Genomic DNA, 60,948 nt, shown 5'->3' with positions numbered 1-60,948 from the left:
CGTACATTACATTAAAAAAAAAACTAATATATACTAATAGAAAATAGTTAGGATCGATTTTTTTTTTCATTTATAATTGAGATTAAAAAAATAAAAAATAAAAATAAAAAGGCGTTTTGCCTGGTATTAACGGTGTAATTGGTTTACTAAACTTCTCGTATTTAGTTTCTATTTTTACTCTGCTGAGTAGGGGGGAGTGTGACGTCACTGCCCTTACGGTAGGTGGTGAATGATAAGCCCCGCCCCCCTGAGGCTGGGTTTGATTGAACGTGTCAGACGGAGTGAGTTCACACTACGGCAGCAGCTCAGAGAGGAAACACAGCCCAGCCTTCTTTTCTCTTCCTTTAAAATGGCGTATCACAGCCCGTACAGAGGCGCCCCGCACATTAACGCGCCTCCGGACCAAGGCTTTCTGTGGAACATCTTCCAGAGGTGAGTGTTCGGCTCGGTTTGTCCGTCCTGTCACTGCGGAGGGCGGCGGTGACTCGACACGTCCGTTTGACAGATTTAAGAGCCAGAGGTCTCCTCCCTGTTAGGAAACAGCTCAGCAGAGCCACACGAGGGCTTCACTGGCCTGTAATAGTGTTGGTACTAAGTCTGGGGTTCCCAACCTGTGGTACGAGGCCCTTTTGGAGGACACTGCAGGGTGCCTTTAAGGGATACGTCACCCCAGCTTGTTAAATGACAGAGAAACCTCCTTTAAAGTAGGGCTGGGCGATATGGACCAAAAGTCATATCTTGATTTATTTATTTATTTTTCATCTCAAAATGGCGATATACAATATAAATCTTGATAATTTTAATTCAAATATAGTCTTACCAGAAAGACAATTCAGGAATACATTTGCCACATTGGCACATTTATTATTGTCCGTGGCTATTGATACGGATAATATTGATACAGCCCCTCATTGGCCAGTTTAAGCGATGTGATAGGTGTACCACGTCTTAAAGAAGGAAAAGAAGTGATCAACCCTCTCTCTACCCTGTCACCGGCTCAAAACACACAAACACACTCACATATTGTTTCCTGGTGATCGCGTCACTGGAGCGATGAAGTGATGGAGTGACCAAAAAGCACCACTATGCGCAAGCGACTCATCACGGGTGATTTAAGTGACTGCAGCGCTACAGTCGTGTTCGGTGTGATCGCACCTTAAAATGTTTTTTTTTTCGTATATTTATTTTTAACCCTTTCCCTAACCCTAATACAGGAAATACCTTAAAATGTGTATTTCTTTTAGTATATGTATTTTTAAAGGTAGAATTTTCCATGTTAAATATGTTCAAATGAAAAAAATATATTTGACAAAAGTGGGATTCAAACCCACGATAGCGGTAGAAAGAATTCTTGGGTCATGCGCCTTAGACCAGTCAGTCATTCTGGCACGGTGAAAACATACAGGCACATTACGCTTAAAAAAAAGTCCGGAAAACGTACCCACAGTCCCAGGAGCTATTGATACGTTTCCGTATCAATAGACAGTTACTTTATTATTGACAAATAGCTGAACAAAATGTGCCACTTTTTGCTTTTTCTACTGTAAAGGACAGCACATGTGAGTGAGTTCTGTAGGGGAATGTTTGGGTTAGGACGCACTCAGTAATCCATCTAACTGTGCTTTTTAATGCTGTTCTGAGACGTAGTGAAAGCAGCTACTCCTAAATATATATATATATATATATATATATATATATAGGCAATATTGTAATCTCTGAAATGTCAGAATGAATTGTGGTTCTGTGAGTTTTATGGATCAAATAACCACATGTTGATAATCTACTTGGTCACTTTCTCTCGCTTAAAATGCTTTCAGAACTTTACCGCTATCATAGTATTGATTGTGTAATTTCGCTAAAAAATCTGCCTCTTTATTGCTAGAAATTGATGTGTTGGAAACTATTGTAGATGTACTGCCTTGAGCAAATAGTCAACGCAAGAGAAAAAACCTAAAGTGCTGAAGCTGGAGAAGGAGTAAGAGATGCTGCACCACAAGCTAACAAGTAGGAATTTAAGAGGAACTCAGTGCAGAAGTTGACAAAACTTGCTGCAAAGAGGAAGAAACTTTCATACTAGAAGTAAGAATTATAAACTGTGTTTCGTGCCAATATTAATAGCTTAAAGCTAGAAAACATTTATTGAACTGAAAAGTAAAGAGTACGAGATCCAGTGCAAAGCTTTGAAGAAAACAGTGGCGAAGCATAATTTTTAATATAGTATGTTCACGTTTTATTGAATATTCTTCACTTATTTTTATCCATTAACCATCCAAGTTTTATTATATATTAAGACATTTGTAAGTCAGAATAAGGATGTATCTGCTGGTTATTGGAGAAGGTAACCGAATTCAAAGTCACCTTCAGAGATAACATGATAAACTCTGACCTGGATGACGTTGGCGTCCGGTTTGATGACTGTTGTGTACCTTTGGTCTTGCCCAACCCTTGCCTAACAGGGCAGTGTAATTACATGGAAAATCTCCATTATATTATCTCGTAACAGTTTGTCATGTCACTTTTTCCAGCCGTGAATGTTGATCATTTTCAGGCCAGACTCAGTGAAAGTGTGTCACCAGCTAAGAGGGTCAAAGTAGTAAGAATAGAGAGCTGATGACTTGCACGGGTTCTTGGTAAATGTAGGCTATAGAGTTATGTAATACTGCAGAGGATATCTTGAAAAAAAACCCCACACATTTTGTATACATTTTATGTAGAGCTGCTCAATGAATCTAAATTCGATTACGATTGCGATTATTACACCCAAGGATTACAAAAATAACAATAGTAAAAAAAAAATAAAAAATTAAGAAAACATATGTTTTATTTGCTAAATAAAACCAAACTACTATGTTGGATATCTATAAATAATAAACCTTGGCACACATAGGTTATTAATACTAACTTTGAGTTGTATAACCCACGCACATGCAAGCTCCTCCCCTCCGCCCTGCCCCTCTCAAAGCCAAAGCTAGCCTGCAGGCTAACATGAGAAAAGGTGTTGCTCGTGGTCTTGAAACATGGCAGGAGAAACGCAGCAAAAACACTTGGTAAACAAGCAAGACAAGTGAAATTCTCTTCTATGGGAACACTTTGGGTTTGATGATGAAGACCTAGAGCAAGGACACATCACATGCAAGAAGTGTTTTATTATGTGCAAAAGTGAACATACTTGATTTTAGTGTTTGAGTGATTTTATTTATGTTTAAAGAATATATTTTATGTTTTTTTGTACAGAAAATAAATAACTTTTTGGTTCACAAATAATAATAATAATAATTGAATAATCGTGATTTCAATTTTGATTAAAATAGTCGTGATTATTAGTTTTTCTGTAATCGAGCAGCCCTAATTTTATGTTAATCTGTTTAAGAAACAAACAAACGAAAAGCTTCAGAAATGAATATGAAACACCCCACATAACACAAAATGCCCCCAAAATACACATAGTGACAAGAAAAATCTACAAAACTCCTCAAAACACATGAAACAGCAGCAAAAATATAATATTTTTTATTTTTATTTCCAGTGTTAATGCATGGATCAATAATTTTTCCTAATGCTGGCACGAAATTTAATCTTGTGTCCCTCGGATCAGACAATCATATTTTTGGGCGACCACTGTTATAAGACAAATAGACAAAACTACAACAAATTACGCAAAATGATGAGAGAAAATAAACACAAAATCTTTTTGAAAAGTCTTCAACAGTTTCTTAAAAGTATCCACACAGTTGAGCTTCCAGAGAGACTGGTGCAGGTTATTCCAGAGTCTGGGAGCCACAGCCTGGAACGCCAGGTCTCCTCTGGTTTTAAATTAAATTTTTGGGATCTTTAGGAGACCCTGGCCTGAAACTTGACTGGAAACCAGTGCAGAGTAGAAAGAATCGGGGTAATGTGGCATGTTCTGGGAGTACCGGTCAAAAGTCTGGCAGCAGCATTTTGTACGATCTGGAGAAATAATTTTCATAACAAATGCCTCACTAGAGATATTTCTCAGGTGGTAAAACCGGTTTTTAGTCAGTTGATGACAGTGTACCTACAAAGGCATTGATTGATCAACCACAATCCCAAGGTTTCTGAGGCTGGTTTTCACAGATGAGCCCAGATCACCAAGGGAGTTTTTAATCAAGAGTAGGGGGTGGGAACCTCTGGGTACCTCACGATACGATACATGATACAAAGCTCACGATTACGATTATCTCACGATATGACGATACTGCGATTATTGATTTATTGATCAGAAGTCAATCTGCGATAATCTATGACATAACAAGAAAAAAAAAAAGATGAAGTGAAAAAATACAATTTTTATTTTATATCTCTGAAAGACAATAAATTGAAAAAGTGTCTTATGAACAGTGACACTATTTTAGTGCAACATTTCTGTAAATAAGTGTCAACATACCAATGTAAACAAATAAGCATCTCCAATAGTGTATTCTGTAAACAAAAAATAAGGTCTTTTTCACCAGTGACACCGTTATAGTGCAATATTCCAGTAAACAATATATTGGTTCCTTCAACAAACAGTGACAAAGTTTCTGTGAAGACGTACCTGTACATTTTAGTGAAAAAGCAGAAAAGGTTTTGAAAGAAAAAAAAATCTAGATATCGTCACACATTTACATTAGTCAATCCAATTTTTGTAGCCCTCACTGTGATGGAAGTTGCCCATGTCTATTCTCACTTTGTAAATGTTGATTTATAGTGACAATAATAATAGTAATAATGATCTCGTAACACTTTGTCATGTCACTTTTTCCAGGTCACGCCTCCAGCCGTGAATGTTGATCATTTTCAGGCCAGACTCAGTGAAAGTGTGTCACCAACTAAGAGGGTGAAAGTAGTAAGAATAGAGAGCTGATGGCATGCACGGGCCCATGGTAATTGTGATATAGAGTTATGTAATACTGCAGAGGATCCCCCCACCCCCCTTCATAAAGCATTGGGAGGCTTGAAACACCCCCTTACTAAATTATTTATGTGTTGTGTCAAACCTCACGCACGTTTTTGCGCCTGTGCATTTATTTTAAATCTGTGGTTTTCATGACGTGGTGCATTACACAAGAGTTTAGATGAAGCTGATGGAAGCGGTGTGACTGACTGTATGACATCGCTCACATGAGGCTCATCTGTTTCCTCCCGCTGAATAAATATCTGGCAGAGTCGTGCTGGAATTCCCTCGGTCATGTGATCAGGAGTCAACTGAGCGTAGCTGATGGGAGGGTTTGCAGTCTCTGTATCACACACAGACACACGCACACACACACGTAAACCACTCCTACCAGTTCATGACTCACCGGCCCTTTGTTACATCCGCTCTTTCATGTTAAATCTTTATTTGCTCGTCACACGGTGTCACACAGTCTGAGTTTACTTCCGTGCTGAGATTATAACCCTAACATAATCCAATAAACAAATAAAACACGTGACCGTTCACTTTGAAAACAAAAATAAACAATAACGAGTTAATTTTTTTTTTAGCAAAAATTGATTTTTCGGCAGTGCACATGTGCGTGCGTGCATGCTCATATATGCGTATATACAATTTCAGTATGATGTGAACTCAGTACATGACACCGGTCTGAGTGTTTGTGCCGTGGGAGATAAAAAAAAAAAAATCATCCTAAATTGTGGTTGTGTGTTGGTTGTTGAACTTTAACCTGTAAGAGAAGAACACATGTACCTTAATAACGCAGCACAGCATGACTGAGGAGGATCACGCTGACCTGCTTTACGGCAGATGTTGGTATGTAGGACCAGGCCCTCCTGCACTCTAACTTTTTCCTTTGGTATCAACAGTGCTGCTCTGTTGCTATGCAAGGACAACACACACTCACATACATACTTACCATACTTACATACTTACCATACTACTTACGGCTTTATCAAAGTTGTTGCATTCATTTAAAACTACTTTTTACAATTATGAGTAAACACATCATTAGGTTAAACCTGTCCAACCTAAATAATTAAATGTTTGTTCATTGCTTGTGGTGACAGAAAATCAAAGGCCCGAGGTTAGATTTAAATCTAAGACTTTGGGGGAAAAGATGTTTCGTTGTAATGGGTTAGCGTAGGCTTTTTTGTTGTAATAATATTATATACTAAAATTGTATTTAACTAAATGTATTATATACTAAACACATTTTTTATTTATTCTATTGTATTTTGCCATTACAAGGTAGTATCAAGAAAAGTACTTTGAGTATGACGGTAGACCCAAGTATCCTCTTTTTTTGGAAATCAAAATATGGTCACCCTAAGCTAGAATAGTTGGAAATCTTCTGTAGGAAACTATCCCGTCCTGTAGCTCAAATATCAAGGTTTTTCTTTTTCCTTCTGAAAGAGTTGCTCTAACGACTAATGTGGAAAGTCGGGAATCAGTTAAACTTTATCCTACAAGCCATATTCCAGTTGCACTGCTCAATAGGAAAAGGTGAAACCGAACAGGGGAAAATGTGAGTGTAATGATTGACTTAGTCACGATGCTACTTTATTGTTTGGCAGTTTCCACAATGACCCAGCATTTAAAAACACCAAGATGGAAAAGCCAGATGTTTACTGCCTCTCCTAGAGGCAAGTGGGAGTGGCATTGATGTGCTGCTGTGTTATTTTTGGACAGGTTAGGTAATGTACCTTTAAGGCAGAGAGAGTGATGAAATAAGATCTAATGAGCAAAGTAAGTAACCAAGGTTTCTACTGCAGCACACACACTTTCTTTGAGGCGGTCCATCAGTGTTTGGCTAAGGCCGTGTGCCCGCCCTCTCCTTACACACACTCTGACAAAGCTCTCATTTATAGAGACTCTCTATGGGTTTGTTTGCCCCGCTGCAGAGGTTTGTTTTTCTTTATTTATGAAGAGGGAGGTCAAAGATGTAGAAACCCATACGTCAACGATTGCAGCTCAGATAGAGTGATACATTTTGTTTATAGATTTCTCTTGCATCACTTCTTTACTGTTATCTCACTAAAATACCATATTGAGATAAAGCTCCTTTACCACCTTTACAAAACAAAGTCTCGCAATAATGAAAAATAAAAAAAACTATCAAAATATTTGTATACATTTTCTGTTCATTTGTTTTAGAATCAAACTAAGAGCTTCCGAAACTAAAATGGTTTTAGGAAGGAATATCAAACACAAAACATTACACAAAATTTCCCAAAAAGTGACAAGAAAAATCAATATTACTCAAAACACACAAAGCATCAACAAAATCTTTTGTCTTTACCTGTATTAATGCACAGATCGGTCATTTTTCTTAATGCTGACCTGAAATTTGATAATGTGTCCCTCGGATCAGACGACCACATTTTGGGGACCCTGCTATCGTAAGAAAAATAGACAAAAGAACAACAAAATAAACTCCAAAAACTCCTAAAACAACAAAAATACACAATTTGTCCAAAATACACAAAAGAAACTCAAATGAACAACAAAATTGGACAAAATCCCTTGTTTGTTCCTTTATTAATGCTCAAATTGGTGATTTATCAGAGGGCCTAATTATTTAAAATTGATATCAGCATTTAGAATTGACAATCACATTTTTTTGGCCCTCACTGTGAAAAAAGTTGGCCATCTTTGATCTACTCCTACATTGTAAATGTTGATTCTTAATAATAATTTAAAAAAACACAGCCCTCTATTAACTTGGGATTGTTATAGCATAGAAATTGTGGTGTTTGAAAAAATCTTACAGTGTAAAAGACGTGGTTACACACAAGATGTATTTTTACAGTCTGATTACGGTAGTCAATTTTAAGTGTGTGAAGAAACAGGAAGTTGGCAGGTTTTGGTTTCAAAATAAGACTCTGGAGTGAAAGACAACAATGCAGAAATAGTTTGCAGTCCCATTTTAGGGAATAAACATAAAGTTTGCTTAGAAACAAAAACTATAATTAACAGTCTTAAAGTAGTGTTTACATACATTTATCTACTGCAGCATAAGTCTCATACAGCGAGGGCAGATGTGGAGCTCAGACAATGTGGTAATGCGTCACAGCTGGAAGCAGAAACCCAACCCCTCATAGGCACCACTGGGCGTGGGCGGGCTCTGTGTGTGTGCTACTTCTTGGGGACTTCACCGGCTCTTTCCATGCTCCTCCTCTCTTCCTTTCCTTTGCTATTGTCCTGTTTGTCTAACGAGCTCTGCGTCAACAGGTTGGGTCATGCAGGTTGCTAAGGAACAACTGAGTCACTGCTTGTTTGACTCAGTGCGAAACTCTGTCCCGTTATGTGTGTCACAGGCCATCTTGTCAATGTTTTTCTGTTTCTGCATTGCATAGATTTAAGGAAGAACTTGTGATTTTGAGAAAAGGAAGTTGGTTCTATAATCCCACAGTTAGACTTTTCTCACAACTTTTTCCTTTTTCACACTCTATTTCATTTTTTTTTTTTTTAGCTTCTATTCAACCACACTGAAATTAATGGTTATACTTGAGTAATCTCATCCTCTTATTTTTATTCACTGCTATCAATGTAATACTTTTATTTTATCCTATTTATCAAGTAAAATAATTATTTTTGGGACTCTTCTACTTTTTCTTATGATTCTTTTTTAAGTTAAAACCACCCAGCTATTTTAATGCAACAGCTGGAGTGCATCTTTCCCAGCATGCTTTGCAGTGGTGCGCTTTTAAACTAGAATAAGAAAAAAAGGGTTATTGCTTCAAGATTTTGTTATTTAAGATATAATCCGAGTTTCTGTTGACATTTTTTCCAAATTCCGTTTTAGGGTAAAACCATTTACCTTTTTCTTTTGTTTCACTAGCTTTCCCTTATTTAATCAATTAATGACATAATTGTGGTCCCATTGTTGGCCAAAAATGCTCAAGTTAATAGGGCTTGATTAAGTTATGTATTGTAAATGTATGTATTTATTGATGCTTCAAAGGTTGTAACAGTCTGGAAAATGCGCAGTGTTCACTGAAAACGTAGTAACATAAAGTATGTACTGTATATATGGTATGCATGTTAACATGAACAATAGTGCACTAATTGTTACCTCAATTTAATTGAGTAGATTCTATTGGTTGTTTTCTAATCGTGTACGACAGCTACTAACAAAGTCACACCAGCAAAAGTGCAGCAAAATATCTCCTGTTTTTATTATGAACCGCATTAACGTCTCATAACATAACATTCTCTGGTTTTCATGTTGTTTATTTTAAAACTTAATTGAACAATAATTAGAACGTTGTTTCTTATTCTTTCATACATTTTTAATAGTATAAAAATGGAAAAGTTTGCAAATCTTTTTCTCATTCGAAGACATTTTCCACTGTCATGTTCAATTATTATTAAGCCTAAAATCCAGCCCTTTTATTTATTTTACTGCCAAGGGACTTCGGCTGTAAATTAGCTGTAAGCCAACTCTGAAAAAAAAAATGCTTAAAATAGCAAAATTTATGTTTGAAAATCTTAATACTGTTGAATTGTCCAAGCAAGGTGTGCGTATCCTGAAATAAATGCCCCTTCTTTAATATTATTCCCTCATTGTTTGTATTTAATGCCATGTTTAGCTGTTTTTCGGCAGCGTTTAGCTTAGAGTTGAGTTGCACTCTTACTCTCTTGTTATGCACTGTCTGAGATTTTTGCAAGCTCCCACTTTGCTGGTTGCATGAAAAGCCTGTGATGTGGCATTTAGTTTCACTTTCACTGTGTCACACACACACACACACACACACACACACACACACACACACACACACACACACACACACACACACACACACACACACACACATCGTACTAGCTGCCTCGTGGCCCTCCATCTTAAGCCCCATTCATTCTTTGTGGACTGTTGACACTCTATCACGCTCTGCTGGTGATCACGTTTCCCTAGATGCCTGCTGCTATTGTCTGATGGAGTGTGTGTGTGTGTAAAGTGATGAATGCAGGCTCGTATTAATCTGTGTTTCCCTTCCCAAGGGTCGACAAGGACCGAAGTGGAGTGATATCTGACTCAGAGCTACAACAGGCCTTATCAAACGGTAGGTGTTGGACTCCCTGATCTAATCTTAATTTTGTTTATTTTTTGCATTACTGTATTTTTTTTTCTTCCTCTACTTCTTTTTTTATATCTTGTGTCTCTAACCGCATCACCGTTTTCACCCACTGTTAGATTTAAGTGACAGTCAAGCCGAACAGAAAATCGATTGAAATTTTATATTTATCCTGCACAGGCTGGTGAAATCGAGGACATTTTGTGTTATTTTTGTCACCAGATGACAGGGAAGCAGGTTAGGAGTTTATCAGAGCTGCATTAAGACAAAGAGGATGTACTGCAAGCGTAACCAGAATGAAACCTGTGCAGATTGATTACTGAAGATTTTTGATATACTGTAGTGGGAAATGGTGAGGTGCTACATGTTAATGTACATTCTAACATCATATAAAAAGTAAACAGTTGTTTTATTTAAATGCTGTGTGGTGATGTTTTCTTAACTTTTGAACAAAAAGTCAGTTGCAAACATTAAATCTGATGAACAAATCTAACAGAATCAGAATCTGGTTACTAAGCAGAATGTAGCTGTTAAGTTGTTTAGTTTTTATTATTTATCAATCTGCTGATACAGTAAATCCATCAACCTTACAGGCAGCCATCAGGCCACACAGGGGCTGTTCTGCTAATGCATGTGTATATTTTTGCTTATTTTTACCCTTTTTCTGCAACTACACCAAACTTGCCATACTTTTACCTGTTTTCATCACTTTTTCTTGCCATGTTTTTGCTCCTTTTCATGCATTTTTGCTACATTAATCCCATTTCTGCCACTTGTTCATCAAATTCCAAAGCCTATTCTGCACATTTTTTCCACTTTCAAGACATTTTCAACACTTATAAACCCTTTTAAACATTTTTCATGCTCATTATTTGTCGGTTTAAACTTATTTTTCCTACTGTGGTTTTTAAAATATCATTTCACCACCTTTTCCAACATTTTTGGTCACTTTATTTCTTATTAAAACCAGGATTCACATCTTTAAGATGACTATATACTTGGGTGCAAAAATGATAAACTTCTTGGATAACAGTGGATATTATTCAGATAAATAAATAAATGTGTTTATCACAGATTCATAGAACAATGGACCATCATTTGCTGACTTTATGGATGGGCCCCAAAAAGCTCCCCCTTTATTCCCGCTTATAGATGGCTCATTAAATGTTCAGAGTTACTTTTAATAAAAATTGGGATTGTTTTGTGTGTTTGCTTACATGCTGATGCCACTGGCGGTGATTGATGTGACGTGTGTGTACATTTGTCATCCTGGAGGCAGCTTGAAATGAGAAACAGTGATGGATAAAACTTTCAGGTCATCATCTTTACATCTTGATTTGACTGAGAGGAGCTGATATTTTCTAAACCATTTATTTTCTGTTCAAAATGAAGAAAGACTTTCTCTTGACCTTGCGACAGAAAGGCTTTAGAAACCATGGGGTGTATAATGTTCAGAAACCGTCCCACAGGTTGATGTTTGGATGCTCATTAAAAGACAATCTCTTCCTGAGCTCAGCATTCTTTCAACTTCAGCATTTCAAAGACTTTCCAACAGATTAGTCTCCCATTTTACTCTGGACATCAAAAAAAACTCGATAAGAACCAAGCAGTGAGAGAAGCTGTTATCAAGCGTTGCAGTGGCTGTGGCTCTGCATACTGATCAGTGTGTGGACACACAAACTCATTTTCCTGCAGTGTGATCCTGGTTCAATCACAATTATTGGATTTTTTTTTTTTTGCCAAAGCTCAATGGGAGCTGTGTTTGTGTGTCCTGGGCTTTGGATGAGTTTTTTTTTTTTATTATTTGTGAAGCGAACATATGCTCCTCTCCCAGTGTGTCATCAAGCCTTTGTGTTAAGAACTGAAGCCAGTGGAGACGATGAGCAGCGTGCTCACATCTTTACGACCCTGACCCTGCACGTGCTACTACCCATGCTCTGACAATGTAATTCATCTTTTTCCATCATACTTTTTCACTGCTTGGCACTAAAGGTCCTAAATCTCTGATTCCACATCGTATCGTTCCTCTGCCTGATGGTCTTAAAACCTCAGTTTAACTAGTGCTTTTTCCATGCGTAATGATTCAAGTCTTAAGCTGAGTTCGAATTGGCACACTCCGTACTTTACACTGCAAACTCAAGTATATACCATATATACTATTAGTATGATTAGGATGTTGAGAGTTCTACTGAAGTATACTTCCAAATTTTCCAGGATGCATTTTTAACCTACAATGACAAAAACCAGAAGCACACTGAGACTAAATATCTCCGTTGATTCTCCACCTTTGAAAGATGCTTTTATTTTGGACAGGGGATGTTTGATTTTTAGCTTGAAAAGGGTCCCAGGACAATTTTACATTCCGCTCGCAATGCATCATGGGGCGGTTGAGTATAATTAGTGTGCCCACCAGTCATTCATAGGAAATGTCCTTATATAGTATACATCCGGGTATTTCTCACGTACTCAATCATACTATCTAATGTGCACGCACTACATACACATTTTGACGTCATTGTACGGAATGTGCCATTTTGAACACAGCCCATGTTTCTTTTCTCTCTTCCTCTTGCAACCTTAGTTGTTCCTGTCTGTCCATTTTTGACTGCTCCAAAACTGTTGGAAAAACCAAACAACCAATCAAAATGAGAACACACCCAGAAAAAGATCTGTTGGTATTTTAAAAGTTTAATTCTGTCAGAAAAGCTGCATATACCAGTCAAGCCTGTACACTGTGATGACGTGCCCTAACTTAGCAGGATAAGACCACCTGCAGCAAAGAAAAAGAAGATGCTTCACCAAATTTGATTTGGCCTTTGAATTTTCAAAATAGCCTAAATCTCACTATAGTTCGTTGTGCTGGAGTAAAAAGTTTCCACCCTAAATGACTCCACCTTGTTTGGACATTTTGTTCTCTCTGTGTTCTGGGCTTTTTTTCTGGGTGTAGCTACTTGAGCTGTAAATCTGAATGTGAAAAGTTGTGCTCACATTTGTTGCTTGTGTACGATTGTGTAGCTTCCCAGTGAGCTCCGTCACGGAAGATGTATATATTTATATATATCCACGGGTACACAGTGCGGTCGGAGCGCTCTGTTTTTCCAGCAGCCTCCCCCCCTTCACCTCACCCCTCCACTGGCAGTTGGGTTAACCAGTGAGTAAGCCCAGTGTACGGCTGGGACAGAGAGTGTATTGTCCCAGTTTTCACACAGCCATCTTAGCAGAACCAGGCGCTCTCATTGCAGACACCCCAAGTCCGTCTGGTTTACGGTGATGACCTCACAGCTGCCGGTGCGAAACGTGTTTGTGGCCGCAAAGGTCACATAGACAATATGTGCATGTGACGGACACTCACAGCCACACACAGTCTCGCCTTTTTTCAGCTTTTCACTTAACACTCATGCTGACAGCCCAGAGGAACCTACAGACTGTTCCACTATGTTCAAACTGTGTGGTAGTGTTAATAATATCAGCTTCAACAAGCACGCTGGAAAAGAGACACACAGCAAAGCTTGTTAAAAGATGTAGTGTAAACCACAGTAGGAATGGTGTCTGTGCATCTCTAATTAATCAGGCCGATCAGCATGTAGAAAACCAATTTAGTGGTAGGACTCGATTAAAAAAATTAATCTAATTAATTAGAGACTTTGTATCAATTAATCTAAATTAATGGCCTAATAATATTTGACCCAAGAAGCAATTTTTTTCCAATTCAAAAGGATTTTGGTACATGAGTGAATCAATTAAAACATTAAATGAGCTTAAACAACAAAATAGTGTTTATTATTTTTATCACTGAGTGCTATAATGTGCAATTAGGGGCGGGCGATATGGAAAAACATTTATATCATAATTTTTTCCGTTGTAAAATCACGATCACAATTTTTTCATTCAGATCATTTAGACTATTTTAAAGTTATTTACTAATAAAACAAACCAAATCACCTACTTAAAATCATCGCCCTCCACCAATCAAACAAACCTCCGATGAAGAAAAGTGTAATGTAAGGGTGTCAGATTTGATATTTATGTAGGGTATTGGTCCGATTTTAGGAAAAAATAGAATAAACAACAAATATCGTATTATATCTGCCTTTATCTAAACTCTCTGATATGATACATATTGTTTTGTATGGATTTACTGAAGTTATTTTCCTACTTAATGGTAATTTATTCATTCAATTGTAAAATACTCATATATTTAAGGATAAAATGTCTGTAACCCATTGGTTTATAATAAATTGGTCAGGTTTTTTCATAACTACTGTTGCTTACTATTTTCTGTTTGAGTAACATCACTAGATATAGCTATTTCTAACATTCCACCCTACAGAATAGGTCATAAACGTTTGTATGATTAGTAATTAGATTGATATTGTTACTGTCGCATCTGATGTGAAACCTATACACTTTGCACATAAATTGCAATTAGTGGTGTTAATGTTCTGATCATATGGTTTTTTTTCCTGTTAATCTTAAATCTTTTATCTATTGTTTACTCGTTTTAATTCCCCACAACTCTCACTGCATACCTGCTGGCTGAGACGTGCAGAAACATCCGGAAAACAGAGAATCCTTTGATGTTGTGTGAGGATCCTTGGGAGGGATTTAACAGCATCTCAAAGCACCAATATTCTGCTCAGCCATTATTGTTCACAACTCCACTCTTTTTTTTTTTATCTTGCACCTTTCTGTTAGATTTTTTTGACTCTTTCTCCTCCTCCTCCTCCTCTCTTCTTTTGTCTCTGAGCTGTTGCCGCTGAGTCGGCAACGATTCAAACACCCTGATGAATGTGTGGTGTCCTGGGTATTTAAGGTTGTTCGAGGGCGGCTGTTAAAAAAACCCCATCAGTTTCTTCCTGACCATTTAACCGACAAAGAAAACTGAAGTTTATCCTCTAAATCAGTGGTTCTCAACCTTTTCAGCCCCCACGACCTCCAAAATAAAGGAACCAGAGACCAGGGACCCCCACTGTACCTGAAGGTGGTTGAACACAGACATGGACTTTGAAAAACAGTCATGTGGAGACAGGACCATCTATAAGGGGGAATAAAGGAGAGATTTTTGGGGTCCATCCATAAAGTCAGCAAAATGATGGTCCATTGTTCTATGAATCTGTGATAATTACATTTATTTATTCATCTGAATAATATCCACTGTTATCCAGGAAGTTTATTATTATTTGCTCTCTAGTATATAGTCATCTTAAAGATTTAAATTATTGTTGTAATCAGAAAAATGTGTTAAAAATGGTGAAAATGTGGTGAAATGGGATTTTAGAAATCACAGAAATTTATAAAATCTTGAATATTATAGTGGCCAAAAATGGACTGAGAAAGTGGTAAATATTGGAACAATTAGTAAAAACTGGCAAATAATGGTCATGACAAATGGTGAATGTGGTAAATGGGCAAAAATAAGCATGAAATAAGGTGAAAATAGGTTAAAAGTGACAATAATGGGTCACCATATGCAACATTAGGTGAGAAAAGTGGTGGAAAGGGTTTATACAAGTGCCAAAAATGTGCAGAAAGGCCATTAAAATTTGATGAAGTGGCAGAAAAGAGAGTAATGTAGCAAAATTGCATTAAAGGGAGAAAAAATATGGCAAGAAAAAGTGATTAAAATAGGTTTAAATATGGAAAGTTTGTTGTAGTTGCAAAAAAAGGGTAAAAATATGGGCTCAAATTTTTAAAAAAATTCTCAGTTTTTTGAAGGCATCTGGCGACCCCCTCCCAGTTTTTTGTGGGGTCCTGACCTCAAGGTTGAGAACCCCTGCTCTAGATAATTTTAATGCATTGGATTTTATATAAGGCATTATTCTTTCAGTCCACACTTAGTGGTGGTGAGCTACTAGTGTAGCCACAACTGCCCTGGGGCAGACTGATGGAAGCAAGGCTGGCATAGTCCACCAACGCTCACTCACTACATTCATACTAGTGAAGTGCCTTGCCCAAGGACACAATGACACCTGGAATTCTCAGTGGTCTCCCATCCAACTACTAACCAGACCCAGATCTGCTTAGCTTTCGAGATCTAATAAGATCGGACAATGACAGGCTGGTATGGCTATTAAATCTTATCACAATATACAATGCAACATATTGAACACATGGCAGCAGGGTGCATTATGGGAAGAAGGGCGGTCTACATCAAATCAAATGTAATTTTGTACATTTGTTTCTTCTCCACAGGCACATGGACTCCTTTCAACCCTGTGACGGTGCGCTCCATCATATGTGAGTAACTCTGCTGACACCGACATACTCGACCTTCTATTCACTCAGGCTGTTTGTTTCCTAATCACAACAACATGATGATTTCATTAAGCTGTAAACGGTCTGAACGCACACACGTAGGCTTGTGTTTGGCCAACAGCTGCTGTTGATTCCACAGAAAGGCCACATTCCTCCTCCTCCTTCTATAAATAAATATACATCAGAACCTTAGCATGGAAAATAGGGATATTAAAAACAACACAAATATTTAATGAGAAGAATGCATCTCATGTTGTTTGAGAAATTACCCACTCGGATACCAAAATAAGTTGGATTGAATCGTTACTATTTTATATCAATACATCTATCTAGTGGATCAGAAGGTAATTATTTTGCATGAACAACCCAATAATCCTAAAAACATACATAACAGTCCATGGTTGTGTTCAAAATGGCACACTCCATACTATACACGACAAACTGAATGAGTATATACTGTTTACTAAACTTTATACTGTTTGTATGAACAGGATGATGACCGTTCCCACAGAAGTATACTTACAAGTTTCCCAAGATGCATTTGGAACTTACAATGACAAAAACCTAAAGCACACTACTCATACTAAGTCTGACATCAAAATGAGTATGTAGTGTGTTCACATTAGTTAGTATGCAAAGATTGAGTACGTGAGAAATACCCGGATGTATACTATATGGGAACATTTTTTAAGTATGCACGGTGAGCACACTAGTCATACTCAACCACCCCATGATGCATTGTGAGCGGAATGTAAAATCGTCCTGGGACTAAAAATCAAACATAACCTTTTGAAAATAAAACTTGTCTTCCATTAACAATTTTGGAAATAAGGCTTTTAGATGATTTTACATTCCGCTCGCAATGCATCATGGGTCAGTTGAGTATGACTAGTGTGCCCACCGTGCACACTTAAAAAAATGACCCAATATAGTATACAGCTGGTAGTACGTTAGTTTGACATGCCAAACACATACATGGCCAAAGGCTTTAGTTATTAACCAATAACTTGTTAATGTTTTCACACTGACGCCCCTTCACGGGACAGGAGTGTAATTCTAGGGGGTTCATGTATTCTTTACTTCAGCTAGAAGCAGATTGAAAGTCATCCCTAATGCTAACCATTCGCATTAAAATTACCGGTTACTTACTTAGGGATTCAAGTGTTTGTAACACTATTCTAGTGCAGTGTAATAACAATAGATCATCCATAGGAAGAATCATAGAAAACAATTCATTAATTCAATAAGAGACAAACAGTGCAACTTATGGGGTAAATCCCTTCAAATGAAAGTCCTTCACGTCCCACTGCACCATGTCCCACATCATGGAGTAAACCCTGTGGTGATGTTGCCTTTGTTGGAAGTAATTGGATTTGAACTGTGTGTAGATGTGGAGTGGATACTGATGCACGGATCAAGCCGTTAGCTTTCTGTGAGCGTGTCGTCCCTTGAGGAAGGAGTTGATCAAGTGTGAGCGTTTTCTGTGAAATCATCTGCTGTCCGACAGCCCGATGAAAGGCTGCACCATGCTGCAGTGATCCCCCCCCCCATCCCTGGGGATTCTTCAAGTCTGACATTGGACAGAGTGAATAACACTTCTCGTACTTCTTCTTCTCTTCTTTCCCTTCCTGTGCAGCCATGTTTGACAGGGAAAATAAAGGCGGGGTGAACTTTAACGAGTTCGCCGGCGTGTGGAAGTACATCACCGACTGGCAGAACATCTTCAGGACGTACGACAGAGACAACTCGGGGTTCATCGATAAGAACGAGCTGAAACAGGCGCTGACTGGATTCGGTGAGCAAAGTATGCTTGTGTTTTTACATTGATTCTGTGGTGGAGGTGAAGGGAAGTGTGGCTGCTCTCCTACTTTCTCTGCATCTGCAGGTCAGGTCTTCTTCTTCTGACTCAACTTACACCAAGCACAGTTTGTTGCCATTAGTCTAATAAATACATCTTAACAATTAAGTTATTCTGCATGTTTATTTTAATTTTAATTTTTAACTTTTCTAACTTATCCTATTGTCTTGTCTATTTGTTATTTTATTGGCTTTATGGATTGCTTGACTTTGACTTTTTATGTATTTTATTATTTGAGTCCAGTCTGCTTATCTAGTACTTCTTGTAGGTATTGTGAGTTGTTTTTTTTGTTCCTGTCTATTGTTTGTCTGCTAATGCAAATTATCTGTTAGCATTAAACTAAACTAAAAGATGTGGGGTTAATCTTTATTACCGCCTGTGTTTATTGCACATTGTCTACCTCAGGGGTTCTCAACCTTGGGGGTCGCGAGACACTGGGAGGGGGTCGCCAGATGCCTTCAAGAAACTAAGAATATATTTTTGGAGCCCATTTTTGCTTATTTTTTTACAATGTTTCTGCAACTACACCAAACTTGCCATATTTTAACCTATTTTCATCACTTTTTCTTGCCATATTTTTCTCTTTTTAATGCATTTTTGGCACTTATAAACCCTTCCACCACTTTTCCACTTAAAGTTACATATGCATATGGTTTTTTTTTTTTAACCAATTTAACAACATTCACGATTTGTCATGCCCATTGTTTGCCAATTTAAACTAATTATTCAAATATTGACACTTTTAACCTTTTTTACCACTTCTGTCTGTTTTTGGCCACTCTAATTAGCAACTTTTAATCAATTTCTGTTTTTAAAACCCCATTTCACTGGCTTTTTCCACCATTTTTTTGTCACTTTTAACCCATTTTATTTCTGATTAAAACAAGGATTTACATCTTTAAGATGACTGTATACTAGGACTGAAATAATAATAAACTTCCTGGATACCAGTGGATATTATTCAGATAAATAAATAAATGTGGTGACACACTTCTATTAGTACAAATAAAGTCACCTCAACATTAACTTTGCATTTTAATCATTATTATGTGCCCCCCCATTGTGTGTGCGTGTGTGCGTGCGTGCGCGCGCGTTACACTACACATTTCCGACCATTTGTCTCTTTATTGACACTAATATTGAATCAATCTGTGCTGCTGTGTAGGATACCGTCTGTCAGACCAGTTCTACATGACTCTGATAGAGAAGTTTGACCGTCAGAGGAAGGGACAAGTGGCCTTTGACGACTTCATTCAGTGCTGCATTGTTTTACAGGTCAGGAAATGAAAACTGTACAGTCCAGACTTGCTCATTTTTCCATTAAAGCTTTGATTTCATCAGTCGATGTTGATCCCCAGCTTTTATCTTGATCAGTTTTGACCTTATTGATAAGTTCTCAAAGTAAAGCAAAGTCTTATAGAGTCATTATTGACCATAAATGTTGTTAAAACCCCAGTAAAGTATAGATTGTATCCTTTATTGTGATAGGACATTGGTATACATTTAGATTTCCAAATTCTCCTTTTGGAAAAAATTACAAACAAAAGTTGGAACTTTTAGAAAAAAATGTTGAAAATGTTGGAATATTTTAAATAAATACAATACTTTGGGTCAAGCCGACATTTTGCTGCCATCTACTGGTCAGTTCTGAGCTAAACAGGAAATGCTGTAACAGTTTTCTTTTTTTTTTTTTTGTGCATTTCCTACTAGTCACCCACTGTCTGGTTTTTCTTATGGTTATTTCTACATGTTTCCTTCCTTTCTGCAGAGGCTCACTGATGTTTTCAGACGGTATGACACAGACCAGGACGGCTGGATCCAAGTCTCATATGAACAGTATCTTTCAATGGTCTTCAATATAGTATAATGCACACTGATGGCCATAGAAGAGCACAACTGGACACATCTGTGCCAAAGCTAGAGGCACCTTCCTGACGTCTGCCATGGTGGACACTACAAGATTTTACAAAAGAGTTGGGATGTGTCACATAAACACATTAAAATGAATAGCAGAAGAAGAAGAAACTAACTTTTTTTTTTTATTTGATTGTTATATCCTTCAGATGAAGATATATTAGTTGGATGCACAACTAATATTTGTTTTTGTTTAACAAAAAAAAAAAAGAGAAAAGATCTTGTCGTGTTCAATTTGTTGAACAATCTAAACATCGTCTGTGTTCGGGAGGAAGATTCTGAACTCATCTCGTCTTTTTGTCTGTTCTCGTCTAACATTTTTAATGTCTTAACTTTATTCTTACAGTCCAAAAAAAAGAAAAAAAAGGTTTCTATCTCTATTGAGATTACAATAATGCATTGTAAATAGGATTTAGATGCATATGCATGCTTTTCAGGGAAATTTGTCCCCCACGTTAAAGCATGCTTTCCCTTTCTCTAGACTTTTTTTTTTTTTTTTTGTTGCTCCAAGCCATGTTTACAAAAACTGTGAAAGCAGGCGCCGCTCGCCGCTTCGAGGTTCACTGACATGCCAGCTTACATGCCATATTTGTACAAACTTATTTTTACCGGAAAATGTTCAAAGAATTAAAAAAAGATTATATATAATTTTTGGTCAAAGGTAAGCTTAATACCTCTAGTATGAATTATTTTTTTGTGCATGATGCCTTAAAAAGTGTAAAAAAAAATGTCATAAATGCGACAACTTTTAATAAAAAAATAAAATAAAATTGTGTCTGGTTTACTCTTTAATACACTATTGATATGATTTTGTGCGGCCCTTAAAGTATATGCACAGCATGACTTGGAAAAACATACAAATTGACTGAAAATGACAAAAATTACTCTTGAAAATCCAACTGACAACAAAATTATACAAGCATGAAAGAAAAATACGAAACACATCCAAAAATACACAAAAGTGACTCCACACGCTCAAAAGACAGCAGAAAAACACTAAAAGGACAGAAAAATACACAAAACGACATAGAAATGTGCAAAATGACAGGACATTAAGTACTGTGAAACCACAAAAAATTATTCCACACATCCAAAAGACAACGGAAATGCGCACAAAAAATACTCCAGAAGGACAGCAAAAATAACACCCACCCCACCCGCAAAAAAAGCCCCAGCAGAAATACACAAATGACTTCAAATACACACAAAAGGACATTAAATACACAAAAAGAGAAAAATATAAACAAAATGACAACCTTTTGTTCTTTCCTCTACTAATGCTCAGATTAGTCATTATTCTGAATTGCGACACCACTGTTGATAATGTGGCCTTTTGAAAAGTCAATCACATTTTTGTGGCCCTTGCTGTGATAAAAGTTGTCCATCTCTGCTATGTAGTTATGAAAGTAAACAATAATTCGCCTTTTAAAAATATATTTGAAGGATAATTAACATTGTCCATCGAATGTGTCTTTTAGTGTAATTTATTCATAAGTATGGCTGGTGGTTCCCTGAAATCGTCTAATCTGGCAACATTGGTTGCAGGAAATCTTGAGCAACATATATACTGTATGTATAAGAAATGTTTTTATTATGAATATCTATGTAGAGTAAAGCTCACGCCTGCCCCCTGGTGTCCGTTTGTAATTTCTACCCCTGCAATGCGCCAAGAACCATCTCAGAGCCCGAGAGGCGGGGTTTTGTTTCCGCCGGGACGTTTAGCGATGTTGCACAGTCGTGTTGGCGGAAGTGTGAGAAATCCAACTTCCGCAGAAAAGTTCATTTATTTCTGCTTCGGTGGAGTTTGTTTTTGGTTCGTTTTCATAGAAAATACACACGCCACACTGCTTTTCCTTTTACGTGTGTAATTGTAGTTTTTATTTACAATAATGTTATTAACACGCTGTATGACCTTAATGTCAATTTTAAAGGCTTCCTGTCGGAAACAAACGTTTGGAAAGGTGCTTTTACCAAATAGGTTCTGCAGCTCTGCACAGAAAGGTAAGCAGCACTCAGGTCACACATGCAGTAACACCTCCATGAGGGTAGGGGGCAGCAGAGGCCGCACACAAGACCAGAATGTTAATTTTTGGATTTTCATTTAAACATTCTTATTTATTCTGGATATTTACAAATGATACATGGATTAATATGAATATTGATATTTAAAAGTTACCAAACAAAAAAAACTAAAATATTAAATAATAATGTAATTAAATGTTAATATTAAAATTATTCACAACACAATACACAACAATGACAGAGGTCACTCACTTAAATGTTACATTTCCAATAATTTATTTGGGGAAATCGTATAACAGTAGGTTAAAATTGAAAAAAAAAAAATCTATATATATATATAGAAATAATAAATAACTTAAATAAAAAAATACTTACAGAAGTTACTTATCAGCTCTTCATCTCAAACGTGCTACCGTAGTAATAAATATGCAAGAATTCAGCATTACTTTCCTAAAGAATGGCTTAATTTCACATTTTGTCTTAAATGGTCCTAAATATTATGTGTACAATCTATTGTGTGAAAGGGTCCTCTGCTAAATAAATGAATCTCTTTCATAACGAAGTGAAAGTTTTTATTTTGGAGTATTTCAGTGATTTGCTTCTTTTAGTGGTTTAATTCTGACATTGTTTATTTATAAAATGGACTGTAGTTATTAATGATATGATACATACGTAAATATGTCAGATTTTATCTACAGACTGATTTCCATCTGGTTGCAGGTCAGACGGTGGTGTCTGAACGAAGGGGGTCTGTGTTTACTGTTGCCATAAACCGACCCCAGCAGCGTAATGCAGTGAACCAGGAGACGGCCTTGTGTCTGCTGGAGGAGCTGAAGGCCTTCGACAGTGACCCCCAGTTAAATGTGGCCGTCCTGTATGGGAAAGGTTAGGAGACGGAACAATCTGCAGTAATTATATGATTTTACATGTCTTCGTATTGTAGCGTACTTGTTGAAAAATACAGACACAAGTGCTTGTCGTAGTTCACCAAAGACTCGGGGCCTGATTTACTCACAACATAAAACACAACTTGATACCATGCAAACACATGTTGCAGTTGATTTACCAACTGAGTAAACTGATATTTTTGGACTCCTTTTGTGTAGACCTTTTGTCTATTTTTAGTCTTTTTTTATTTATTGTCAGAGTCTTTAGTGTGTTTTTGGAGTTGTTTTGGGGTTTCTTGTTTTCGGAGTCTCACTGTATGTCTTTGGACTTGTTTTATGTGTTTTTGAAGTTTCCATGTGTGCTTTTGGAGTCATGTTTGTTTTTGAAGTCTCGTTGGTTGTTTTTTGTTTCTTATGCTGTTGTTTTTAGATATTGTGGGGGTGTTTATGGACTTGTTTTATGTGTTTTTTGGGTCTCAGTCTTCAACTTTTTCATTTCCGATATGATACGGATCGTGCAGCCTTGCGTATCGGCCGATACCGATATTGATCCGATACAATATCAGCATGAATCATACATACTTTTATTTATATTATTTTTATTTATTTTTTTTAATAAAAAAATAATAATTACTTATTTTGTAGTGTGGAATGTTAGAAAGGGCTTGTCAAGTGATGTTACTCAAACAGAGAACATTAGTCAGCAACAATAGGTATGAGAAAAAAGTGACCCATTTGTTATTAACCAATTGGTTACATATATTTTAACCTTTAACATAATATCTACAGTATTCTACAATTGAATAAAAAATAAAAATAAATGAATTGCAAAAGAATAAATAAATAAATAATCGGAAATTTGAATTCGATATCCGATATTTGTTTTCAGACTGATATCGGACCGATATCCAATAACAATATCGGATCAGGACACCCCTACTGTGTCTTTGGATTCTTACTCTGTGTTTTTGACATTTTTTGGGGTGTTCATGGACTTGTTTTGTGTGTTTTTGAGTCATGTGTGTATTTGGAGTTCTTTTGTGTACTATTATGCAAGTTGTTTTGTGAATTCACGTCTATATTTTGTGTGGTTTTGGAGTCAGTTTGTACAGAGTGTTGTTTTCTTTCACATTCTGTCTAAATTTCATTTTCTTATTAAAAAACACCCCATATTCTACATTAGGTGATAAAAAGTTCACTAAAACAAAACAAACACTTTAGCGAGACAGTGGAAAAAGTGAAAAAACCTCACCATTAATACTTTTTTTCTTTCTGAAGGACTCTTTAATTTTTAATATTAGACAGAGAGGGGCAGGAACTGTAACGTAAGCAAGTTTCCATTTGTTGTGACTGGACAGATTCTCCAGTTTTTAGCCTTTTTTGGGCTTCTTTCACTCTTTTGATCTGCCTGAAGGGAGCACAGAGTGAAAAAACACACACACGTACACCTGTGAGGTGGCCTGCACTGTGTCAGCCACCCAGATCCAAAGAACTGCTGCAGCTCCTAATGCCTCTAAAAACAATCAGCACACACACACACACACACACACACACACACACACACACACTGAGTGAACTCTATCCCTCAGTGGAAATAATGTCTTCAGCCATGATCAACCAACCTGTGGGATTGTTCATCTGTGTTTTTATACTGAAGAGTTTGAAGCTTCTCCAGATGATGGCTGATCATTCCTCTGGTTCCTCACCGTGTGTGTGTGCATACATGTGTGTGTGTCAGAGAGAAATTAGCAGTACAGTTACTGTGGGCTTTCTACGCCTAAATGGCTAATCTGCCATTCCCACAATGTGTTTAATGTGATTTAAATCCTCCCACAGCTGGTGTTGCAGTGTTGTGACTAAACCTTTGAGCTTCATCAGGTTGAAGAGTCAAATGGACAACTTTTATCTCAATGGGGGCCACAAAAATGTGATTGATCTCAGGGTCACGTAATGAGAATTCACATGAGCATTTTAAATTGAATCAAAAGTCAGTATTTTGATTCTAACCAATCCAAACAGTATTATTTACTTTTTTTGTATGTTTTTGTTGTTGTTTTGTATGTTCTTGTTAAAAATCATGTTATTTACAGTTATTTACAGTTATTATGTGCCCCCCCCATTGTGTGTGTGTGTGTGTGTGTGTGTGTGTGTGTGTGTGTGTGTGTGTGTGTGTGTGTGTGTGTGTGTGTGTGTGTGTGTGTGTGTGTGTGTGTGTGTGTGTGTGTGTGTGTGTGTGTGTGTGTGTGTGTGTGTGTGTGTGCGCGGTATCATGTAGGTTTTTTGAAAAAAATCTAATTTTCTGCACTTTAGTTGTTATTTGTGTGTGTTTTTCATGTTTTCTGTGTGTTTTACTTTACTACTGTCTTTTTGTATTTTTCTTTATTTCTCTTTTTCGTGACGTTTTGTGTTTTTTAGTGTCATTTTGTGCGGTATTGATTTTGTTTGTTTTTTGCTATCATTCAGTGTATTTTTCGCTCGTTTTGTGCATTTTTGTTGTTGTTTGTTTTCATTTGTGTTTTTTTTTGTATTTTTGTTGCCATTTGTGTGTTTTGGTGTCATTTTGTGTGATTTTGTTGTTGTCTGTGTTTTACTGTCTGTGTTTTCCTGTCTTTTTTGTACGTGTCTTTCCTTTTATGTATTTTTGTTGAATTTTGATGTCATTTCCTGTGTTTTCAATGTTTGTTTTTGGTATCATTTAGTATATTTTTCTCTCATTTTGTGCATTGTTTTTGTCGTTTGTGTGTTTTCCTGTCATTTTTAGTGTGTTGGGAGACATTTTGTGCATTCACATTGTGGGGCCGAGGCTGCCTGTGTCCCCTGGACCACCAGTTGCCTATGTCTGGGTTAAGGAATGAGAAGACACCCTGGGAGGTTCTCTGTGTTTCTGCTAACATGAGGAATCCATTTCTTCCAAATTAACACCAACACGATCGCTCTCCTCGTTCTGGATTTCCAGCCTCTGTGGGAATAATTGCTCTCAGCAGGATTTTGGATATTTGGAATGCTTGGGATTCACATTTCTGTGGGTGTTTCAGGTCTAATTGTCAGCGCAGCTGTATCAATGAACTCCTGAGGATCAGAGCAGGAATGAACAGTTTTTAGGTGTTAGAACGTCATTAATCTTGGAATTGAGGTTGAATAAAAACTCAATCTTACTAAATATGAGCATTAATTAACCCTCCAAATCTCCTCCATGTCTCTTTATAAGGTCATTGAATCATGTGATGTCCCACAGCCTCTCAGCTGTCAACAAATGCCCCAAAACAAAACTCCAAATCAATTTATTTGTGCTTTTGTTGCTAGTTTTTAAGCAACTTTTTTAAGTAGGTTTGTGATGACATAAAGTGAAAGAAGGAAGTTGCAGCAGGCCAACAGTTGGATTCAAAATAAAAGCGCAAAGCACAACCATGAATTTAAAATGATGGTTTTTTACTTTTTGGCTGCATGAATGATAAAAGAGGAACTCTAGCCTCTAACTAATTTTATACGGCTTCCAAAATAAATGCAAAAAATGACACAAAAGAACAACAAAAATACACAAAAGAACAACAAAAATACACAAAAGAACAACAAAATTACACAAAAGAACAACAACAATACACAATTACAATGAAATACACTCCAAAAATATAAAAATGATAATAAAACACTCCAAAAAAACCAAACATAAATTACTTAAAACATGACAAAATACAGAAAATGGCTCAAACACACAAGAAGACAACAAAAGTATCAGAAGAACACACACGACGACTACAGAAATACAAAATAGACTCCCAAAACCACAACCAAAACATACACAATGAATTCAAAAACATACTAAATGACAGAAAAATAGACAATATGACAACAAAAACAGAGTGTGTGTGTGTGCGTGTGCGTGTGTGTCGACCAGCTTGAAACGAGCTGCTTTCCAGAGTGCAGATGTTTGTTTGGTTTTTTTTCACTCCCTAATCATTCCTTACTTCATATTTCCTGCTGCGTTAGTTTGTAATTTTGTGGTCTCTTCCAGGAGGGAATTTCTGTGCTGGTTATGATCTGAAGACACTGGCCAATCAAACTTCTCCCCCTAAATTGGAGCAAGATGTCACAAAAGGTCCTGGTCCAATGGTGAGCCATGCATAGGTTGTGTGTGTGTGTGTGTGCGTGTGTGTGTGAGCTTAAGTGCGAGGTGAGACTGTTTCTGATTATGTTATGATGTGTGTCCATTTCAAGTCTAAACCTATTATTAAACCCGGTCTGGTGGGAAATCTATATATCATTAATATAACATTTTTTTTTTTTCAACCTTAGGATCGTGACTACATGTGGAGTCACCTCGAAAAAAAAATGGGTCGCCTGAAATGTCTAATAATAATAATAATTAGGTGTGTCCTGATCCGATATTGATATCGGATATCGGTCCGATATCAGCCAGAAAACAAATATCGGATTTTATCGGACTGCATCTAAAATCTCCGATATAAGCGTTCTGATAAGTTTTAGTTGTTTTTGTTCCCACCATATGCTGACAGTAAAAAATAACTGAAGTGAACATGAATTGTTGACTATTGTTCTTTGTTTGAGTAACGTCACTTGATCAAGCCTTTTTAAATATTCCACACTACAAAATAATTAATAAAAGTATGTATGATTCGCGATGATATCGTATCAGTATTGGCCAATACTCAAGGCTGCAATATTGGTATCATATCGGAAGTGAAAAAGTTGTATCGGGACATCCCATTTAATAATATAATAAAATAAAAATTAGTCATTAAAATTAGATTTTTACATTTATTTATTTATTTTGTACAATTAAAACGCAATACATAATATCACAGAAACAGGTATACAGTGCAGGAAGAGGAAGAAAGCTCATAGAGCTTAAATAATTGTTGTTTTTTTCTTCAAATTAAAACACCACACACAATTTCAAACAATTGCATTTCTATACTTTCACTTTCTCAATATAAATCTAATTCAAGTTAAATGTAGTATAAAAATAATCTGAGCTGGCACATATTGTCACTTTGTGCACTAATACTGGCCTACTCTGTATTTGTAACACATTGTAACCAAGATTTTTTTTTTTAACAGAAAACTAATTTTGAATTAAAAAAAAAGTCAGAAATGAGTGATATAAAAATGAGGTCAAACAATGAAAAGGTAGGGAACCACTGTTTTATGTTAAATATTGCATTTGATCCCTCGAGGGATGCTTAGAGAGAACATGTCATCTTCCACCTTGTGGCAAAGTGGATCCAGTTTTCTACATTGGGTTAAAAGAACTAAATGTTTCCAAAGTGTGCTCCAAGTTGTTGTGTACATTTTCAGTGGTTGTGTTTCTTCACTTGACAGACTGAGAATTATAAGACAAACGCTGCCCTGTGAAGCCTCCATGGAGCCTGTTTGGATTGTGTGTGTTTGGACGCTTGGATGGAGGAGACCTCCTGTGCAGAAAATCATAGCTTTGTGTTACACAGAGCCTTGTTGGAGCTGCGCTCGGCTCGTCCGTCTGCTTTTTGTTTGACAGTTCAGAGATGAATTAGGATGTGAATCCCTCTTCAGGAGATAAACCAAATCAACAACGAGTGCTAGGATACACACAGAGGCTACACGCACAGTTGGAAATAGGGCTGGGCGATATGCACCAAAACTCATATCTAGATATTTTTTGTAAAAACGTTGATAAACAACATAAATCTTGATATTTTTAACTTAATAAAGTCCTACCAGAAAAACAATTCTGGGTTAAATTCGCTGATGTAAATGCCACACAGGCACATTTATTAACAAACATCTGCACAATGTTTGACAATTTTTGCTTTTACTCCTCTATTGGACAGCACATGTGAGTGAGTTCTGTAGGGTGGCTGGTTTAGGGGAAGGTGTGAGTTAGGACTCACTCACCAATCTCTGAAAACAAGTATTTTATTTCAAAATAAGCTATAAAATGAAAATATAGAATAGAATAGAATGCTTTTATGGTCATTATACACAAAGTACAACGAAATTAAGAGACAACTCTCGTGGTGCAAGATACAAAATAAAAAGAAAAAAGAAAGATAGATAAGTGTATTTACATGGAGAGCCACTAAGATAATATATCGTTATAGGCGACATTGTAATTTTCTATATCGCCAAATCAGAAATCTCGATATATCTTGAATCTAGATATATTGCCCAGGCCTAGTTGGAAAAATTATTTGCTAGTGATGCACTGATATGGATTATTAACAACCAGTCACTTAGATAATAATTTACAATTTCTCTGTCTGAAAACAGATAAAAAACTCTCTCTGTGGGTCTATTTTAATCTGTAAAGAATAACATGCAGTTTACTAACTTATTTTCATTGTTTTTGCACATTTCCTATTTAAACAGCTGTTTACTGTGAAGATTAAAAAAAGCAAAAAAATGGAAAAATGTCTCTTCCACATATGTTTTAGGCTTTTATTGGCAGTCTGCAGTGGCCATTTCATATTCCTTTCAAACTATTATTATTATTTTTTAATGGTGTAAAAATAATCTTTACATATTGTATAAATGTGACCAGCAGTGGTTAAAAAGAGTTTTGATCATTTCAAATTTTCCATTATTTGCTTGTAAGTCATAGAACAATGACATTCTGACTATTTTCTGCTAAAGTTTATGTTGTGGCATTGTTGACGTAGAGTTCTCCCTCCAGGGTCCGTCACGTCTGCAGCTGTCCAAGCCGCTGATTGCTGCAGTGAGTGGTTTCGCTGTGGCTGGAGGCCTGGAACTGGCTCTGATGGCCGACATGAGAGTGGTGGAGGAGAACGCCGTCATGGGAGTGTTCTACCGCAGGTTTGGTACGTCTGTGGATGGTTACAGAACCATAACAATATATGTTTTATTGTCACACACAGACATGAACATTGAACAGTCATCTGGAGACAGGGCCATCTATAAGGGGGAATAAAGGAGAGATTTTTGGGGCCCATCCATAAAGCCAGCAGAATGATGGTCCATTGTTCTATAAATCTGTGATAACCACATTTACTTATATATCTGAATAATATCCACTGTTATCCAGGAAGTTTGTTATGATTTGCGCTCTAGTAGATAGTCATTTTAAAGATGTAAATCCTTGTTTTAATCAGAAATAAAATACGGTATCTTAAAATTGACTAAAAATCTAGGGAAAACTGGTGAAATGGGATTTTAAAACCACAGAAATTGGTTAAAAGTTGCAAATTCGAGTGGCCCAAAACAAACTGAAAGTGGTAGAAATGGGGGAGGAGGGTTGGAAAAATGTAATTTAAAAAGTGGGAACAATTAGTTTAAACTGGCAAATAATGGACATGACAAAATTGTGAATGTGGTTAAATTGGTAAAAATGAAATATGGTAAAAATAGGTTAAGAGTGACAAGAATGGGCCAATTTATACGACATTAGGTAGAAAAGTGGTGGAAAGGGTTTATAAGTGTCGAAAATGTCTTGAAAGTGGAAAAAAGGCATTAAAAGGAGCAGAAAAAGGGTAAAAATTCTTAGTTTCTATCTCGTGTCTATACAACAATACTTTTTCTCCTAAGTTCATCCAATGGCCAGTATACATTTTTAGGATTACTGTATGTATATCCCTGCTTCCCTTTCCTCCACCTATGAATCTGTTTTCCTCGGCACACGTCTCCAATCCGCCTTCTGCTGCCGGAAAGTCGTCGTCCTTTGTATTTTTCGGCTTTGTTACTACGTCCTCTGTTATCATTACACTTGCTTGCGTCCAAGGATGGCGTCTCAGCTAGATAACACCAGTGACCGTGACCTTTAAGCACCACGGCCGCAGAGCACTGGCCAGTCTTGATAAGTAGAAGAGGAAGCAGCCGACTGCCAGGTTTCCACTGCAGGGCCCACATATTATTAATGTCCCCATGTTTCCTCTCAAACAGGCTGCTTGATAGCCTACTTACAGCAGCTAATCTTCACACAAAGAACGTAGCTGTTGTGGATTTGGAGGTCTGAAAATACAACCACAGTGTTGGAAAATACAGATGTTGTGCTTTGATTTCTTTATAGGGGATGTTTGTGTTTACATCACATTTTTGTCAGTAGAGCAGCTAATTAGCTTGAAAGCTAGGTAGCAACTTCAGCACATGCTTTCTACCGTCACATCTGCTGATCGTAGCCAATATTTAACTGTTTTTTTTATTAAAAACAAGCATGCGGACGAACATTTTTCACATCTAAAAGCAAATTTCCAGTGAAAGCATAAAAAAAATGATTCTCAGTCACTGTGTGTGTTTTGCTAATATGCAACGAAACCATCATTCACAAGACAACTATTCCTTTACATTCCTGTCGTTATTAATCAGTAGTGCCAGCGCAGCAGTGCAACATTAATGCCCAGTTAAAATGATTACCGGCTAACCTGAACACGCAGAGATGCTCAAAACGATGCTGAACCACTGGATTGCGACGCAAATCACAGTGACGGCTCTCATTCATGAAATAAATTAATATAAGATACAATAATACTTTTTAATAATAATAATTTTACATACGCTGGGGAAATTGGTGAAATATTTACCCTAAAAGTTTTGTTATTTTTCTCAATCATTCAGTGATTGTTTTTTTTGTGTTTTTTTGTTTTTAGATGTGTTTAATCTGTTTCATTGGTTCACAAATACTTTTATTCATTTATTCACTATTTATTTATGTATGTCAAGATAACAGAGAATATGTGTTAAATATTAATAAAACTACACATTTCTGAGTCTTTGTTCAAAAAACTCTGGTGTGGTAATTAATAAATCATATGCATTTCTATAGATAGTACTTAATTTAATAATATGTTAAGGTTTAATTTATTCAGACACACTTTTTCAGGAATTTTTGATGTAAATTTCCTGAAAAAAGTTGTCTGAATAAACAAAACTTTAGCATATTTCAAAAAAGAAGACAAACTGAACGTGCTGGAATTAGTTAATTTAATAAATACATGCCTAATTCTGCTCCTTAGTTTTTCTCCAATGGCGGGAGATAGAGAAGTAAACCAGAAAATGTTATTTTAAAAACATATTCTATACACCGTCGTTCATAAACTTATGAGTATAAGTTTAACACAGTAGATGCATGCAAGCGTAATTAAGCACAGATTTTTTTTTCCATGTGTCAAAACACTAATTTAAGGGTCTTACTAATGAATTATGATAACTTAAAAGACTACATATTCAGGATATAATTTGAGCTCCACCCTTCTCATGTTGGTCTCACAGCTAATCTGACGCCTGCGGTCAGAAAACCCTCATCAACTCACAGCTATGTTTGGAAGGAGGAAATGAGCTTTTTTTCTTGGCCTGGAATTAATAAATCCCACGTTTTGCTCCCTGTAATTAATTCTTGTGATTTACTCACTTTCTGAAGGCTTGTTTGTCAACACGTTGCAGTTGTTTCCTGCCGCCTGCCTTTGCTTTTAATGGTTAATTCATTTACTATTTTCTTTGAGCTATTGCCTCATTCAGGCCTGTGGATGATATGGTTTAAATGTGGGGATTTTTTAAAGGACTGTAATGAATTTTAATGAGGTGATATTTATTAGTTCATTTAAAGATGAGGCTTGGCCAACCAAACTTCCCCTACGTACCATTAAACGTTGCGATGTTCTGTGGGATGCAGAGTTTATTTAAAGGTCCTGTGTTTCTTGACGACTGTTTCCCTTTAATGTTTGAATCCTGTAACCGCTCTTTGCTCGGGTGCAGATGGCAGCGGCAGCCCGAGGGAATCCCTGTTGGCTTTGGAGTTTTATAAAACGCTGTGCGGCTCTGATGTGGGCCAATAGCAACCGCAACGATCTGACAGCTCTCTAGCACGTGATTGGCCGTCAAAACTTGCGGCTTCCTGTCTGGGGGCCCCTCTGCCCCACAACGGAGGAAATGAAAAGGAGGAGGTGGTTGCGTCACAGGAATCTGCTCTGAATGAAAAGCCACGAGCTTACTAAAAATTTTTTTTGTTATTTTGGTTTCGTCAGCTGAAGAAACTCATGCTTTCTTTGTGAAAAAAACTCCCAAAATTAGACAAGGTGGTTGTGATTTTAAATTCCCTCTAAGGCAGCACTCAGTCCTTCCACGATACCTCGATCTGGATGATTGAAAAAGAAGAAGCCACATGTTAGTTTGGAGCCAAGATGCAGTCCAGAAGCCAAACTGGAATCAGCCAATTCAAACACCTGCTCATTGAATCGCAGTGACTTAGTGCTGCGGTTGCATCATCTTACCTCAGAAAACAACATTCCTTTGAACAGCCGGGCTCTCTCATGAACGATGAGAGCAGTGCTGCTTCCAAGATGAGAATATAGGCAGAAAATTAGCAGAGCTAGTGTTAGCGTGAGTGTGAATATTTACAAAAGGAAGCAGGAGAGAGATTGGATGTCCCTGCAAATGAGACAGAGGGGATGTTTTAGTGATTCCTAGGGGGAAAATTTCAGCATGCCAACGGCATATCCAAGACGACATTGTTTTGCCACTACCAACCCATTAAGGAGATTAAATGGAGTGGACCTTCCTTCCTAAGGACCAGTTACTTATTTCCTGTGGCTGCTTAACAAAGACTTATGATGAACATTATAGAATAATTAAGCAAAGGACGTAATGTTAAACCGTCCTTTGATATTAAACCCATGAGGTTTACTTACCATTTGAGATTGGCATGGGAGCTGTGTCTCAGATATGGGAGGATGTAGATTTGGGACGCATCATCAATAGTGTTCCTTTAAATCAGGAGGTGTTTCAGCCTTTTTACCACTAGACACCCTCATCAAAGGTGGCCAACTACAGGGTAATCAAACCCGAGCTTGCGTCCCATAATTGCTTCCCACTCTCTCCTATCTGCAGCTTTGGGCCACCTCACACTCGGTCTGTGCCCTTTGTTCTTTTTTCTCCCTATAATGTGTCTGCTCTTTGATCTATTGAAGTTCAGTGCCGGTCGGATTTGGGTCTTTCAATGTAAACCCCAAACTAAACATCCGCCATTGTTTAGCCATAAGTTTCAGTGAAAACACCAGAAATGTGTGGAGAAATCACTTTGGCTGAATTTCTGGGTGCAAACACAAGAATTCACAGTAAGAATGCAGTAATAACACTTTTGCGCATCCGTCTATGGGACTCCACATCCCGCAATGCAATGCGCGAAACTCTTCCGACAATAAGAGCACAGTATTTTGAGTATTTTCCCCCAGCGATTGATATTTGATTTTTTTTTATTGTCTTTATTTGATAAAGAAAATTATCGTCTCCAGTAGCTTTAAGTAAAAGTACAGATACATGTGAAAAAATGTTGAGTACTGACTAATACAAATGAACTTAAGTACAAAATGTAAAAATAAACAATATATGTGTTCATAACTAACTAAAAAGTAATAATACACAGAAACAAAAAACATGTGAGCATCTAATTTCACTGCCAGCTAATTTCTAGAGCAGCCTGAGAGACGCTCTGGCTGTAATAAAAACACTAATTAGGATGATTTGATTTAAATGTGAAAATGGGAGCCACTTCCTGTGTGAATGAGCTACAAATATCCAACAACATTTGAACAACTCTTTCAAAAACAGTCCAATTAGTGTTCAAATAAAATATCGTTTTTATCATGTTTTAGTTGTTAAACTGATAATTATGTCATGCTGTTGTCATGGTGATGAAGCAGCAGAAGTTTTGCCCTGGGTAACTAATCATAGGGACTAGGATTAAGCTGCTCTGCTATTGTGACGATTAAATCCCTGTTTGCAGTCTTGGTGGTCTCGTAAAAAGTCACTCTGCAATCTAAATAGACCTGCTATTAAAAAGCTAATCGTGTGCCGCCCATCGATGACCCAACCCAAACTGACCGGTTTGCTTTGATTCTTAACTCGTGACTAAAGATCTGCTTCCGTCCATGTGTCCTTTCAGCTCGGAATCATCCGGAAGTCGTTAATCCACATCAAACCTAATCACATTACCCTCATGGGAAGCCATTGTAGTGGATTGTGCTTTGATGTGGTGAGCATGCCAGCAGAACCAGTAGCCAGCCAACCAGTAAACCTGAGTGTGCCATGTTTCACACTCTTCTTAAGTTATTCATGCTGCTGAACGCACCATCATTTCACCTTCTTTGGGATTTTCTACCAATATAATGACACTTCTTTTGATGGGTTTTTATGTTTGTGGATTGAATTACATCCAAAATATGGTGTGAACAACACTTTGCAGTCTTTTTATAGCTTAAAACAATCAGTAATCTGTGTCATCTGATATAATATATTTGTGAAATTTACATTTGGAGTGTTGAAAATCATGGAATTTAAAGGTTTGCTTAACATGGGGTTGAATGTCTTTCTACTCCGTTACTTTGTTGTGGTAACGGAGTGGAGTGGACAACATGAAAGTTGGTCACAGCCACCGCACACTGAGATACAACTCCATGGTTGTAACACCTAATGTCCTCCATTGCCTTTTTAAAAATTGACATCAAAAAGTTATTCTTGGATTTCCATGGATACAGTTGATGATAGGAAATAGAAAACTGATGAAAAGTTGTGGAAATTGTCAATCAAACCTGCGTTACAAGAAACTAGCGGAACTAGAAAGCTAGGATTTTATTAAGCAATGCACACTTGATATTTTCAGTGTGTTAAAAAGTATCTGGCCTGGACATATTTTTTCCCAAATGTGCCCCTAATTAGAATTTCGCCCAAATATATGTCAATCAAACTTTTTTTCATGCTCATGGAAGCTGCCTGTCCCAGACTCACACGCTAACACTGTTAGCCAGTGCTACTTTTGTAATGCTGTAGCACTGTGTATGTTGGTTTGGTTTGTCATTGCCCATCAGGACTAACTGTGTGGCGTTAGCTTATGCTTTGGCTTCCGCTAGTAAGGCCGTTCTAGTGCGACCACCAGTTTGCTAACCACTGATTTAGATGAATGCTCTGTGTTTTCGACCCACTGCCAGGTTGACCCATCGTTTGTCCACCAGTCTCTTTTGTTTTTTTGATCTGATTATTGTTTGTCTGTAACTAGTCATTAGAACATCTTATTTTTAGTCATTGTGGCCCTTACTTCCTTCAAGTCTTAGGCTGTGACCTGTAACAATTCTTACTGATTGTGTTTGTCAGGATCACTTCCAAATGTTTCCTTTTGTCTGACTCTCGTAAGCAACACATATTTTTGGAGTTTCTTCAAGGGGCCGCTCGCCAAAAGCCCTCGACTCGCTCTCCTTCATGTGGGACAAAGCGCAGGTCTGTCAAAGAGGACACATCAGAGACGGGAATATCAGAGAGCGAGGAGGATGAGGGGGAGTGGGAGGTGGTAGATCCTTCCGGAAGCAGATAGCGGTGGTGCCAACAGCAGATTGAAGGTTGAACCATCTTATCTGCTTCTCTTTGAGTGAAGCGTTGTCTTCCTCTGCCTCTTTTCATTGTGGTTGCTGGTTCCAGACCCTCTCATTGTCTTCCTGTGTCGACGCCGTTCCTGCAATCAAAGCTGATAGTGCTGGACAGGACACACACGTTGGACTTTAGTGCTGGTAGTAATCACATTTCTCCATGGCTAATGTAGTGAACAAATGAATACTTTATTTTGCTTTAAAAAAAATGAATTGACCATTATTGCTTCTGTTTTTTTTTTTTTTTTAATTTTTCACTGTACAGTTGTGCCAAACAAATATATTTTTCCTTGAATTAAGCATGAATATATGAAGAAAATGTGCATTACAAACACAGATGATTTTAAATGTGTACTTTTCTGTGCTTTAAACATCATAAAAGTGCTATGTGGGCTTCATGCACAGTGTTTTTTTTTTTATTGATTCCCTCCATCATTAGTTAGAGGGTGATTTGCTCCTTTCTTACTGCAGGGTGAGCCCAAACACCTTGCTCCAATTTGATGACACGTTTCCACTTTGACGACTAATTTGACACGGCATTGAGCTGGAGAAGCCCCGCCTCCAGGAAGCTCTCTGCCGTGATTGGTTTCTACAGTCTATGTATGTACCGGTGAACGCCCCGCCCCCACGCTCTGTCTCGTGTTTATAAAGCAACATGAGCTCGGCTACGGAGTAGGTGGGAGGAGGGCGGGCCGTCCTCTGGCCCTAAATCACCGTGCGGGGAGAGGAAGTCAGTGTCCCGTCTATAGACACACCCACTCATGAATATGCATAAGTAGGCCACAAATCAGCTTGTTTGTGTAGAGTTGCTCAGAAAGTTACTTTTCAGAGGCTAAAACTCTGGAAAACAGGCGAGTTTGGGAAAATAAACCTCAAATACTATGTTTTGGGGTTCTTAGAACAAATGAGATGGGTGAAAAAAAAGCATGACATGGGACTTTTAACTGTGTGACAAGTTTGGTTCTGTAAAGTAGGACAAAATTTTTTTAAGAATTGGAAAAATTAAGGCATGTTTGATTCAGTTTTAGATTAAAATAGAAGTGAAATGATTAATTCATTTGAAGGATTTAAACAGTAGTTGATTGATATTCAATTGTGAACAAACTTGTGCAAATGCTGACTATATATACTGTATATATGGTCGTGTATGTTTTTTCCCTGCTACAGAGGCTGTGTTCGAAATGTCGCACTCCGTAATATGCACTACAAACTAAATTAGTGTATACTGTCTATATATATTCTATAAGTATAGTTAGGATGATTTGTATGGTGACCGTTCCCACTGAAGTATACTTCCAAGTTTCCCAAGATGCATTTAGAACCTACAACGACAGACTCAGTATGAGTAGTACGTTAGTATGACATTTGGAACACAGCCCATGTCGGCTTTATCTTGGTCTTTATCCTGTTTTCTATGGAGGGTTCTATATTCCCATCACCTGATCTCCTGTATGAACGTGGTTCAAATTTATACATCTGAATGTCCTTTTCAAGTAATTATCTGCAGATCAAAGTGGTGCAAAACTCCACTAAGATAAATCCTAACTGAAAACACTTTCAGGTGATCAGTTCTGATAAATAAAAAGACTCCTCACATGTTCCACTCCTGTAGATCTAAGTTAGTACTTTTCAATTTCTGAAATTGTTTTTATTGTTTCTGAGCCGTCCAGTCTGTAATTTACATTTCTGGAGAATCCTGTAATGTGGGATTATTTAAAATTTGAGTGAAATGTTGCACTTGCAGACAGAAATCACACCCTCCTCCTTCTCCTCCTGCCTAATCACAATCTTCTGTCTGAACCTGAAGCCGGCCCCTGGATTGGTCACACATGTATTAACACTGGTATTCCATGTATTCCAGCTGAATTTATTTGAACGACGCAGAAAGAGAGGCGAGCCCACCGTAGTATGAATAGGATCACGTTATGAATGAGAAGGGGAGGTATGGGAGAGAAAGAAATGTTGATTTGGGGTTATGAAAACATGTTGGACACATGTGCTCTCAATAAGAGGCGGTCAAACAGAATCAGCGACTTGGAGGAGGTACGGAGTCGGGATTGTGGCGAGGAGCTGGGGAGAAGGGAACGGTAGGAAGCGTGCCAGTTGCAGCTGGTGCTGTTTGGAAATTAGGAGAGATGCCAGAAGCTTCTTTCCCTCTCTCTGTCCCCCGTGGACGGAAATAATGCGAATGTGTCCTGTGAGATTGAGAAATGCAATGGTTGAAATTCACCTAGAGGGCAACGTTTGGGTCGAGCAGTAAAATTGTTTCAATACCTAGCAGGAAAAAGATGTCAACAGCTTCAGTAGCTCACACTCACACATTAGTTTAGATTTAATATGCACAAGGTTTTTTTTTTTTTAAATTTTTTCTCAGAATTCCCAACAGACTTTGCCCCTTTTTTTGCCTCTTCTTGGTTTACCTAGTGCCTGATATTTAACAAAAACCAACAAAATGACTGCCAAAGTTTTGAAAATGACAACAGAAATGCACAAAATTACTTACATCACACAAAACGGCAAAACTATACAGAATGACTTCAAAAACACACAAGACGAACACACAAAAAATAAAGACAATCACACTAAAAATTGGAACAAAAATAGACAAATGTTCTCAAAGAAGACTAAAAAAAGAAAAACGCACAAAAAGACGACAAGTACACAAAACAGAATGACCACCAAGACCAAAACCACAACAATAATACACAAAATGCCAACAAAAACCAACAAAATGACTGCAAAAGTGTAGAAAATTACAATGAAATACATAAAATGAAGACAAAAGTCCACAAAACAAACATAATGACCCCTAAAAAAGAAACCACAACAAAAATACACAAAGTGATTCCCAAAAAACATATACAAAATAACAACAAACACCAACTATTTTGTTGTTTCTTGTATTAAATACTCAGATTGCACTATTCCCCACTCTTATCTGTTGTCCTAATGTAAAAGGCTGATCTATATGTATCTTATGTTTGGTGATTATAACATAGTTGCCTTCCTGTTATTCTCACTTAAAGTCTGATGGTTTTCAAGGCGTTCCCCTGATAGATGGTGGCACGGTGCGATTACCACGTCTCATTGGTCTATCCAGAGCCCTCGACTTGATTCTGACTGGACGACCAATCGGAGCACAGGAGGCGTTGGCTTATGGACTGGCCAATCGAATCGTTCCTGACGGTCAAGGTATCCATCCATCCATGCATCCATCTATACTTCCATGCAGCCATCTATCCATCCATCTATCATCCATCCATGCATCCATCTATCCATCACCCATCCATCTATCTATCCTTCCACGCAAGCATCTATCCATTCATCCATCTATTCATCCATGCATCATCTGTTCATCCATTATTCATCCATCCATCCATCCTTCTACGCATGCATCTATTCATTCATCCATCCATCCATCCATCTATCCATCCATGCATCATCTGTTCATCCAGTATCCATCCACCCATCCATCTATCCATTCATCTATCCTTTCACGCATGCAACCATCCATCCATCCATCCATCCATTTTCTTTGTGGTTAAAACTATTTTTTCAAATTACTGGTTTTGTGATTTATTGACACAGATGTTTTTCTGACATGAAAAAGAAAGTCCGGTTTCCAAATGAAGACATGATTTGAATAAATGGTCGTGCAGTGTAATGAGCCAGGCCGTGCAGGTGTTCTGGTTTTTCGTAGCGTGCATTGTATTAAAGGGCAATTGATTTGAATGAAGTTTACCATTGAGTTTGTTTTATTTGGCTTCATCAGCGATATCTACCTCTCCCCTTAACCCTAGACACATACGCTGGATTAATCAATACATAATCAATTGTGTTTTATTAATGCACAAACTCATCTGAACCTCTAACTCCCCTAAAAAGCCTCTTCGCGTGCTGGTTCTCCCTTTTTCCACTGATGTGAGAAGAAGATTAGCTATAATTTTTCAAGGAAACTTGATCAGCAGCCCACAGCACAGACAAACAGTGGAAGAGGAAATCAGAAATTGCTGTGTTAGGGAAGTTGTGTCTCATGTACTGATCTGTTGGAACAGAGGAACAAAACAGATCTTCAAACCCTGCGTGAGTTTCTCAGTTATTTGGTTTTTCCAACATAAGTTTAAAGAGTTACATTGACTCTGAGTTGGATAGAGCAGATAAAGACCAGCACGGCATTGATAAAGCATGTAACGCAGTGATACTTTAGTTATTGTGTGTGTCCATGCATGTGCAAGTGCATGAATAAGCACAAATGCTCCTTCCTGTTTCATGTTGCAGCTCTGCAGGTTGCTCTGGAGCTAGCGGAGCAGATCAGCTCTTTCCCTCAACAGTGTCTGCGTGCCGATCGATCCTCAGCCATCTACAGCTGCTATGATGCTCAGTCCTTCACACAGGTACAGCTGAATGTTCCACAGGTTTCTATTACCCATAATTCAAGAAAGTGTCTATTTGTACGGTTTCCCTACAGACAACCCCCAGTGCTACTGGTATGGTTACCGAAGTACAAGCACTGTACGTAGTGTTTTAGGATTAGGTTTAGGGTTAGGGTTAGGTTTTAACCCAATATTGCAACAATTTTTACGGTTAGGGTTAGGTTTAGGGTAAGGTTTAGTCTAATCATGTCACGTAAACTGGCCAATGACTGACCTATCACGTGACCTAAACTGGCCAAATAGGGGCGCTCTGTACGGACAGAATGTTGGTATATTGATACGGCAATCGTACAGATAGCCACTACCATAATTCAACTTGCAAGGATATTTTTAAATGAGTATATTTTAGTTTAGAGGTGTTTAATCTAAGTCTTTAGAAGATTATGGGTTAAAACTGACTCTCATATTACATTGATTACATCATTTCTTCCCACTTTGCATAATTTTTATGGTTTTTCTTTAAAGATGCTTGAGACGATAATTTTTTATCAAATACATTCATAGTATTGGCCTCATTGATCAATAAATCAAGGATCATTAGCTTGGGAAAAAAAGATTTAAAAGGTTGAAATTGCAACTGGAAAGTTTGTTTTGATCTCCACTGTAAACACTCTTATTGGCATTGGTGGAAAAGTTTGGCACATTGCATCATGGGATGTGGAGTCCCGTAGACAACTAGTTCGCAACCGTTTCAGTCCGTGACTCCAAAAATGTAATTTAAAAAGTGGAAATAATTAGTTTTAACTGGCACTGCTACCCCTCGGGGAAAATGGGTAAAATGCAGAGAAGAATTTCACTATGGTGATGAATAAAAGTTTCATTATTATTATTATCAAACAATGAGCATGACAGAATGTGGTTGAATTGCCAAAAACTGAGTGTGAAATATCATGAAAAAAGGTTAAAAGTGACAATAATGGGTCAACATATGTGACATTAGGTGGGAAAAGTGGTGGAAAGGGTTTATAAGTAGAAAATACAGTATGTGCAGGAAAGGCACTGAAATTTGGTGGAGAAGTGGCAGAAATTGCAGTGATGTAGCAAAAATGCATTAATAGGAGAAAAATCTGTCAAGAAAATGTGATGTAAATAGGTTAAAATATGGCAAGTTTGGTGAAGTTGCAGAAAAAGGGTAAAAATAAGCAAAAATAGGTGACCCCCTCCCTGTGTCTGTCGACCCCAAATGGGGTCTTGACCTCAACGTTGAGAACCCCTGTCTTTGACGGATGCATAGAAGCGGTTTTATTTATACTGTGATTTCTTGTTTTTGCCCTCGAAATCACTGCTAAAGTGACTTCTGGTGTTTTCACGGACCAAAAGTACAGGCAAAACAGTGGCAGATGTTTTTTTATTTTGAAACTTACACGGAAAAAAACAAATCTAGCCAAAATTGAATGTTTTGCAGAGAGAGGTGATATCACTTGGAATACCAGGAACAAACTAGAACAAAAATAGAGTCAAGCCAATCACTGTTCTCCTCATGTGGTGAATAAACAAAATAAATCACAGTAAGAATAAAGTGAAAACACTTCTATCTATCAGTATATGGGACTCCACATCCCACAATGCAATGCACAAAATCTTACCAACAATGTCAATGAATAGAGTATTTACAGTGGAAATGAAAAAAAACGTTCGAGCAGCAATTTTAACTTTTTAAATCTTTGCTTTTAAGCAAATGATCTTTGATTTATTGATCTCTGAGGCCTACACTATGTCTTTAACTGATGATCACTCATATATGATTCCAACTTGAATGTTTTGACAAAGTTCAAGTGAGTTTCAACTGTTTTGCACATTAATAAACTTAAATCTGTAATTGCTACTTTTGTACATTACTTATAGAGCTTTTTCTGCGTGGACGAGGCTTTTGCCATTTATGCACTGTTGCATTTGGGACCAAAAGTGTTATTTTCAATGTTCATTGCCATCACTATAGTTCAGTATCAGTCGTACAGCTCTGTTCCGTGTTCAGGCGATGCAGTATGAAGTGGACCACGGAGCACCTGTCATCGAGGCGGAGGCCGTAGCCGGTGCAGTCCGATTCAGCATGGGAGAGGGAAAAGGAGGAACGTTCTCTAAGGATTAAACAGGCAGAGGACTAATGATCTGTGATCACACACAAACACATACACTAATTATGAAATAGTTTTTGATCTTGAGTTCATTGAAGAAATATCAGTGTTCCTTAAATGTACTTTCATTCAACATGTGTTAAAGTATTTCCATATTTCTTCATGTTATCAATTCTTTTGTTGTATAAAGTAAACAGTTCATAAAAAGATAAAGCTTTGCACATGGTGAATAATTATCAGGTTGGTCCAAATCTGTTATATTGTGTCAAGGTTTTAAAGAGGAAGCAGTCACAGGTAAAATAATTAGTTTTCAGAGAATTTTATTACTTAAGAAAATGTAACTCTTAGTGCCTGATTTCTTTAAGGTTTGCGTGTATAAAAACGTGCGCTTTAAACTTTACACATGTTGCAGTTGCACCACGCAACAAGGAACTCATCAAATGTGCAAAATACCACCAGCAATGTACTAAGTATGTTTACCTCTAATGAATATGGAATCTGGGCGAATAGATGAATGTAGCACACGCAATGTGATTTACTGTTTTCTGCTAAACAACATCCAGAAACTAACATTAAATGCATGAGAAGAAACAAGCTCTGTAATTAGTATATTTAGGGACTTTATTACCTTCACCAAGGAGGTAATACTGTATACTTGCTGGCATTTATTTTTTAGGATTAGGTCAAAAGTGATTAATTTTATTTATTTATTTATTGTTTACCAAAGATACACTATAGGCCATGGAAGATTCAATTCCATCCAAGATTCCATCACATCATTGACAGAATTTCAAAAATTCATATTCATAATTAACTGATCTTTATGAAGTTTGAGCCACTTATGTTGAGTTGTTTCCTCAATTATGCCACCAAGTTTCATCCAAATCGGATCTGGATTGCGCATTTCATTGCGATTTTTCCCAAAAAATGAGGGTGCTCATACATTTGAACCTACTGTATAGACCCATGCCATATGACCTCACAGGTCACGCAGAGAGCCCACAGTGATGGTAAACTTTTGCGCTGTGTTTAAATGTTCTAACACGGCTGAGACTGGAGTACACAAGTCTTTCTTCAGGAAATCAACTAAATTAACTAAATTGTTTTATTTGCATTGATCCAAGTGTGCAGATCTATTTTTCACACATTTATGTCATCAATAAAATAGCTCAGATTCTGAAAAACAAGCATTGCACACTCATGTTACAGATTAATTATGAAAAATTTGCCTACTTACACCACATGGAGTCCAATATGAATAAAAGCAGCTACTTCACAAATCCAGCCACAAACAATCTGGTAATTGTAAACTTCCAGTCCCTTGAAACTTTTCATGTGGTCCATTGTGTCTGAGCTAGATGTAAAGACGAGGTAGTTCACAATGTCAGGATAAGTCACTCCCGGGAAATAAGAGACATCTTCATTCCATTAAGTTGTCAACAGGAACGTTGTAGGGGTCATTCCAGCCAATCGGACCCAGTTTTTCCTTGTACCGACTTTTCTCAGCTTCTGGTAGAGTGTCAACATAATCCATGACCTCCGACATATTGAGGCCAAATGGAGACGACCTTCGACAATTGTTTAGCACCTGGGCTGCTTTCAATAAGTCAAAAAATAACTATGGTAATCAAGTAAACACACCCACGCAGGTGCATCCCTATAGGGCCGTCATCTTCCAACATGGCGCTGGGTCAATGTGCCGTTACGTCAGTCGTAAGGGTCAATTGTTATTAATATGGATATAAATTTCTTCCAAGCCTTTAAAGTGTGAATGATCAAGGCACCATAATCAGGATCAATGATTCAATCTGACAAAGAGGAGATTTGGCGCTCATGTTGAAACTGATTAAACAACAATGTCGCACTAGAACTCAAAAGTTCACATTTGAAGGTGGTCCTTGTGGTTACATAGAAACTATAATCTAGAACAATATGTTAGAAAACATCAACACTACTTCTAAAGCATGTCAGACAATAGAACCACTCAATGAATCAAAAACAGAATGAATGGATTTGGGAGATCAACAATGACAAACACAGTGCACGTGTGTAACTACTGCAGAACATTCTGCACTTATCTGTGCCTGACGTATGGTAAGCATCTCTCAGCTTGGCCGAACGAGCGTTTCCCTGTAATTCTGTGTGTGTTGATGAGACCGTGTGTGCTTTCTTCAGCAGGAAACACGCCTGATGTACTCCCTGTTTCACCAACGACTCGCTCACCTTTTTAAACCACAAAGAACTCATTGGAAGAACTGGAACTGAAGTAATAGGTGTGTGTGTGTGTGTGTGTGCGTGTGTGTGTGTGAGAGAGATACAGACAAACAGACAAAGACCTCATTAGGTCTAGGAGGTGTCCTGTCTAGACAGTGTGATGACAGGACACAGAACTTCTATTTATTGTTGCCTCCTCCCTCTTATTTCAATACACACACACACACATATGCACACATGCCACCTGCTCTGCCTCAAGGGGTGCACACACACTTGCGTACAACTGTAAAAATGCACTTTTCAAGTGCTTTTTAATTCCCTGTCAGCTTTTGTACAGAGGGGTTGTTGTGGCACGGCGAGAAAAGGTTGCGTGGCTTTTGAGTGACACAAAAGATGAATGTTTCTAGAAGTGTTTTCAAACGTGCCGTTTTGTTTCCCTGCGATGACTCATGTGGGTCGGCAAAAATGAGCCGTTTCCTTCCATAGTTTTATTCCGAACGCGACTATTTCCCCCGTTTCTGTGCTCAGGGTTACAGTCAATAAAGCATCAGGAAAGAAGCGGTTGGTCTCATGTAAACTTACAGTTTAACCACTGAATGTGTGTGTTTTAAATCAGGAGTGAGCTACTAATTCAGTAAAAGGAGCCGCGGTTTGCACTGTCACCTCACAACGAGAAGGTTTCCCATGTTTACTTTGAAGTAATGGCTGCACTGCTCCTCAGCCCTGGTGGGAATGGGAAGATTTTTCAGTGTTTTATTATTATGAAGAATTGAAGAATATGTTCAATTATTTGTAGGGGAACGTACGATTTGGAAAGGTCATAGTTTAAAGCGTTTGCCTCAATTCCCCTCATTTTTGACCACGGGCTAGGCGATATGGACCAAAACTCATTTATCAATAGTGTTTCTTAAAATGTTGACCAGAAGTCAGACCAGAAAGACAATTCTGGGTTAAATTTGCTGATGTAAAATGCTACACACGCACATTTATTGGTGACTGTTCTTTCACAACATTCAACAATGCAGCAACAAGTTGTGCTTTTGGTGGTTTTAAAGCCCTGTTTTGCGCCGTCGCTGGCTCTATTGATCACCCACAATGCCGTGCACTCTACGTCATCGCAGATACTTCCTGTGTTTGTTCCGCTCCGGAGCGGTTATGTTCACGACTCTCCTAATCGCTCTAGGGTTTGATTGGAAAGGCTCTGAGACCCACAAAAACAATCGCTCTAGAATTCACTTGTTTGATTCGCTCTCAACTTTGTTTGCGTGTTCACATCGCCCAAACAAGGCAGACTACCCCAGCAAACAAATCATTTAGCATTTTAATCTCTCTCGGACCTATTGGTGTGAATGCACCCTTAAATAAGATGCGGTGCTGTTGTTCAGGACACAATGTAAGCGCTGAGATGTTTTAGTTCTGCAAAGATTAGCAAGGTTGGTAACAGGCGTCATAGCGCCAGCTACTGGAGCGGAGGAGGTATTATCAGCATTGTATTGATAGCTTGTTTGAAGTTTATCTTCGTTCACTTTAAAGCATCATTACAGGAGGCTTTAGGAGTCAGACCTGGCTCGTAGAATGCTAGTTATCAATCACTGGTCTAAATGTTTTTGGATTGTTGGAGGAGTTCATGGGAAAATCTCTCCACAGGCCTTTAAGCTAGGAGGTTGCAATGCTAACTTCTGCTCTGCCCAAAAGCACTTTCAACATCCATCCATCCATTTTCATACCCGCTTATTCCCGTTTAACAGGGTCACGGGGGTCTGCCGGTGCCAATCTCCGGCTCTCATAGGGCGCTGGGCGGGGGTACACCCTGGACAGGGCGCCAGTCCATCACAGGGCAACACAGACAACCATTCACTCTCTCATTCACTCCTATGGGCAATTTAGAGACTCCAATCAACCTTACAGTCATGTTTTTGGATTGTGGGAGGAAGCCGGAGTACCCGGAGAAAACCCACGCTGCACGGGGAGAACATGCAAACTCCACACAGAAAGGACCCAAGTGTCCACCCCAGGGCTTGAACCCAGGACCTTCTTGCTGTGAGGCGGACGTGCTAACCACTAAGCAACCGTGCGCCCCAGATTTCAACACTATTTTAAAAATTGTAGAAATCATTTGAACTAAACTGTTGAACAAATAAAGTTTTGGCATGTGCCTTTATGGTGTTACTTGTAAAATGTTGAATACAATAATTTCAGGCTTTATTGACTTGAGTTAAATGGACTGAAAAAAATGCTTTCATTAATATATTTATAATCCTGGTAAAGAACTAGATATATGATGTGATATAAAAGTAGAAACTTATTGAGAAGTAGCGTTTAAAAAGAGGACAACTTGAGAATTTGTGTGGAGATATTACGGCTGTTGTTGTGGTATTTAGTCTGGACTGTGTGTGTGTGTGTGTGGGCTGGTGTGTGTGTGTGTGTGTGTGTGTGTGTGTGTGTGTGTGTGTGTGTGTGTGTGTGTGTGTGTGTGTGTGTGTGTGTGTGTGTGTGTGTGTGTGTGTGTGTGTGTGTGTGTGTGTGTGTGGTGTGTGTGTGTGTGTGTGTGTGCGTGCGTGTGCGTGTGTGTGGTATGCAGAGCTTTGATGCTGCATCTCACTCCTCACTGACTGATAAGATAAGCTGTGGCTGCAGCAGTAGCCGGCAGTGAGTTAAAGATACGGACACCTTAGGGTCCTTATCATGTGGACCATCAGTGTCTGGCTGTCTGATGGGACCCTGAAGACACAACACAGGTTTGGGTTGAAGGCAATGATGGAAGGAAAAAGATTTTAAAGAATGTATTTCCTGTTTGCATGTAGTGTAGATATGAAGCACTTCAAAACAGCCTTTCTCAAAAGATAAAAAGATAGTCCAAAGACAACTGGTCAGTAGTAAATATACTTACTCTGTTGGTATGGTAATTTATCAGATATTTACATTTTTAGATTTGCTCAAAATTGCTTGTAAAATGTGTTTTCCATATGATGTTAAAGAGATTTTAAAACGTTTATAGCTAAATAACAATTTTTTTTTTTTTTTTTTAATTTGGAGTCCATTCAGAATCAGGTGGTCCATGTTCTCTGGTCCTAAAAAGTATTGAAAAGTAATAGTATTTAAATAATTTGGACAATAATTGAATGTATCATGGGTATTTTGACTTCCTGCAATGCAAGATCAGATCTTTGGTAAAGTGGACATGAAGATCCTTCATGTGCATGAAATGAGGAGAAAATGGACAATAATGGGTCAACATATGCAACATTAGGTTGGAAAAGTGTTGGAAAGGGTTTAGAAGTGCTGACAATATCTTAAAAGTAGAAAAGAATTGCAGAAAAGACAAAAAGTGGCAGAAATGGGATTAATGTAGGAAAAATGCATTAAAATCAATACTTTTTAGGACCAGAGAACACGGACCACCTGATTCTGAATGGCCTCCAAATTGAAACACCTGCTATTGATAAAAATAAAATGAAAACAAAATTAAAGAAAACCAACAACAATCTATAACTTATTACAAACCCAGTGCAGTAACTAACACTAATCCTGTGTCAGCACGTTATCACTGTTTTATATATGTGTTTTTATACTCTTATTGTGTATTTTTATGCTTTTATTTTTAAAGCCTAACAGTCAAGTCTTGAGTGGAAATAGGAATGACAATAAACTAAATCTTTCTATCAAAAAGTAACCAAAAAAAAGTGATAAAAATAGGTTAAAATGTGGCAAATTTGGTGTATTTGCAGAAAAAGGGGAGAAATAAAAAAAAATTGGCTGAAAATGTTCTTGGTTTCTTAAAGGTCTCTGGTGACCCTGTCGCAGTGTCTTGCGACCCCATTTTTTGCCCCGACCCCAAGGTTGAGAACTCAATTATACACTGATGAATTTTTATGATGGTTCATTAATGATGTGCGGAAAACAACAATGTGAAATGTCGATGTTGCCTTCAAATGCCAACATCTCAATTTGTTTGGTCATAATGTTACACCCACTGTGCATTAAATATGTTCATTTCTCACTACTGTCTGTAACCATCTATCTGAAGTGTTTCCTGGATTCCATCACAGCCAAAGTTCTCATCGTTCCGTCTGCTCTCACATCCGCGCTTTGACTCGCCTTTTTCTCTGCTCTCCAAGCTGCTGTTTCTCACTCCATCGTCAGGGGTCGTGCCTCAACTGGACATCCTGCACGAGAACAAACTCGGAGAAACTTTAGGTGAAGATCCCCGCGACTCGCAAGATTCAACAAGTCCCCAGAGCGCGCAGAAGAAGATCAGAGGCGTAATTACGCAGTGAGTGAATGGGTTAAATACCAGTTTAAAAAAAAAAAAAAAGACTTCTTTGATTATAAGACGCACAAAGACTCGTAAAATCACCCAATCTCACAAATAACTACAATTAAAACTTAATGGCATTTATGCTGCGCCAAACGCTACTTAGTCATCTCATAGCTCCACTTATCATATCCAATTTAAACAAAACGTTGGTGAGAGGCTCAACTGAAGTCGTGCCAAACGAAACAATGAAGCGTCACGGCACATCTAATACGAAGAAGATTGATGATGATGATGGAAATCTGATGTTAGACTTGTCCTTGTGCCCTGCAGAGCTCCACCTCTGGCTCCGTGCGCGCAGAGAGGGCGGTTTTTCATGAACACACACACACACACAGTTACGCACGCATATCATGGACTGCAACCTGCTGATTCCTGTCACACACTCACGTGCTGCTGGCAGGAGGAAGAGATAACCCAGGACTTTTTGTTTTTTTGAGCATTTTGGGGAGACATGGAGTGATGGGCTTAATTAGGGTCGTTAGTCGTTTGGTGCGCGATTTTGGAATAAACGGAGTCTTTTGAAGTAAAATAATAAAGTTTCTCCTTCATCCTAAAGCAGAGCCCTGACATCTATGCTGGACATTCGTGCGCGTTTTGCTTCATTTAAAGGATAATTTCAATGGCTTGAGCGGAGAAGAATTGCTTTAATTTGCTACTGACAGCAGTGAGTGCGCACGGACGGACGGACTTATACGCACATTTCCAGTCGTTGGATTCAGCACCGGACACTGTCGGGACTGTGTGAAGCAGCACCAGGTCGAACACCATGACCAGCTGCTGGTTTGCCTTGATCGGATTGTGGTGGAGCGCACATTACTGCGCGCTCACGGACGGGAACAACGACGCGCACCCGAGTTTCATCCACCGGCGGCTGCGCACGCATGAAAAGCGAGAGATGCAGAAGGAGATCCTGTCCATCCTGGGACTGCCGCACAGACCCAGACCGCATCTGTCACACGGAAAGTTCAACTCCGCTCCGCTGTTTATGCTGGACCTGTACAAAACTATATCCGGAGAGGAGAAGAGCCAGACGGACCACGGTGCAGCACTGGATCGGTATCAAACCACACAGAGTCCTGCTCTGGCAACATATCCAGAAACAGCATTCCTCAATGACGCAGATATGGTGATGAGCTTCGTTAATTTGGGTGAGTTGTGCGTAAAACGGTGCGTAAAAGTTCTGTTTTTGGTGTAAAACCAAAAACAAATCTGCAACTTAATCATTAACGATGTTTCAAATGAATGACCAAACTGTTAAAATACAATTAACATGTACATCTCAATCTAAACCACCCTCTTCAACCATGTCACATGGTTTAAAGACCGTATACTGGGTTTTTTATGGTTTAGTTCAGGGGTTCCTAACTTTTTTTTGGATCGTGACCCCTTTTTGATATAAAAAATTTCCAAAAACTTTTTTCTTCTAGAGTCAGTTTTTCATCATAGATTTATATTTTAAAAATGAAAGTATAGAATACAGTTGTTTAAGACTGTGTGTTGTTTTAATTTGAAAAAGAATAATGATTTTACAAATTCAGTTAAAAATTAATCATTAATGATTTTCTTTATCAAATTCCAGGCGACCTTACATGGGGTCACGACCCTAATGTTGAAAAACACAGATTTAGTTCTAATTTTTATTGTCCAATTCATTATTTTACGTTGTTATAAGTCGAATCTAATTCAGTGCCCATCATCACATGAACCACTAGAGCTGGTATTTGTCCTGGATTTTAAAGGTTCATTCTTGCCTTCTGCATGTGCGTACATCTCCAAGTCTTGTTTGACTCCCCCCCCCAGTACATTTGTCTAATTGGGTCTTGGTGATGATAAGAGGAACACTGTGATCTTCCTTCCACTAGCAGCCCCTCTGTGTTTACTGATATACTTTAAACACAGATAAACAGTGAGGAGGACAAGAAGGTTTACATCCAGATAGATTATTGTCAAGCTTCCTGGGGAATTAGAGCAGTGGGATTCTCCATGTGATGAATGGATGTCATTGTAAAACACCAGCCACTGTAAATATGTTCTACTCCTCACCTTTTAACACCATTTTACAGTCACTGCGGATAAAGGTCAGAGTCAAAATTCCCTCCTGGTCCCATTGAGTAATGATGTTGCAACCTGAAGTGATGAAAAGCAGACACGCACACAGACAGAAGGCTGCCGCTTTGCTCTCAGATATCCAAGCCCTGCCGTCGGCTCCTGTGGGGGAGCTGGATGCTGTTTGTGTGTCTGTGGTTTGGTGTGAGTCCTGCTGCTGCACATCTGGCCTTATGCTTTGATTAATCACGTCCTGTGCATCCTTCGACGGTTCCTTCAGATTTTTTGTGGTGATCGGGGGATTAAGTTGCTGTACACAGAGTCCTCACCGCCCTGGAGGAGGAGGAATGGCTTCCTCTTTGAATGTGATTGTAATTAAAGTTGGGACAGGCCAAGGCTCTCCATCTGCTTTGCAAATAAAGTCTTGCACGACTACTGTTGGTAAACCTTTGACTGGTGATGGACTGGTGGTCTGTAGATGGTGCGCTCAATGAAGATCACACACCCCGAACAAGATAACAGGTGTAAAAAGGAGGATGGATGAAAACTTCCATGTCATCAGATTGTATTTTTGTTTAGGAGAAGAAAAAAAAACGCTTCTGGGTGGTCCTTCTTGTTTCATAACTAGCCCCAAAAAATCTGGATCTCATGTGTGGCCAGAAAGAAAGAAACTACAAATTACAATCAAGATGAACGAGAGGAAGAAACACGAGCAAACAATGTGTCTGAAAAATATGAAGAAAGATCAACAGATGCTTGAAAATCCTGGGTTGGTGATTTGATCAATTCTGTGAAACAGGATCGACAATGACATGGTACAATTACAGTACTCAGGGTATAATTTAAAACTGGATTCAACTGTTTACGTTTGATACCAAGCACTGAAATTACTGACAAGGTGCTGCTATGGGTTGCATAGCTCCCTGGCCGATATGGATTGATGGGTGCCCAGAAAATAAATCAATGAATGGAAGAATAATTTTAATTTATTGTGGCACAACTTCCAGCTGGATAAAAAGTAAAAATCACAATTGAAATAAACAACTTTTGTAGTACTGGTGAAGTTAAATCACTTGTGTCAAACTCATTTTAGTCCAGCCTGACAGAACTGTCAAATTGGCCACGCCCAGAAATAACTCATAAGGACACATCAAAGCCATCAACAGACGCCTCTGAGGAAGACTGACAGTTGGCAGTTTGATCAGAAGATCAAAGTAAATTTCCTGGAAAAATTTGTCTGTATAAATGAAACCGTAACATAATATTTTGAAAAAGAAGACAAAATAAATTTGCTGGAATTATTATTATTATGTGCCCTAGTTTGCATTTTCACGTATTAATGATATGTAAATATGTAAGACACTGACAATATCCAAGCATTAAGTGACAGTTTTTTCCTTGATTTTGTGACCAACTTTTATTTAATTTTGGTAAATGTTATGGTATAATTTAAGGAAAATTGCAGGATATGAGATTGAAAAATGACTTCCTTCAAGCCCTTCAAATATTATTTGAATATATAAGGGCTGATGTATTTACAACTGAATTAGTTGGAAATTTATGGAATAATTAATGTTTTCTCTGCCAATTTTGCTTTTTTCTGATGTGGGCTGGATTAGATGCCCCCAAAGGGCCGGATTTGGCCCCTGGGCCTTAAGTTTGACACATGTGATTTAAAGGGACGTGAACTTCAAGAAACATCATGTTGGTGGACTGACCCATGACAGATAAAGCAAAGATGGTGATTAAAGTTCATCTATGCAGCAGGCAGCTGCACATGCTGGGATTCACATAGATTGAAGACCAAACAACACGTTTGCTTTCATCACCAGTTCAGAATGAGCCTTTGGAGGAAAGTGAGTTGTGGAACGCTTGCACGTCGACACATTTTCCAGCTCTTTTTTTTCACCTTCATTCCTAGAATAACTCGCTCATCACTGTTTTTTTCCCTTGTGGATGTCCCGCTTTCCACTGAGGTCTGCAGTGACACTGGGTGACTCATGCAGTGCAAACTGCCTGCAGCTTCCAGCATGTTCCAGTGCACAGCGGTCAAAGTAATGATGGTCACCATCACTATTTGAGCTGCATGTTTAGGCTTGTTCACGCTAGAAGAGTTTATGTGGTGAATCAATTTGGCTGCTCGGCATGTAGGAAACATTTAAAGGAAAGAATAAGACACAAGATTATATAGAGGTCAGATATTTTTTATTAAGTATTATTAATGGTGAGACTTGATTAAAACATGAATCTAATAATAATTAGAGACTGTAATTAATTTATCTCAATTAATCTAAATTAATTGCATAACAATATTTGACATGAAAAGCAACATTTTTACAATTTAAATGGATTTTGGTACATGACTGAATCAATGAAAACAATAAATAAGCTTAAACAACAAAATAGTATTTATTATTTTCATCACTAAGTGCTAACATAATGTGTAATTATGAATAAAGAACATTATAATTGCATTGTTCACAAAGCACAAACGTTCATGCAAAAAAAAGCAATTAACTGCTTTATTTTGCTGTAATTAATTAATCGCAATTACTGCATTAAAGTCCCAGCCCTAATTTTTTTATTTTTTTTTTTAATTGAATTTAAAAAAAATCTTGAACATATATTTTATATTGGATACAATTATATTACACCTGATTATATAATGATGTATAATATTAAATAATTTCTAAGTCTGAATTAAAACAAAACATTTTAAATGATTTTAGTCTAATAGAATTTTCAAAATATAATATTATGCTGCTCAGTGTGTGACTGCATGCAAAATTAATCAAATCAATGTAATTGGGATCACCTGAGGTTTGCTCTCATTCTTACTTCTTTAGAAACACGTACAGTATATTTAGATTATGGGATTTTCTTTCCCTCATTTTTCTGATGGTTTTAGTAAATCTTACCTCAAGTTTACATTTTGGACTAAAGGCGACATTAGTCCAAAGGCTCCATTAGAAGAAGAGAAGAGGTCAACGCTCATACAGTTGATGTGTATGAACTATACAGTAAGAACTAGCTGGGCTTGTTTCTGTGTCTGTTTGGTTTGCTTCTGTGGACATTGTTACTTATAGATGACAGAAAGGTCACATATTTTAACTCTCAGATTAGGATTAATATTATAAAACATCTGTAAATGATTCCCTACCACTGTTATACTGAGTGGTGTGTTTGGGTGACTATGGCTCAGGTGGTCAAGGGCTCGTCCTCTGATTTAGAGGTTGGTTGGGGGTTTGATTCCAAGGTTGTACCGGTCCATATCTCAAAATGTTGTCGGGGCAGTTCTATCATCATTGGTGTGTGTGTGTGTGTGTGTGTGTGTGTGTGTGAATGTAGCCGGTATTGTGAAAAGTTGTTTTTTTATATACTTAGGCTGTGTTCTAAATGGCATACTCCAAACTATGCTCTACAATCTCAATGACTCTATACTGCCTACTATGTACTATAAGTATGGTTAGGAGGATTAATATGATGACCGTTCCAACTTAAGTATACTTCAAAGTTTCCCATGATGCATTTCAAACCTACGACAAAAACCTGAAGCACACTGAGATGAAATATCTCCGTTGATTCTCCACCTTTGAAAGTTCTGAAAACATTTTAAGCGAGAATGTGACCAAGTAGAATTTCAACATGTGCTCGTTTTATCCATAAAATTAACTGAAAACGCATTTCATGCCAAAGCCATTGTGCTACTTACAAAACTTCTGGTTAACTTCAAAACAAGAGCCCTATTTACAAAAGTGCTGAAAAACTAATGGAAGACAAGAAGAGATGCTTTTATTTTGAAAAGGTAATGTTTAATTTTTAGTTTGAAGCCAGTCCCAGGACAATTTTACATTACGTTCGCAATGCATTATGGGACAGTTGAGTATGATGAGTGTGCCCCACTGTGCATACTTCAGAAATGTCCCGATATAGTATACATTCGGGTATTTCCTGCGTATTTGATCTTTCCATACTATCTAATGTGAACGCACTACATACTCATTTTTTTTTATTTTTTTTTGTCGTTTTGTATATTTTTTAGTCACTTTTGTGTATTTTCTCTGCTATTAGTCATTTTGTGGATTTTGTTGTTTTCTTGTACGTTTTTGGAGTAATTTTGTACACAATTACACAGAGGCCTTAGCTCTTGCCCTTTGAGTTACTTGAACAGCTGTAATATATAATACGGGAATAACTAAAACCTGAATGTGTGTTTTTTAAGAGGATTTTGACTTTTTCCCCCAATGGTTGAAGATATTAATCTGTATCTTGGCAATTCTGGTCACATCATCTCCAAAACTGCAGCTTTTGTTGGAGGGTTATAACTTGAAATTTGGTCCAAAGGAGGAAAAGTTGTGTGAAACTGTCAGAATGCAGCATGCTGGGGGTGAGATGTGGAATAATTGGGAAGTATGTGGATGGATGCCCTGATGGAGATCCCTCCTCTTTAGAAGGATGAAGTCTTTACCTCTTACCAGAAGAAGATAGATTTTCTGCTGATCTTCTGAGATTGTTTTGAAAAGTCTGACTTCATCTTGAGTTTCCTTTGGTTGGATTTACACTTGGCTTGATTCCAGGGTGTGATAATGAATTAGCTGGTCTTTTTCTGAGAGATCAGACCTTTTTCTTGGCTTTGGTGCACTCGTCTGTCATCGCTCTTACCCTCATTCTCTCCCTCCCTCTGTCTCTCCTCCATGGCTATAGCTGAGCTGTCACTAGTCCTCCTGCTTAAGTCAACATCCACGCTTTCCACCAACCTACCTCTCACACTTTAAAGGCAAACAAGCTTTAAGATGAGGGTTTTTCTGTAGATTAGCTGCGTCCAGACAACCGTGGGCTTATTCAGAATTCACGTAGCCTTATTTTAACGCCTGTTTTGCTTGTCTTATGATGCTTGGCTGCGTTCTCACCGCCTAAGCCCAGGTAAGCCACTTCCTTTTGCAGAAAAACGTGTCCCAAAGCCTCAGCATGATCAAATAATTAGCTGGCTTCCATCAAAGAGTCGATTGTTTGAAGCAGAACGTAGCTTTGAAAGAATTTCACTAAATCGTCTTGAATCATTTCTTGCAAAGCCTTCTGAGACCCCAACAAGGACCACCCGTCACTTCACCTCAGCCCTGGGAATACTGTAAACAAAACCAGCAAGAAGGAATTCTAGATATGCTCCAGTGGAAGAAATGATATTTTCTGAAGCGTAAACTTGGCAGATAAATAGCCACTTTGGTGAGAACGCTACAAACTACAGATTTTTGCCATCATTTTGTGTATTTAGAATATCAAATGTTACATAAATTCACTTGAACTTTCAATGATCATAAACATAAACAGTTGCTAAAGAACATTTCTGTCAAATGGACAGGAATGGTTTGTTTGATATTGAGTAAGAGAAAATTACACTCAAGGAGGAACAAAATATTCAAAATGTATAAAAGCTGTTCTTGATTGTCAGTCAGATGGATATCAGTTAAATCTGCTGGAGATCATTTTTTTTTTTTTTTTTATCAGATAAAGACATAGTGTAGGCCTTATAGATTAATTCAAAGTTTTGTGCATTGCATTCTGGAGTGTTGAGTCCTGTAGATGAATATATACAAGTCATTTTGCTTCATTCTCACCAAAGTGACTTCCCAACACATTTCCTGGTGATTTCACCGACTAAAAGTTCCAACAAAACAATGGTGGATGTTTATTTTTGGGCTTGCACAATAAAACTCAAAACTGGCCGAAATGAAATCTCTCGTGGAGTGAGGTGATATCACAAGGAATATTGGGAACAAACTAGAACAAAAATGGCGTGACGTGAATCACTTTCCTCTTTGTCTGGTAAAGAAACACAAGAAATTGGAGTAAGAATGAAGTAAAATCACTTTTATGCATCCGTGTAGGAGACTCCACATCCCACAATAAAATGCACAAAACTTTTCCAACATGTCAACAGACTGATTATTATCAGATGGAGCTCAAAACAGTGCAACCTTCCACATTTGTTTGTAAGTAAGTGATCTTCGAGTTCTTGATCTATGAGGCCTCACTTTGTCTTTATCTGTAGAATGGCTTTAAATTAGATTCATAGGTCTTGGACTGAAAGGAGGGAAATCATTTATTTCTTCCAACGATGGAAGCTGAAAATGGGTATAAAACAAACCAATCAAAAAGCCAGCTTTTCTTTTACTTTTCCCTTTAAAGGGATCCTCCACTGTTTTTACAAATGTGGCCTAAAACCTTATTAAATGATCTATGCTTAACAAAACGCGTTATCATGCACCATATTCTTTTAATACCTTTTAAAAATTGGGCCTATACTTTACCCTTTTAAAATCTGTATTCCGCCATCTTGAAATCATGTGATTAAAGACGTCAACACAGCCCCATTTGCCTGTAAACATCCCATTGTTTTCAATTGGAGTAAAGCATTCATCCTGCTTTTTAGATTATTTAGCAACTTTTTTGGTTTAAATGTCAATTTGTGCTGCTTTTGATTGCTCTAAACGATCAGGAAGAGTAACATGTGGATGTAACTCAGAATTTCTGCAAACCCTGACTGCAATGATAATATCTCACCTTCTCACATCATAACTCTGCAATTGGATAACACCCCAGCCCCCATTAGAGTGAAGAGGAGAGATTACACCCCCCCCCACCATGTTTTCTCTAACATCAGTTCTGCTGTTTGCATCGAGCATTCCTGGTCGGAGGATGAAGGAGTGTGACGAGATAAGGAGGTGAAGTGCAACTCTCTCCCTGCTGGTTACGATCCGTCTAACATAGTGATAACCTTTCTAGAAACATCTGATCAGGACCCGCGGCTCCCATTTATCACCAGCCGTGAGGAATTTCCTCTGTTTGCTTCTCTTCTCACTCAGTTTTACTCTAGAACTCCATAATGCAGTCAATCACTGGATTCTACAGTGAAGATACTGCACTCAGTGGGTCAAATGAAGAGCAGAAAAGAAGAGTTTAGCTGTTTTTATGGGAATATTTACAAAATGTTTGTCTTTTTTTTTTTTTTTTTTTTTTTTTACTGTCGTGTTTAAAATGTACTTGACACGAACATTTGGACATCAGGTGAGACTTTAACCTTGACTGAAGCAGGAGAGTTTTGCCTACAAAGATAAGTAGACGATAATCCTACCTGATGAAGGGCAAGAAGAAGCTTGATTAAAGATCTTATATGTGTAGATCAGAGACGGGCAACTGGCGGCCTGGGGGTCACATGTGGCCCTAGATCTAATATTGTGTGGTCCCCAAAGTAAATGCACAGTATAAATCTAGAAACTTGGAAAAATGCACAAAAATGACAGAAAATTTCACAAAATGACAACAAATGTGCACAAAATGTCTTTAACACACATACACAACAAAAATACACAAAATGACAAAAAACATGAAAAAAAATTATGCTAGAGTTATACATAATTACTATAATAATGTACAAAGTGACTCTAATAACACACAAAATTACAAAACAAGAATAAGCATATACTAAAATGAAAGGAAAAAAATCCTAAACTACTACAAAAACACATACAACTCTTTGTTTTTTCTTCAAATTGGTCATTATTCTGAATGCTGACATGAATGTTGATAATGCGACCCTCAGATCAGAAAATCATATTTTTGTGGCCCCTGCTGTGATAACATTTGCCCGTGTCTGCTGGAGATGTTAAAGTACTGTATGTGCTCTCACCACCAGCACATCTGAGAGGAAGTTTGTGTGTTTTTACTCCGGCGTAGCCCTCTCTTGCTAAAAGGGCTGTAAAAGTGTCATCCTCAGTCTCGCCTCCAACTCTATGTGAGGGGATCGTTAACCAGGAATTAGCCTCTGTGGTCGTTTAAGGCTGTGCTAATATCACCTCTACACAGACTTCTTTCTAAACATGTTCCAAAAGAACGATGGGAAACTCTAAATTCTCCAGGGTGAAGGTAATAGTTCAGTAACAGTTCAATATATACAGGAATATATGTGTTTTCTATCAATAGCTTCATATCTATATGTGATGGCGTTTGGTTTAATGATGGATTATAGAAAATCAAGGCCAGGTCTGACTTTAGGCTCCCCAGTGTTGAAAAAGTTCAGTTGCTCCATTTAAAACTCAATGCACAATGGATTAAAAGGTTATTTTATGAATAGAACCAAGAAACTATCATCTCAAACTCCATCTATTTCCAGCTGCTGGGGACTTTTTTGATTGTTTTATTAGATAAAGACAAAGTGTAGGCCTCATGGATCAATAGATTAGATATAATTTGCTAGAAAAAACATATGGAAAAGGTTGACATTGGCAATGAAAAAAAATTATCATCTCCAGCACCTTTGAAGGGATCCTCTACTGTTTTTACAAATGTGTCCTAAAACCTTTGAAATGTCCTTATTAGAAGATCTATGACTAACAAAATGCATTTTTTTGCACCATATTTGTTTCATTAACTTTTAAAAATGGGACTACTTTATCGTTTTAAAACCTGTGTTCTGTAATCTTGAAATCACGTGATTAAAGACGTCAACACAGCCCCGTTTGGCTGTAATAAAATATCCGCATGTTTTCTATTGGAGTGAAGAATTCTGCTTTTTAGATCATTTAGCAGATTTTTTTTTGTCAAAACAAATGCCAATTTTTGCTGCTTTTGGTTCCTCTAAATAATCAGGAAAAGTTGAATATGTCGATGTAAACCTCTTTGGTCAGTAACGAAAGACAATAAAAACAGTTGTGAACCCAAAAAATAATTTATGACCGCAGAGGCGACAGTTCCAACTCTACGGTTTGGTAGTAGACAACGAAGCAGAGAAGAGGAGCTCTCCTAAGGGGCCTCAACTGTCCCTTAAACAGTGTGCGGCTGATGCTCTGGTGGCTGAAGTTAGCGAGTAAATCACAGACTGTTGAAGGACTCCACACCTAAAATAATATTGTTAGTCATAGATCTAATAAGGGCATTTCAAAGATTTTAGGCCACATTTGTAAAAATAGTGGAGGATTGCTTTAAGGTCTTAGCATGCACCTTGCTAATGTTATTGAAGTCACAAAGGATGCGTGGTGTTTCACAGATGCTATGCAAAGCTAGTATTTTGGTATCTTCTCCAAATCTGTCAAGCACCGTTGTTCTTATAATACATTTTTGCACATTTGCATCTTACTCCATTGTGTTTCTTTTCAAAAACAAACGTAGGAAGTGATGATATCAGTGTTAATCATTGAAAAAGAACATATTTATAATCCTCTGGAATATTCCCTGCACAAGTTTGGTTTGAACAAGTTGATCAGTTTCAGATCAAAGTGTTGGTTTCTGCTCTTTCAGGACATGTCGCACTGCTTTAGTAAACACAATGTTTGGAATTTCACTGGTGAAAAAGGTTGTGAACCTGTGAACTCAGCCTCATTTTTTGACTCCATCCATTATCATTACGACTGCGCGGAATAGGACAGGAATGGTGAAAACCTCGAACATTCCTGCGAACATCGCATTCCGACGCAAAGCTTGTTGAGATCATCTCTGATCAATAAAAAAGGGAAGAGTGAGAGAAAGGAAAGAAAAGGTGGAATGGAGGCTGATTTAAA

At 37.8% G+C, this 60,948-nt stretch overlaps 3 protein-coding genes across 5 annotated transcripts in view; all 3 read left to right on the top strand.

Annotated features, from left to right (window-relative positions):
* Positions 1 to 253: 253 nt before the first annotated feature.
* pdcd6 (programmed cell death 6) lies at positions 254 to 20,236 on the top strand. 2 transcript variants are annotated; one of them, XM_028434845.1, is made up of 6 exons: positions 254 to 432; positions 9,938 to 9,999; positions 16,204 to 16,248; positions 17,903 to 18,070; positions 19,290 to 19,399; positions 19,893 to 20,236. In XM_028434845.1, exons 1-6 carry the CDS (start codon positions 350 to 352, stop codon positions 19,989 to 19,991), a joined length of 567 nt encoding a protein of 188 aa, XP_028290646.1. In that variant the 5' UTR covers positions 254 to 349; the 3' UTR covers positions 19,992 to 20,236. The 2 variants fall into 2 exon arrangements, with proteins under 2 accessions (XP_028290646.1, XP_028290647.1); XM_028434846.1 differs by having other exon boundaries at positions 256 to 432; positions 17,903 to 18,061.
* A 1,536-nt stretch (positions 20,237 to 21,772) lies between these two features.
* LOC114454391 (probable enoyl-CoA hydratase) lies at positions 21,773 to 42,865 on the top strand. The gene is made up of 7 exons (XM_028434834.1): positions 21,773 to 22,039; positions 22,781 to 22,945; positions 26,960 to 27,057; positions 29,618 to 29,762; positions 39,351 to 39,500; positions 40,587 to 40,702; positions 42,717 to 42,865. The coding sequence occupies exons 1-7, from the start codon at positions 21,928 to 21,930 to the stop codon at positions 42,828 to 42,830; spliced, it is 900 nt and encodes a 299-aa protein (XP_028290635.1). The 5' UTR covers positions 21,773 to 21,927; the 3' UTR covers positions 42,831 to 42,865.
* Positions 42,866 to 49,704: 6,839 nt separating this feature from the next.
* bmp6 (bone morphogenetic protein 6) overlaps positions 49,705 to 60,948 on the top strand; it is a 45,809-nt gene continuing 34,565 nt past the window's right edge. For both annotated transcript variants that reach the window (XR_003672534.1, XM_028434827.1), the window contains exon 1: positions 49,705 to 50,496. Coding sequence is in view for 1 of the 2 variants with exons in the window: in XM_028434827.1 (XP_028290628.1) it covers positions 50,115 to 50,496 (382 nt within the window). In the remaining variant the exon portion in view is untranslated. The remainder of the gene's footprint in view (positions 50,497 to 60,948) is intronic.

This window comes from Gouania willdenowi, chromosome 20, assembly GCF_900634775.1.
Source record: "Gouania willdenowi chromosome 20, fGouWil2.1, whole genome shotgun sequence".
Classification (NCBI taxonomy): Eukaryota; Metazoa; Chordata; class Actinopteri; order Blenniiformes; family Gobiesocidae; genus Gouania; species Gouania willdenowi.
The sequence above is the reverse complement of the archived record's forward strand: the minus strand, read 5'-3'. Positions and strand labels throughout refer to the sequence as shown.

Excerpts from the sequence above, each read along its gene's own strand:
- pdcd6 (XM_028434845.1), top strand. The coding sequence starts at position 350 with ATGGCGTATCACAGCCCGTACAGAGGCGCCCCGCACATTAACGCGCCT. Across the intron at positions 10,000-16,203 it reads ACAACAGGCCTTATCAAACG|GCACATGGACTCCTTTCAAC; the intron begins GTAGGTGTTGGA and ends TCTTCTCCACAG. Across the intron at positions 16,249-17,902 it reads GACGGTGCGCTCCATCATAT|CCATGTTTGACAGGGAAAAT; the intron begins GTGAGTAACTCT and ends CTTCCTGTGCAG.
- LOC114454391 (XM_028434834.1), top strand. The coding sequence starts at position 21,928 with ATGTTATTAACACGCTGTATGACCTTAATGTCAATTTTAAAGGCTTCC. Across the intron at positions 22,040-22,780 it reads CTGCAGCTCTGCACAGAAAG|GTCAGACGGTGGTGTCTGAA; the intron begins GTAAGCAGCACT and ends ATCTGGTTGCAG. Across the intron at positions 29,763-39,350 it reads AGTGTTCTACCGCAGGTTTG|GCGTTCCCCTGATAGATGGT; the intron begins GTACGTCTGTGG and ends ATGGTTTTCAAG.